This window comes from Nicotiana sylvestris, chromosome 7, assembly GCF_000393655.2.
Source record: "Nicotiana sylvestris chromosome 7, ASM39365v2, whole genome shotgun sequence".
In the NCBI taxonomy this organism is placed as follows: Eukaryota; Viridiplantae; Streptophyta; class Magnoliopsida; order Solanales; family Solanaceae; genus Nicotiana; species Nicotiana sylvestris.
In genome coordinates this window covers 27,594,611-27,666,699 of record NC_091063.1, presented here as the reverse complement: position 1 = coordinate 27,666,699, position 72,089 = coordinate 27,594,611, and the positions used below count along the sequence as shown (strand labels likewise).

The 72,089-nt window shown below is 37.4% G+C and overlaps 2 protein-coding genes across 4 annotated transcripts; one reads left to right on the top strand and one right to left on the bottom strand.

The window, feature by feature from the left end:
- Nucleotides 1-37,342: 37,342 nt before the first annotated feature.
- On the bottom strand, nucleotides 37,343-46,924 carry LOC104221547 (protein RRP6-like 3). 3 transcript variants are annotated; one of them, XM_009772610.2, is made up of 12 exons: nucleotides 46,650-46,924; nucleotides 46,325-46,572; nucleotides 46,147-46,245; nucleotides 45,893-45,976; nucleotides 45,650-45,736; nucleotides 43,698-43,818; nucleotides 42,120-42,310; nucleotides 41,999-42,043; nucleotides 40,464-40,975; nucleotides 39,885-40,383; nucleotides 38,514-39,148; nucleotides 37,343-37,609 (listed from the first exon to the last, which is right to left on the bottom strand). In XM_009772610.2, exons 1-12 carry the CDS (start codon nucleotides 46,882-46,884, stop codon nucleotides 37,534-37,536), a joined length of 2,832 nt encoding a protein of 943 aa, XP_009770912.1. In that variant the 5' UTR covers nucleotides 46,885-46,924; the 3' UTR covers nucleotides 37,343-37,533. The 3 variants fall into 3 exon arrangements, with proteins under 3 accessions (XP_009770912.1, XP_009770914.1, XP_009770913.1); XM_009772611.2 differs by having other exon boundaries at nucleotides 37,517-37,637; XM_009772612.2 differs by lacking the exon at nucleotides 40,464-40,975 and having other exon boundaries at nucleotides 39,885-40,397.
- A 726-nt stretch (nucleotides 46,925-47,650) lies between these two features.
- On the top strand, nucleotides 47,651-49,999 carry LOC104221551 (probable protein S-acyltransferase 6). Its single transcript, XM_009772614.2, has 5 exons — nucleotides 47,651-47,917; nucleotides 48,018-48,185; nucleotides 48,293-48,553; nucleotides 48,643-48,876; nucleotides 49,763-49,999. Exons 1-5 carry the CDS (start codon nucleotides 47,651-47,653, stop codon nucleotides 49,931-49,933), a joined length of 1,101 nt encoding a protein of 366 aa, XP_009770916.1. The 3' UTR covers nucleotides 49,934-49,999.
- Nucleotides 50,000-72,089: the final 22,090 nt, after the last annotated feature.

Below are 72,089 nucleotides of genomic sequence, written 5' to 3'. Positions count from 1 at the left end.
GCAACCTTATGGATGTGAGCCTTGGCTGCCCAATCCCCAATGTCTTAAACACAGAATATGGCATCAAGTTAATGCTTGCCCCCAAGTTGCACAAAACTTTGTTGAAATCGACACTACCAATAGTGCACGGGATTGTAAAAGCACCGGGGGTCCTCTAGCTTTGGAGCCATGGAATGTGCAATGGTGCTCACTTGGTGCGTCATCTTAATCATTTCATAATTCATGGATCTCTTCTTTGTTACCAAGTCTTTCAAAAACTTGGCATATCCTAGCATTTGTTCTAGAGCTTCCACCAAAGGCACATTTATGGATAAACTTTTCATCTTATCAATAAATTTCTTCAACTGGTTCTCATTGTTTTATTTTGCAAGCCTTTGAAGGTATGGTGGATGAGTCCTTGGCAAAGGAGCCTTGGCTTTGGGCACTACCATTTCTGGTATGTCTATCACGTGTTCCCTAGACAGGTTCACATCATTTTGTGTCTCTTCCACGTTGTCATCATTGTCAATTCTTACTTCTTCAGTCACATTCTCTTCACTCACTTGCACATCATTGCTTTGCTCATCATCATCGTGCACCGACACATCATCAGTCACAACCTTTCTTGCATTAGAGATATAGCAACTCCACATCTACCTCTCTGTGTAGTCACTGCCATAGCATGACCCGTATTGTTCCCTCCCTTCGGGGTCTACTACCGTGTCACTAGGTAGTTCCCCTTTAGGGCGGGTATTCAAAGCTTGAGAAATTTGGCCAAGTTGGACCTCCAAGTTGCGGATAGAAGTATTGTGGGACGCCAATTGAGCATCAGAGTCGGCGTTTTTCTTCATCATTTGCTCAAACATAGATTCAATCTATCCCATCTCATTGTTGGACGAGCTAGGACCTTGAGACAAAAATGGAGGCGGGTTGTTTGGTTGTTGATACATTGGAGGACTTTGAAAGCCCGGCCTCTGATTCCCTTGATTATTATTATTCAAATCCCCTTGGTTGTTATTTCATCCCTAATTGCTATTGTTATTGCCACCCCAGTTGTCTTGGTTACCTTGATTGCCTCAATTTTGATTGTTGTTCCCCCAGTTGCTTTGGTTGTTGTTGTTTCCACTGTTCCAATTTCCTTGTTGATTTTGATTTCCCCAATTTCCTTGGGATCTCCACTGTTGTTGTTGATTCGGAGCATTGCCTCGTTGTCCTTAGTAGTTGTCCACATACTGAACCTCTTTACTTTGATCATCATACACATCGTCTTGATTGTAACCACTACCACCTTGCTCAAATTGATCTAGATTTCCTTGACTTTGTTGACCTCTTAGAATCCTCTTATTGACCATTATATTTACCCCTTCCATGTCATTCACTTGTTTTGGCCCTTGAACTTGTTGCAATTGAGCTTTGGCCAACTGGTTCATGGTCGTAGTTAACTCGGCTATTGCTTGGTCATGGTCATGAAGCTCTTTGTGTAGGTGAATGACATTGGGATCACCTTGTGGCACATTAGCTCGACTTTGCCACGCCGAGGAAGTATCCTCCATCTCATCAAGTATATCACATGCCTCAGTATAAGGTGTGTTCATGAAGTTTCCCCCAGCGAGTTGGTTAACTACACACTGGTTGGTAGTGTTGATACCACGGTAGAATGTTTGTTGGATCATGGCTTCGGTCATGTCATTGTTCGGACTTTCTTTAACCATCGTCTGATACCTTTCCCAAATCTCATGAAGCAGTTCATTTGGCTCTTGTTCAAAGGAAAGGATCTCATCTCTCAGCATCGCTATATGTCTTGGTGAGAAGAACTTTGCTATGAATTTCTCGGCCAACTCATCCCAAGTGGTGATGGAATGGTTGGGCAACCTCTCAAGCCAATCCAAAGCCTTCCCCCCTTAGAGAAAATGGGAAAATTCTTAATCTCATCGCGTCCTTAGAAACGTTAGTTAGCTTTCTACCCCAACATGTATCAATAAAACCCTTGAGATGCTTGTAGGCATTTTGGTGTGGAGCTCCGGTGAAGAAACTCCTTTGTTCCAAAAGTGTAATCATGTTGGTTATTTGAAAGTTGCCCGCCCTAATCCGGGGTGGGACTATTGCACTTGCGTATTTTTCGTTGGGCAACATTCGGTGTACTGCCTTTGCTGGAGGTGGGGGAGGGTTTGAAATATTATCATGAGGCGGTCAGCCTCTCCTTTGTGCTTGTGGTTCGGGTTGAATCTCATCCACATTATCATCATCTACCTCTTCTCCCAATGGAAAATTTTCGGGAGCATCATTGTTAAGAACCATTTTGTACCTATAGGTAATTCACAAAAAAGTTAGAAAAACGGAAGGAAAGAAAAACAAAACACATAATACTCGGAGATATAGCTAAAACCATTTAACTCCCCAATAACTACAGAGTAGCAAGGATGGTCGATGCAGTTTTATCCAACAAAGGTTGGGATTGAATCCACATGGAGTTAATTAGTTTGAAGTTAGGTTTATATCTGAATAAAGATGCGGGTTTTGCTCTTAATTGTACTTCCACAAATGGTTGGTTTTGTTTTCTACTTCTACTTCTATTCTATAACATGTAATAGTTAAAACTAAGTACAATGTTTTTGTTGGTTGTTTTCAAAGATTTAAAGGGACTAGGGTAGTGACTTCCACCTAGGTGGATATCTAACGGGTATCGAGAATTCAAGGCAAGCTTGTTATGGCTGGGGTCGTAATATAACCATCACACATAAGTGCTCACTCTATACCTCTCGGTAGTTTGAGTGACTTTGTCTAATTTAGCTTTCTCAAGTTCAAATGAGTGTTCATGCATAACAAATGATATTGGCTCAAGTCGGGTATTACTATCTCTAGGTTTAACCCTTTAATTGGGGCTATCAATCTCTTTAATTCACCCCAATTCTTTGTTAGTCTAATTTTCCTAGAGTTAGTCCCTCTTTCTCAAGAAGAGACTAAGTCATAAAGGCACGAATCAGTGTTTGCAACCATCAATTCTACAATTAAAGCATGAATTAGGCTAAATATCACTAACCCATAAACAATTACGCCCTAAAATTCAAGATCTATTAAATACCCACATTAGGGTTGGGTCACAACCCTAGCTATGGGGTATGGCTACTCATAATAATAGTAGAAATCAAAGATGAAAATGAAATATAAGCCATAAGATTCAAATATAAGATGAAAATCTAAAGATTGAAGAAAAATCTACTCTCAAATTACTCAAAAATGTAAAAACAAGATGTTCACATGTTCTCTATATTAAAACTTAACCTAAAAATGTCATAAAGGTCTATTTATACTAAGCTGAAATCTTCGGACAAAAATACCCCTGCAGAGAATTTGCGGACGCGTAATTCTGACTGCATGCGTGCTTAATCTTTCGTTGCCCTGGAATAATAAGAGCGGTTCGTGTTTCTTCATAATTGGGCTTGGGTAGAGCTTGAATTCGTGGACCGCGCATTTTCAACCGTGTCCGCGTAAGAAACAGACGTGGCCACGTAATTTGGACGTGGACCGCGTTCTTCACTTAAGCCAAAAGTGTAGACTCTTTGAACCTTGATAAAAGCTCTCAGCGAAAATCCATCCGCGACCGCGCCATAGATTTCGCGGTCGCGCTTTTCCATCGTAGTCATCGTTGGTTCTTCAGTTCAAAAACATCCTCTCTGAATCTCACTTTCCCGGACTGCATAATAGTGATCGCCTCAGTGATATTCCTTACACGACTGCTCTTTTCTGCCGCTCTCAGTGCTCTAGTCCCAGCCTTGGATTTGTGCAACTTTGACTCCTTCATGAGTTGATTATGGCTTATTTGCCTCATTTTGACCAAATCCTGCAAGCAAGCACAATAAGTTAGTTTTTGGGAATACCTTTACGCATTTTCAACCCAAAACCTAAGCAAACAAAAGCGAATAATAGGCTAAAATCAGTAGTTATCACCCTTGGCCAGATCCATCCTTCCTTTTAGAGAACAATGATTCTCCTCTGATTCTTCGTAACAAAATCGAGGGATGTCCTTTCACCCTCGATCACCTTACGCGCCTTTACAGTCCCCGACTCTATCGAGGAGGGTTGATCAAGCTTGCTCTCTAGGCCAACAAGGCCCCGTTCTCGAGCATAGACGAGGCTCGTGGCAAAGGTTAGATGGGATGGTTTGTCCGAATAAGGACTTCGAAACTAATCCCTGCTGAAGACATGTCGTTTCCTGAGAAATGGAACACGATCGTGAGTAGTACTTCGCCTTGAATGTTTAATTTTGCTGTTTTACTTCTTATCTTCTTTCCTCATCTATATTTTTGGTGTTGCAGCTGTGGCTCAGGTGCCTGAAGTAGTTCCCCAACTCAAGCAATGGATCAAGGGCCTGGTGTCACGGAGACCATACTCCGAGCATGCTTGGATAGAGTTATTGAAGAGGCGATGGGATGCCCGCAATAATGGTAATTTTATTTCTTAGAACGTTTATCGTTCGGAATTTTTCTCGAGCTTACTCATCATTTCTCCTTTGTAGGGAAGGATGTTGCAATGAATCCCCCATCTGGTGGCAAAGAAGTCCTTCTCCGACCACCTGCTCCGAAGTAGGCCAAAAAAAAGAAAAGGAAAGGGACTTCGAGTTCCCCGAGCTCAGAAAAGAAGAAACCGACGAAGAGGTCGTGCAAGCCCAGGGGAGACATTAGTGTTGTTTCCTCGGACTTAATCCACCGAATAAGGGATGAGTCCGAAGAAGAAGATAAATCCAAACTGGTGGCCTGCGTGCGGGCTGGTGTCAACGTACAAAAAGTTCTCGAACCGGCAGGCGCTGAAGCTGAAACATCCCGACATGAGGAGGTCGGTGAGAGAGCTCTAGCTGAAGCTTCTGAGCCAGAAAGGGTCGAGCCCATTCTGCCCCAAGTTATAGGGTCAAGAGAGAGACCGAGGTGATTGTTCTCGAGTTGTAGATAGTGCCCTGATAGACTAACTTGGAGCGATCAACATCAACAGGTCTCTTCAAATTTCAGACACCATGCTTCGTAAAGCTAATATGTTGAGTCCTCGGGAGGGGGGGGGGGTAGGGGTGGTGACTGATATCCATGGCTTTTTGGATAGGGTTGAAGCCCCTGCTTTGGAGGGCTCGGTGACCTATCAGTGCCAAGGAAAGAGCCATCGTCAAGTGCTACCGGGTCTTCATCGAGCCCAAAACTAGAGGATCAATTCCTGGCCCCAAGTGTTAATCCTGACCAAAGATGGTCAATAAGTTTTTCTATCCCGGAGGATGCCTGAGTTTTCTCTGCCCCCGTGGGGGTTGCTAGTTACCTTCGGTGTTTAGTGACCGAAGAATATCATGCAATGCTGGACGAGGTTGAAACCTTCTGCCTATTCAATGAAGCCCAACAAGCATTAAATCGGGTAAATTCGCGTGTCTTTTCTTATCATATATTATAACTTTTAAAGATGTAAATAACATCTTCTCTTACACTTGCAGGCTTTGCTGCTGCATCATAAGGCTTTCCTATGGTATTGGGAGGAATTAACTCATCATGAGGCCGAGGTCCGGGACCTCACCGAGAAAAGTGACACCTACAAGCTTCTCAGCGAGAAGCTTCAGGCCGATCTAGTAACAGCTCGGGATGAGCATGTCGAGATAGCCGAGCAGGTATTCTGAGTGCTTCACAATAGTGAAAATGAATTGGAGATAATGATTAATGATCCGATTTTGCAAGTTCAATAGAGGCTTGAACAGATCGTAGAGCTTCAGAAACAAGTAGATACTATTCAAGTTGAGGCTGATGAGTTCAAGAAAATATAGACATCTTAGCCTCGAAAAGGGAAGCTTCCCAAGCACAACTGGATTTGGCCTAAATCCAACTTCGAGCTGCAAGAGAGAAGGCCTCGGTGTAGGTCAAGAAAATCGAGGAGCTTCATTCCCAATTAGCAAACTTGGCAATGAGTTCGAGGTAGCTAAATCTGAGGTAACCATGGGCAACACCAAAGCCAATGCTAAAGTGGCCCAATATAAGGTCAACGTCGAGGCCATCTGTCGCGCCCCCCTTTTTTCCCTCCGTGAAGAGAGAAGTTTGGGTTCCGACATTCATGGGGGTAATAACTCGTTTCCTTTTTGAGAATTGGGTATTGAAGAGTCGTCATCTAACGGATTATAGTGCGTTAGGTCACCTGGAGCAATTAACTCTTAGTCTAGTTTGCATTACCAGAGATTTAGGGTAAGGTCTCGAAATAACCTTGAGGTGAATGTGTTAGACACCCCTTTTGGTGCACAACGGTGGGTCCTGACCGAACTATACTATGTGAATTAGTCATTTTAGCAAATAAACAATTTTAACACGTTCTTGCAAGTAAAGGAAAATTTTGACATTCTAAGTACATGTATGGTCCAAGTAATGAAAACCAGGGAAAAGGTTTGAACATATATAAAGAGAAGTAGATTCATTTAAAACATATAAGAGTTGGGAACAGAGGGGTCCTAGGTTGATTAGCCTATAGGATCACCCCACACAATGCCCAGTAAACACTCATCAATAAGGGGCTACATGTGACATTAGCGCGTAGTCATCATATCCTTACTACCCAATTCCCTCCCCTTGGTCATAGCCTAAAGCGCTCTAGAAACCTTGAAAATGTCCTATGTGTGCACTACCCGTCCCTTCCTAGTGGCCCTGGAGGTACTTTAGGACCTCTAATTTTGGACAATTTTAGACCCTCCTAAGTTATTTAAAGGAGAAAAGTCTAAGCGCCAATCAAAACAGTTAGGACTGCACATAAAGAAGGAACAAGTAATGGCTCACATTTTTCACCTCCACAAGCAGAACAAATAAATGCACGCCTCAGACAATTGTTTCAGGTATTTAACAAAACTTAGAACATGATATCTAGATGAGCAGGAAGTATACAACATGAATTAGGACCAAGTGTCAAAGACCTATTAGCTTGCCTACTGATTTTAGACCTGTTAAATATGCACTGTCTCAAATAACAAAGCACAGTTTTATAGTTGCAAAATTTAAATCGCCCTAGAGGCTTGCCTAAACGCATAATGGTGACGTCCTAAAAGCATGGTATCTATATTGATTAGGAATGCAGTAAAATAGTGAATAGTTTTTAAAACGAACAACTTGAGATCTTATAGACATGCTTTCTAGCAGCATTAATTCAAGGCAGTGTTTGAAAACTCATTTAAAGAATCAGACAGTTAACCAACTCAAACATAAATTAAACAGATTTGTTTAACTAAACTGATTTTAAGTTCTATAGGCATGATTTCTATTGGAGTTGATTTTAATACCTATAGGCATGGTATCTAGTTATTAAAGTCGACTCTTGAACTTATAGGCATGATATCTAAGAAGATGAATGTGAATACATGCTGTAACAAAAACTTAACTTCAATTACTTTATACTCTATAGGCATGATATCTAATTATAAGGCTGATTTTAACCCTATAGGCATGACTTCTATTATTTAAGCCATTTAGATCCTATAGGCATGGTTTCTATTGTGGAAGTAAAGCAAACATAGCAAATACATTTGAATTAACACAACCCTATAAGCATGGTATCTACCCTATTTACCCAACATATATATAACTACCCACTTCTTTTCACTAATCACACCAATGTTGTTTACAATAATTATTATAGATCAATGAATTAAAATACATTAATGAACAAAAGTTAATCTATAGGGAGCCTGCAGTAGGCCCAAATGACTTCCAAGCCTTCAATAGCCTCAAATGCCAAAGTTCCATAGACAATTTTGTGTCCAGGTGTGAGAGTTCCCTAAGGATCTCAAAGATACCGGCCAGTGCTCACACCTAGACCTTTTCTCAAATAATAACTGATTTAGGTGCAGTGTGGAAAGGCCAGCTCTGACATGCCTGAGTTTAGAGAGATATCAAAGATCTCAAGGCAGTACACATATCAGAGGGGCAGAACCTAGTATTCTAAGAGTAAGTGGAAGTGCATAACAGTTGAAAGAGTTTAATAGAAAGGTCTTAAGACTGAAAAGAGCTTTTGAAAACCATTAGTACTGAAATAGTTTGAGGAGAGTACCAAAACAGCAGATAATCAGTTGGTCATAAAATATCCAAATTCAGAAAAACACTTAACAAACAGATCTCTAATGGGGATAAAGAGATTAGGGCACATAAGAGTCACATTGGTATACATGGATAGGGATAGGGGAAGCATATAGTCACACAACTGTATAAAACACTTAGAGACTTAACATGCTAAATATGGACAGTAAGTATTTAAGACATAGGTCATAGTTGTGATACAGGAAGCATGACACATCTTGAACAGGATTGAACATGCTAGGTAAAAAAAATTAAGTAGGAAAGAGCGCAGAATATAAAGCATACATTGAATAGGACAGAGTTTAGACATGCTGAGCAAAGAAGTAAGCATGAATACAAGTTGGATTCATAACTGATGAACTAGTGCAGGAATGAGACATATAGGGTTAGGATTTCAAAACTTAACTAGAGACATACCAGTTGAAGAAAATGGTGCAGAATACAAAGCAAATAAAGTTCCAATATCTAGCCTTGGCTTTCAGTCGGTTAGATCAGTGAGTATCACAGGTAGCAGACGAGAAAGAGAACTTTAGAGTGTAAGGAGTAGTGATTTTTGAACTAATTGTTCGTTGTTCAGAACTAAAAAAATAAGAGGGGTTTATATAGTAATCAAAGCTTAATAAATAAAGTAAGAGATCAATTAAGTAGCAAATCAGGAAAGTCACATATAAATCAGCAAGTCCTTCCCTTAATCAAGGGACAATCAAATCAACGGTAAAGCATGCTAGGTATTTAAGGAAAAGAATCAAGTAAGGTTTGGGTATAGAGTAGGTAATTAGGGGTAAATGAATAGAAGTTTCAATTAAGGAAACAAATCAGTAATAATCAGCAAGATACAAACAAGGCAAGAAAAAATTAATTAAGGCAGGCAGTTCAATCAAATCGAGTAAATGGGTAAGAATCGAAAGTTTAAGGGAAAGTATTCAAATTAAACTAGGAAATAAGCGATTCGGAATAATAAAGGGTTCAATCAAAGAGAAAGTCATGAAAGAGTCAACATGTTTAGCATATAAAATAGGGTAAAACATGAATAATCAGGATTCCACATAACTTTAACAAAACAAATAGTTAGAACGACACTGATTCAAGGAGAATGTTACAGGTCTTAATATGAATAGTCAGGACGAACACAAGCATATAGAATCAGTGAAAGGTCGAACTAAGAAATTTAGTACAAGCATATTAGGACAAGAAAATCACGAGAAATCACAAGAACCCAAAGCAAGAACACAATCAGATGTACTAATACTCAGAAACCAAACGAAGAACATAAAAACATTAGGGTTTTCAGTACAAGCGAGTTAAGGTTGTAGCAGACTTACAAAATCAGCCAAAATATATGAGAAGCAGAAGATTAAACACAAAAAGTCATCAAAAAATTTGTAAAAAGAAATTCCGAAAACCCTAGTTTAGGAAAGATGAAAATCTCTTGAAAATCATACGATTCTTGTAAAGAATCTTAAGGTTATTGTAAAACTCGGATAAAACAAGCCCAAATAACCTCAGATCTATACAGATCTAAGGGGTTTAGAAAAAGAAATTAGGGTTTCGAAGAGAACAACATAGAGGTGAAGAAACATGCTCAGAAAATTATAGATCGTAGTCAATATAGGACGATCTTACTCGTAATCACACTAGAATGGCTTGAAACAGGCCAGAGAGGAACCCTAGATGCAAGCCAACTAGCCCTGCTCCCTTGAGGGCCCTGGAGATGGCAAGATTAACGTGAGGGAGGCCATTGGAGGTCTGGGAGGTGGTGAGAAGTCATCGGAGATGGCCATGGACGAGGGTTAGTGAGGTTTAGGTTGAGAGCTTTTGAGAGATGAAAGGAACAAATGATGGCGGTGAGAAGAGGGAAAATGATTAGGGTTTATGGGGGCATATGTTAGTTTATTTTAGGAAGGGTCGTTTATGGCCATTGATCTTAATGATCAATGGCCGAGATTAAAGGGTATTGGGGCCGGATCATGTCTGCAGAGTTGGGTTGGGTAATTTAATTGGGGATTGGGCTGGTAATTGGGTTAGATTGGGGGCTGAAATTGAAATAAAATAGGCTAGAATTTAAATAGCCACTTTTAATAGTTATATAATTTATAAAAATAATAAATGATTTCTAAAAAAATATTTTAGTGTACTAAAATGATTTAAAATTGTTGTTTAACATTTTAAAAATATAGAAGATCATTTTATGCATCAATAATGTAATTATGCATCAGTAGGGCTATTATTGCAAAAATATGCAATTTAGCCTAAAAATATAAATGCAATTATAAAAATACACTAAAATATTTAAACAATATTTTGGCATACATAAAGAATTAAGATTACTAAATCACCGCAAAAATAATTTGAAGGATAATTATTGGAAATTTTGTAAATAAAAGGGAAAGAAATAAATCAATTTGGAGCTTTTAAAATTATATAAAAAATTATAAAAAATTCTTATGCATTCTTATAACTGCATGTGTGCTATTTTGAAAGTATATACATGTACTAAAATATATATGTAAAAAAATTGGGTATCAACACCATCCAGGCGTAGGCCAAAAGCATGGTGGATCTTGCAAAGTGGCAAGCTCGAAAGGAAGCCCTCGAGGGAGTCCATGCTCAGGGCTTCGATATAGAAGCTGAACTCGAGAACGCCAAAGCAGAGGAAGCCAAGGCTCGAAAGCTGGCATTTTTCGGGGAAGATTCAGATAGTTTAAGTGAGTCTGAAGGCGGGGAAGATCCTAAAGGCGAAGATGTTGCCTCTGATGAAGACCAGGTCACTTAGGCCTCTATAATTTTTTGCTTTTCTGTTGCATCTTTTGAGGCCATTTCGGCCATTGTAAATTTTTTCGAATTAAGCCATTTTGGCTTCTGTAAAAGACTATTGTGTAAATATATACAAGTCTTTCTTTTCCCCTTTTGGCTTTCGAATATTCATTTGCTTTATTACTTGTATTCACAAAGGTTGGAATAAAACAGCTTAGGTTGTGTAAGTTTGAACAATCCTACCTCACATTATTTTTATTTTAGAGTCATCTTGGAGGTTCAGGTTTACCGAGAACTTCTCCTAAAGGAAGTAACTCAGACCGTAGTTTGTCGAGGGTGGCCTTTAAAAATGTAATGAAAATTTTGAAGGCCTATTATTTATTACGGTTCTCGGCATCTTCGAGGCGTGTTAATGCAGCCGTAGCCTTTTAATTCGGGCGTATCCCAGTGAGCTTACTTTCCTGAGTTATCCAGGCTTACCTAAGATAACAATCCCTGATTGGGTATGGCCGTGGCATTTAAAATTCGAGGGTTGCCTGAGAGGTCTTATGTCCCCGATAATTAATAGTTTGATTTGTTCGAGTTTGTTTTTCGGACGACAATCCCCTAGTGTAGGGGTGAACATCCGAGGGTAATGCCCCCTAGTATTCGAGGTTGATTTAGAGGAACCTCGGATACTGTTAGTGTTGTCTTTGACACCGATACGTAATCGGCCTTCGATTCTAAGTTAGCACGATCCATTGTTGTCTCGTTAAAAACTTTCCAAAGAATACAATTGGGACAAAAACGGTTCAAGGGAAAAAGAGTGCAACGTGTGCTTTTAGACCTAAATGCTTCGTGCCGCTCCTTGTCGATAACCTGCAAATGTTAGTCCAAAAATAGAAAGAATTGAAATGGAGTCGTACATTAGCAGTAATATCACTTAATATGAGTTACGCTCCAATTGTTCGTTAGTTGTTCTCCGTTTATCATTCCGAGCTTATAGGACCCTTTCCCTGTGATCTCGAGAATCTGGTATGGCCCTTCCCATTTTGGATCCAATTTCTCTTCATTTGGATTTCGGGTGTTTAATATGATCTTCCTTAGTACTAAGTCCCCGATATTAAAATATCAAATGTTGGCCCTTCAATTGTAATACCTTTCGATCCGTTGCTTTTGGGTAGCCAATCGAACAAGGGCAGCTTCATGCCTTTCATCCAATAGCTCCAGACATGTATTCGTGGCCTCGTCATTTGATTCCTTCGTTGCATATCGGAATCTGAAACTTGGCTCCTCGACTTCGACCGGTATTAGAGCTTCGGTGCCATAAACTAATGAGAACGAGGTAACCCCCGTACTGGACTTTGAAGTTGTGCGATACGCCCATAGAACATCGGGTAGGATCTCTTTCCATTTTCCCTTAGCGTCAGTTAACCTTTTCTTAAGGTTCTGGGTTATGGTTTTGTTGGCCGATTCGGCTTGTCCGTTCCCACTAGGGAGATAAGGTGTTGACAAGATCCTTTTGATATTATGGTCTTCGGAAATTTGGTCACTTTACTGCCGATAAACTTTTTTCCATTGTCACATGCAATTTCTGATGGTATCCCGAATCGACATAGGATGTGGTCCCAAATGAAGTCGATGACTTCCTTCTCCTGACCTTCTCGTATGTCTGTGCTTCAACCCACTTAGAGAAATAGTCAGTCACAAATAAAACAAATTGAGCCTTACCTGGTGCCAATGGAAGAGGGCCGACGATGTCCATCCCCCACTGCATGAACGACCACGACGATAAAACTAAATGCAACAGCTCCCCGGGTTGATGAATCATCAGAACATGTCTTTGGCACTTATCATAGTTTTGCACGTACCCCTTCATATTTTTTTCCATATCGACCCAGTAATAGCCGACTCTGATTACCTTTCGAATCAATGATTCAGTGTCAGAGTGGTTCTCGCATGTGCCTTCGTGGACTTCCCTCAAAACATACTCGGTGTCTCCCGGTCCCAAACATATTGCTAGTGGACCATCGAACATTTTCCTGAGTAAGGTTCCATCCTCGGACAAACTAAATTAGGCTGCCTTTATGCGCAGGACCCTCGATTCCTTTGGATCTGAGGGAAGTTTCCCCGTCTTCAAATACTCCATGTATTTATTTCTCCATTCCCAAGTTAAGCTTGTGGAGTTTATTTTGGCGTGACCTTTCTTCACTACTGACCTCAAGAGTTGTACGACTGACCCCGAGTTGAGCTCGTTGTCTTTTCGATCAACGATCCTAAATTCGCAAGGGCATCAACCTCACTATTTTGATCTCGAGGCACGTGCTGTAAAGTCCCCTTTTTGAACCGATGTAATGCTACCTGTAACTTGTCTAGGTATCTTTGCATTCGTTCTTCTCTGACTTCGAACGTTCCGTTAACTTGGTTTACTACAATGAGGGAGTCACACTTAGCTTCGATCACCTCCGCCCCCAAGCCTTTGTCCAGTTCGAGAACTGCAATCATGGCCTCATATTCAGCCTCATTGTTAATCAATTTACAGTTCTAATAGATTATCTAACTATATTGCCTGTGGGTTGCTTCAGAACAATGCCAAGTCCCAACCCCTTTACGTTCGAGGCGCCTTCCGTAAAGAGGGTCTAGATTCTAGAAGACGTTCCCGAGTTTACCAACAATTCTCTTTCGACTTTGGGTATTAGGGCCGGCATAAAGTCGGCTACAAAATCTGCCAAAATTTGGGATTTAATGGTTGTTCGGGGTTGATATTCGATATTGTACCCGCTGATTTTCACGACCCATTCGATTTAATGGGTAGGTTGTCACAACACATATAGGATGACACTGAAAATATGGTTTCAGTTTTCTAGAGGCTCTTAGTAAGGCGAGTGCCAATTTTTCTAGGTGAGGGTATCTAGTTTCGGGCTTCACCTAAGGTCCTACTAACATAATAAATCCAAAATTGTGTACCTTGCTCTTCCCGGACTAGGACTTCTTATCGCTATTTCCGATATTGTTAGATACAAGTATAGTCGTTCCTATGCCCTTGGTGTGTGAAGCAATGGCAGGCTCAATAAGTATCGCTAAAGTTCTTCTAAGGCCCACTGGCATTCTGGGGTCCATGTGAAGTTGTTTTTCTTTTTCAGAAACGAGAAAAATCGATGGCTTTTATTGGATGACCTCGAGATCAATCGCCCCAAGGCTGCAATGCGGCCGGTTAGCCTTTGTTCTGCCTTTACATTATCCACTACCGTGATATCCTCGATAGCTTTGATCTTGTTGAGGTTGATCTCGTTCCCTCGATTGGATACCATGAATTCGAGAAATTCACCGGACCCGACCCCAAACACACACTTTTCTAGATTCAGCTTCATGTTGTATTTCTTCAATATACTGAAGGTTTCCTGCAAATGCTTTAAATTGTCCTCTGCTCGCATGGACTTAACTAATATATCGTCAACATAAACTTCCATGGTGTTCCTTATTTGTTCTTCGAACATTCGGTTTACTATTTGTTTGTAAGTGGAACCAGCATTTTTAATCCAAATGGCATTACGTTATAGTAGTATGTGCCATACTTAGTGATGAAAGAGGTTTTTTCTTGGTCACCCAGGTTCATCTGTATTTGGTTATACCCAGAATAGACATCGAGAAAATAGAGAATCTCGAGGCCATTCGTGGCATCGATCATGCGATCGATGTTAGGAAAAGGGAAAAAAACTTTGGGTAATGCTTTATTTAAATCTTTATAATTGTCACAACCCCAAACCGGACCCGATCATGATGGCGCCTCTAGTGAAGACAAGGCTAGCTGACACAATTCCCCAAGTCAACCATTTTCCATTAAAAGTTATTTTTATACCATTTATAAACCGTTAATCTCATAATGAACATTTAAAAGAAAAATGCAGAATAATTACACAAGCCCGACATCGGGGTGTCACAAGTCACGAGCATCTACCAAGGTTTGAATACAACAAAAATAGTAAAATGTACGGAGTACAGAAATGAAAATGAGAGGAAGGAAGCAGTGCTGCGAACGTCGTGCAACCACCTTGCTAACTCTGATGACTCCGCGTCTGAGCAACCGACACCTGCTACCGGGTTCCGAAATACCTGAATGTGCACATGAGGTGCAGGGAGTAATGTGAGTACTCCAACCGAGTAAGTAATAAGAGTAAATAAAGACTGAGCAGTAGGAAACAATGAATCCACATTTATGTTAAACTCAATAAGCACACAGGCTGCTAAATCAGAATATGAGTCAATCGCCTCTTTTAAAATCCAGCTTTTGGTAAAAATCATTTAAAATGCCTTCCGATAGATTCAGTAGGAGTTCAATACCATTTTAATAAAAGAGCTAAAAACCATAATCGGCCCCTCGGGCAAAACATAGTTCGTAAACAGCCCCTCGGGCAAAACAGGAGTCATAAACACCTCCTAACAAGAAAATCTCAGTGGAAATAACAAAAGCCAAATTAGTGATTAAGTTCTGAACATCTCATAAACCCCAGCTTAAATGAAAGTTGTTTAAAAACATTTATCTAACATTTTCGACAGAGGCTCAGTATAAAGATGAGTGAAAACAGTCATTAAATCAACATATTAGATAGAAAATCACTCTAAAGAGAAGTGAAAATCAATAAGTTCATAATCAGGCTCCTCACGCAAACATCACTCATGTGCATGTATATATCTATCGCCCCTCGGGCTAGCCTCTCAGTAACTCGTGACTCAACTCCTACCATTCAACGATCATGCTCAATAGGTACCATATAGTAACCGCTGCGGAGTGCCGCTCGATCCATATATATAGTCGACTGCGCTCACTGGGGGTGTGCAGACTCCGGAGGGGATCCTACAGCCCAAGCGATATATTGTTGTGGTGTGCAACCCGATCCATATACATATATATATATATATTGCTGCGGCATGCAGTCCGATCCATAGATATATAATCCTCACAACCAGGCCCTTGGCCTCTCTCAGTCATTAACCTCACAATCAGACTCTCAGTCTATCTCAGTCATCAACCTCACAATCAGACCCTCGGTCTATATCTGTCATCAACCTCACAATCAGACCCTTGGTCTATCTCAGTCATCAACTCACGATCACTCGGACCATCAGTAAAACAGGGAACCCAGCCCAAACAATTTTCACATTTTTAAGAAATATAGTGATAAAACCAGATTAAAACAATAACCAGGTAAAAACATGGCTGAGGATATGCTTTCAAAGCAAATAGAGTGAGGAAAAATAGTAAAAATGTCCTTAAGGGTCTCAACAGGTCGGCACAAGGCCCCAAACATGGCATACAACCCAAAATATAATATCAATCTCTAGAACATGGAATATCATAAGGTTTCAAATCAAATACGCGACTTAACAATCGTACAGGATGGACCAAGTCACAATACCCAACGGTGCACAACTCCACGCTCGTCATCTAGCATGTGCGTCACCTCAAAATAATACAACGATGTGTAATCCGGGGTTTCAAACCCTCAAGACAGTATTTACAATCATAATTACCTCGATCCGGTCCAAACTCTAGCCTGCGATGCCTCGCCCACACGAATCGACCTCCGGATGCTCCAAATCTAGCCACAATCAGTACATAATCATTAAAATATGCAAAGGGAGCGAAACCCACTCGAAAATATCCAATTTAACATCAAAATCCCGAAATTGTTCAAACCCGACCCCAGGCCCACGCTTCGAAATGCGACGAAACTCACAAAATCCTACAACCCATTCAACCACGAGTCCAACCATACCAAAATTACTGATTCCGATAACAATTCGGCCTCCAAATCTTCAAATCTTATTTTCAAATCCCTAGATCCAAATCCCCAATTTACACCTCAAAAACATGTAATCTAGTCGGATTATTCGATGATAATTCAATATTATGGAGTAGAAATGATCACAAGTGACTTACCTCAATATTTCCCATTATTTCTTGCTCAAAAATCGCCCTAAGCCGTGATCTTTCACCAAAAAAAACGTCAAAATGAGCTAAAAAAAATGTAACAGCTTTAATAAATCCGATTCTGGTTGCTAAAGGCTTAATTCCCGTCGCTAAAAGGTCCAATCTGGTCGCTAAAAGGTGCACACCAGATCTGATGCACCAACAGTCTTTAATTTCACTAAAAAGGCTCTAACTCCATCATACGAACTCGGAATTCGATGATTCTTGTTCCTATGAGTCAAAAATAATGATACGAACATAGTCCTTAAATCGAAACTCAATTCGGAGCTCGTTTGCTCAGTGTGATATCCATTTCGCTCGTTAAACAATTAACTCATGATTCACGTCAAAAACCCAATCACGACTTGATGAAATTATACCAAACTTTCCAGATCACTCCTATAATTCATTATCAAAATTCCGGAAATCTCAAAATCAAATTTCGATCTTTAGAACTAAAAATGGACCTTTGTATCATTACATGCTTATGCTCAAAACGCCAAAATCTTCCAAAAACTCTTCCAAAATATATCCGAGCCTCATGTGACCCCGACCAAACATGCCAACACACCCCATAACATAATTCAAACTTATTCCAACCTTCGAAACGCTCAAAACATCATCGAAACATCAAATCACCCTCAGATTCAAGCCTAAGAATTCCAAAACTTCCGAATTCCGAATTCGATCAAAAAGTCTATCAAACCTCGTCCGAATGACTTGAAATTTCGCACACACACCGCAAATGACACAACGGACCTACTCCCATTTCCGGAATTCCATTCCGACCCCGATATCAAAATTTCCACTACCGACCGGAAAACGCCAAATTTTCAATTTCGCCAATTCGAGCCTAAATCTACCGCGGACCTCCAAAATACATTCCGGACGCGCTCCCAAGTCGAAAATCACCTAACAGAGCTAACTAAATCATAGAAATCCAAATCCAAGATCGAATACTAAAAGGTCAAAACTTGGTCAAACCTTTTAAATTTCATGCTTCAACTGAGAACTGTTCTTCCAAATTCATTCCGATTACCCTGAAAACCAAAACCAACGATTTACATAAGTCATAATACATCACACGGGGCAATCCATGCCCGAGAACTAGCGAGCAAAGTGCAGAAGCTCAAAACGACCGGTCGGGTCATTACATTCTCCCCCACTTAAACATACGTTTGTCCTTGAACGTGCCCAGAGTTGTTCTAAAAGCCAACCAATCGCTAAATAACCTTACCATGCATATACCCGGGGTGATCCCATATCACCCTATCTCATATAGGTCTGATAACACAATGAAACTATATTTTTCACATTCCAACCTAGCTCATAAGCCTTAAAACCTCATTTCCACTTCGGAAATCATTCACAAGATCAGAATCTCACATCTATATTCTGAATAAGCCCGAACCAACCGTAACAAACCATACCTGCAATCTCGGATGCAATTCCATGATAAACCACGTAACTCAAACGTTGGCAGTATAACTTCTATTCACAGCAGCTGCACACAACACCCGAATACCGATAGAAAAACTCATATCAACTAAAGTCTCATCCCAACACTTTCATATACTGCCAATGATCTGTAAAACACGCGATAAGCCATAACCATTTCCCAGATCAACCATTCATGAAACTTTTTCCTTGACAAACACCATAGCAAATATTTTGAGCCGAACCTTGATATTATCCTTCCAACATGCTGAAATCGAATGCGTTCTTATTTATTAATGACCCCAATGATCTCCTCTAATCCAACACTACTCTGGTGACATGACACATCAATACAGGCCTAAGCCGTAACTTGCACAATACGCGCACCAATAAGCAACAGTCCGAATATACTCAAATCATGAAAACGGCTCAAATGAAAGAGCTATACCTCAAGCTCACCAGTACCACCAGAACACAAGGCTGAGAACTCGTCTCACATCATAGGAACAGAACACACAAATCTAACCCGCAAGGTCATACCTCCACATAACTTCGCTGCAATGCGTGACCCTACCCAAACACTGCTCCACATGAAACACCTCAAGTCACTCTGCTCGAAATTGACGACCACGCGCAATTGATGTCTAGAACCAAAGTAAATAATCATAACTATGGTGAAGCAAATACATAACACCGTACAACCCGAAGGACATAACCGATGCGCCATCCGCCAAGCAATATCCAATACTCCTCCCGCTCGACTCCCACTATGAGACCCCAATAGAACCGCACCATATGTGCCTATAACCAACAAATCATAACACCTCACAGCACAGAAAGGTGACTCATAGACCTCCCCAGATTACTAATAAGATCAATAACAATCGAATCAACACATCCCTCAACAATACAATTCGGGGTCAACAAAGCCGTCCCGATGCAGAACACGCATCCATATAAGTCTACTAATGAACCATACACCAACTCTAGTCACTCACAACAGATAAATAACCCTCCGAAGGTTCATAATGACTGAATTATAGCACATATTATCATTTGACTAACTTACCCACATCTTTACCGTCCTCAACCACGAGCTAACATGCTTATGAGAACTTCCAGTCTCCAGGTCCATAAAGCACATGAATTACCATATATGATCCCAATTTTGCCGCTCGAATATACAACACACCTTTATACTCAATCATCCTACGAGAGGTACACCTATAATTCTTCTATGCCACCTAGCAAACTCGCATATCATCAGTCGATAAGACAAGATAGTGCCGCAATATCAATAAAACATCCATAACTCAAACATATTGCCCTTTTTGAAATGTATACCTTCATCAAGCCACACCAATCAGTAGTACCTTTTCCTTAATCATCTGAAATTACCCGTGCTTCCTAAGAATTTAATGTCCTTCCTTTCAGAACTGAACCGTAACCTTACTCACACAATTCTCTATCCTCTATAACATATCGCATGTGCCATACCATCCTAGGATGTCATGAGAACTTCATATCCCTTCCGATCCACAAGCAACTATGTACTCAACTAACCAAGAACTTTCCATTGATCCCATCTAGAAGAAAAACACTATACATCCTATGCTCCTCATGCTCATAGAAAATATACATCTCTAACCGTGGCAGAAAGCTATCAAGAACTCTCCGAATTTCATTTGCACAAACTAAACCGTCAGGACTGAATCCTTCTAACTCAACCAAGTTATGCAGGCCACTAAAACCCAAGAGCATTGTCGCTAAACACCTGTATAAACTCATTACCTCATAGGCATCCAAAGAACTAACCATATCCTTACCACACCGATCCGGGCCACTACCAAGCTATCCTATCTATCTGAGTTCCCTTTTGACTTACCTTCCACTTGATACTCCTTCTTGCTATAACATCACAATTTATCAACCAAGACTTACCACACGAGACCCAAGCACAAAACCACACCGTCTAAGACTCATAAGCCGCTGAATACTCTCTTAAATATCCCTAAAAGCACTACCTTCAAAATACTTTACTCTGAAGAGACTTCCTACGAATCTAAATCTGTTACCTTTACCTTTCTGATACTGATACATACAATCCCACAATTTATAGAAAATACCACAAGTCTTGACATCTTCCAATGAAAACTCAGTTTCTAACAACATATGCAACTTTAAAATACCCAATTATTATATGCAAAATCTTCAACACATTAGAACCATTCTCGCAAGTCATCCACTCTACTCAAACCGCAATTATCCCGATCAAAAGAACCGAACAACCTGTGCCTCATTAGCACTTCAGACACTGCATAATGCAACCTCATCCCAATACAACCAAGAAACTTCCTACTCTATGTACCAAGTATCTTTTACCAACAACAACTCGAGACATTCTGAGATTCTCTTACACCTATGAAGCATGACATAACCTTTGTCAAAATTTTCCTTTACTCGAGACATCCTCAGTCTCAATCTCCATAAGGCATAACTGATTCACCAGTACGCCTCAAACTGGAACTAACATAGCACATAACCGTGCAATCGCCTAATCAATAGCAGACTCCCCCACTTGGCTCGAAGCCATAGACCAAAACACACACAATAACTCATAATGCATATACCCTATTGCTGCCATAATACCATAGTGAGATTAAACTCAATCCTTCATTAGCTCTTGAAACACAGACCATCTGGTACTTTAAATCTTTTGCAAATCTCGCATTCATCCTTGCAACAGTCAACCCACTCTCTTAAGCAACCCAAATTTAAATTTCAACACATATTTTTCACTTGTAAATGAGATCTTCTAACAGACAACATAAGGATGACACAACCTTAGAACACTCCGTAGGAGATAACCCATCTGCTTTGCCTCCAACTAACAATTCCGTATACCTTCCACCGTCATAAACATTACGCAGTCACTTAGTCTTCTTGAGTCTGAACTCATACTGCATCATGATTTTTTTTTACTTCACTCCCACAAGGAAACATGGAATGATTCTTCACACGCACATAACTCGGGGCTATACCTCGAATCAAGATGGAAATCAAGCACCTAATAGTTCTTCTATCCTCCAACAGACCTTTCTCGTCGCTTCTAAATCATATGAATACATCTCGCAGTCACATCATACTCGTCACGTAAATGTCCAGTCATCACTTCCCTTAATAGGGACACAATAACACATAGATCCAGAAACACGCACTCACGCAATCAACACCTCGGTGCTCAAGCTATAGGCAAAAATATGGCCTCAAGTATTCTAGACTGGCCCAACATCAACACATAGAGATCACATCTCGCCCCTCCATCAGGGAATCACGAGCCATCAATGCAAATCTGATACTGAGCGCTCATGCACGTACATGAATGCGTGGAAGGAATTCAAAGAGTTACATTTTAAGCTGAATCAAATGATGCACGATAAAAATTCAAGAATGTGAAGTTTTCCTAAAGGTTCTGCAGCCTCTCGAGGATAAATACATACGTCTCCATACCAATCCACAAGACTCTACTAAACCTGCTCATGACTCATGAGACCTATGTAACCTAGGCTCTGATACCAACTTGTCACGACCCCAAACCGGACCCGGTCGTGATGACACCTCTCGTGAAGACAAGGCCAACTAACACAATTCCCCAAGTCAACCATTTTCCATTAAAAATTATTTTTATACCATTTATAAATCATTAATCTCATAATGAACATTTAAAAGAAAAATGCAGAATAATTACACAAGCCCGACATCAGGGTGTCACAAGTCACGTGCATCTACCAAGGTCTGAATACAACAAAAACAGTAAAATGTACTAAGTACAGAAATGAAAATGAGAGGAAGGAAGCGGTGCTGCAAACGTCGTGCAGCCACCTTGCTAACTCTGATGACTCCGCGTCTGAGCAACTGACACCCACTACCGAGTTCCGAAATACCTGAATCTGCACACGAGGTGCAGGGAGTAATGTGTGTACTCCAACCCAGTAAGTAATAAGAGTAAATAAAGACTGAGCAGTAGGAAACAATGAATCCACATTTATGTTAAACTCAATAAGCACACAGGCTGCTAAATCAGAATACGATTCAATCGCCTATTTTAAAACCCAGCTTTTGGTAAAAATCATTTAAAATGCCTTCCGACAGATTCAGTAGGGGTTCAATACCATTTTAATAAAAGAGCTGAAAACCATAATCGGCCCCTCGGGCAAAACAGGAGTCATAAACACCTCCTAACAAGAAAATCTCAGTGGAAATAACAAAAGCCAAATCAATGATTAAGTTCTGAACATCTCACAAACCCCAGCTTAAATAAAAGTTGTTTAAAAACATTTATCTAATATTTTCGACAGAGGCTCAGAATAAAGATGAGTGAAAACAGTCATTAAATCAACATATTCGATAGAAACTCACTCTAAAGAGAAGTGAAAATCAATAAGATCATAATCAGGCTCCTCAAGAAAACATCACTTATGTGCATGTATATATCTATTGCCCCTCGGGTTAGCCTCTCAGTCACTCGTGACTCAACTCCTACCATTCAGCGCTCATGCTCAATAGGTACCATATAGTAACCGCTGCGGCGTCTAGCCCGATCCATATATATAGTCGACTGCGCTCACTGGGATGTGCATACTCCGGAAGGGCTCCTACAGTGCAAGCGCTATTTCGCTGCGGCGTGCAGCCCGATCCAACATATCGCTGTGGCGTGAAATCCGATCCATATACATATATATATTGTTGCGGCGTGCAGCCCGATCCATAGATATATAATCCTCACAACCAGGCCATCGGCCTCTCTCAGTCATTAACCTCACAATCAGACTCTCAGTCTATATCAGTCATCAAACCTCACAATCAGACCATCGGTCTATATCAGTCATCAACCTCACAATCAGACCCTCGGTCTATCTCAGTCATCAACTCACGATCAGTTGAACCATCAGTAAAACAGGGAACCCAGCCCAAACAGTTTTCACATTTTTAAGAAATATAGTGATAAAACCAGATTTAAACAATAACCAGGTAAAAACATGGCTGGGGATATGCTTTCAAAATAAATAAAGTGAGGAAAAATAGTAAAAGTGTCCTTAAGGGTCACAACAGGTCGGCACAAGGCCCCAAACATGGCATACAACCCAAAATATAATATCAATCTCTAGAATATGGAATATCATAAGGTTTCAAATCAAATACGCGACTTAACAATCGTACGAGACAGACCAAGTCACAATATCCAACGATGCACAACTCCACGCTCGTCATCTAGCATGTGCGTCACCTCAAAATAACACAACGATATGTAATCCGGGGTTTCAAACCCTTAAGACAGTATTTACAATCATTACTTACCTTGATCCGGTCCAAACTCTAGCCTGTGATGCCTCGCCCGCACGAATCGACCTCTAGATGCTCCAAATCTAGCAACAATTAGTACATAATCATTAAAATATGCTAAGGGAGCAAAGCCCACTCGAAAATATCCAATTTAACATCAAAATCCCGAAATTGCTCAAACCCGGCCCCCAGGCCCACGCTTCGAAATTCGACGAAACTCAGAAAATTTGACAACCCATTCAACCTCAAGTCCAACCATACCAAAATTACTAAATTCCGATAACAATTCGGCCTCCAAATCTTCAAATCTTATTTTCAAATCCCTAGATCCAAATCCCCAATTTACACCTCAAAAATATGTAATCTAGTCGGATTATTCGATGATAATTCAATATTATGGAGTAGAAATGATCACAAGTGACTTACCTCAATATTTCTCATGATTTCTTGCTCAAAAATCGCCCCAAGTCGTGATCTTTCACCAAAATAAACGTCAAAATGAGCTAAAAAAACGTAACAGCTTTAATAAATCCGATTCTGGTCGCTAAAGGCTTAATTCCTGTCGCTAAAAGGTCCAATCTGGTTGCTAAAATGCACACTAGATCTGATGCACCAGCAGTCTTTATTTTCACTAAAAGGCTCTAACTCCATCATACGAACTCGGAATTTGATGATTCTTGTTCCTATGAGTCATAAATAATGATACAAACATAGCACTTCAATCGAAACTCAATTCGGAGCTCGTTTGCTCAGTGCGATATCCATTTCGCTCGTTAAACAATTAACTCATGATTCACGTCAAAAACCCAATCGCGACTTGATGAAATTAGACCAAACTTTCCAGATCACTCCTATAATTCATTATCATAATTTCGGAAGTCTCAAAATCAAATTTTGATCTTTAGAACTAAAAATGGACATTTGGATCATTACATGCTTATGCTCAAAACGCCAAAATTTCATCCAAAACGTATCCACGCCTCATGGGACCCCGACCAAACATGCCAATACACTCCATAACATAATTCAAACTTGTTCCAACCTTCGGAACGCTCAAAACATCATTAAAACATCAAATCACCCTCGGATTCAAGCCTAAGAATTCCAAAACTTCCGAATTCCGAATTTGATCAAAAAGTCTATCAAACCTCATCCGAATGACTTGAAATTTTGAACACACGTCAAAAATGACACAACGGACCTACTTCCATTTCCGGAATTCCGTTCTGATACCGATATCAAAATTTCCACTGCCGACCGGAAAACGCCAAATTTTCAATTTCGCCAATTCGAGCCTAAATCTACCACATACCTCCAAAATATATTCCGGACATGCTCCCAAGTCCAAAATCACCTAACGGAGCTAACCAAATCATAGAAATCCAAATCCGAGATCGAATACTAAAAAGTCAAAACTTGGTCAAACCTTTCAAATTTCATGCTTCAACTGAGAACTGTTCTTCCAAATTCATTCCGATTACCCTGAAAACCAAAACCAACAATTTACATAAGTCATAATACATCACAGGGGGCAAGCCATGACCGAGAACTGGCGAGAAAAGTGCAAAAGCTCAAAACGATCGATCGGGTCGTTACAATAATCTACACACATTCTTAGTTTGTTCCCTTTTTTAGGAACTACTACTATGTTTGCTAACCATTCCGGGTATTTGACCTCCCGGATGGACCCTATTTTATTGGGTTTAATTACCCCATCCTTGATTAAGGCATGCTTGATCTCAAAATAGGGTCTCCTTTTCTGCTTAACCTGACGGAACTTCGGGTTCAAGCTCAGTTTCTCAGTAGTGATCTCCAGTGGGATCCCTGTCATGCCAAGATGGGACCAATCAAAACAATCCATATTAGCTGTAAGAAATTGAACGAGTTTTTTTCCTGAGCTCGGGAGTTAACCCCATGCCCAAGTATACCTTTCGATCGAGCAGATGTTTGATCAACACGACCTGCTTGAGCTCTTCGACTGTCGATTTGGTAGAATCGGGATCATCGGTGGCGATAAAGGATTGAGGAACCCCATAGTCATCATCTTCGTCAATCCCTTGCTTGTTCGATTGGGTCTAGGTTGGCATCGATGATTGCTATTTGGCTTCCTGTTTCGTTTTCAAACCTGAGTCCTTTTGTCACTAAGAGTGTTGATATTGGAATTATTTCATCGATGGCAAACATCTCCTTTGCAATGGGTTGTTCCCCTTAAACTGTCTTTATCCCCTCTGGTGTTGGAAATTTTAATACCTGGTGAAGGGTCGAAGGTACGACCCTTATGTTGCGGATCCATGGTCTTCCGAATAGGGCATTGTATCGCTTGTCCCCATCGATTACATAAAACTTGGCCTCCTAGGTGGTACCAACTACGTTTACCGGCAACGTTCTAGTAGTTTCACAAGCCATGTTGAATCCATTTTGCACTCGGGCCGCAAGTACAATCCAGTCTTGTAGACCGAGTTGTTATATGACCCTTGATCGAATGATGTTGGCCGAGCTACCTGGATCAATTAGCACACGTTTAACTCGACTTTTATTCATAAATACAGAAATTACCAGTGCATCATTATGGGGTTGCATGATTCCTTCTGCATCCTCGTCGTTGAAAGATAAAGTCCTTTCTGGTAGGTAATCTCGAGTCCGTTTTTCCCTTGTGATTGACACTTTGGTGCGTTTCATCATCGGACCTTGAGGAACATCGACCCCTCCGATGATCATATGGATGACGTGCTGGGGTTCGTCTTGTTCATTTTGTTTGTTGGAATCCCTGTTTTTGAAGTGATTCTTGGCTCGGTCACTCAAAAATTCTCAAAGGTGACCGTTGTTGAACAACTGTGCTACTTCTTCCCTCAATTGTCGAAAATCTTCCATCTCATGGCAATGTGTGCCATGATATTTGCGTATTTGGTTGGGATCCTTTTGTGTTGGATCAGTTTGCAAAGGTTGAGGTCACTTGATTTCTTTGATGCACCCGATAGCCGATATGATGGCATCCGCATCAACATTAAAGTTGTACTCTGATAATCGTGGCGCCTTTTTGGGATCGACAAATCTATTGAAGCTGTTCTTGCTCATGAGTCCCTGTGAGTTTGGACCTCGATCATTTCTTCTTTTATTTCGTGCAGAGTTTCGCCCAGACCCTACGGTCTCCATTATATGGTTGATATCAATCTCTATTCGACCCTAGGTCTCCATTGTATGGTTGATATCGGTCTCTATTCGACCTTGGTTCTCGGTCAATATCCCTATTGATTCTATCGACGGGTCTGATAGGATAAACAAACCCAGAAGGAGCCCCAAGTTGATCGTCCTTGACACTGATCTTCGATCGATACCGATTGTGCACATCGGCCCAGGTGGCGTGCTCGTTTGGATCAGTCGTTTTATTATACTCAGGAATCTCAGGCATGCGGAACTTTTGGGGGATTGGCTTCGGAGCCACACTTGAGAGGAAAGGTTTTTGTACGAACTTTTTGGAATCCAGTCCTTTCAATATTGGTGGTGCCCCTGGGACTTGGTTGACCTTGGAGTTATAGTTTCCACCTTCTTGCCTTTTGCCTCGATCTTATTTTCCCCTGACTCAATTCGCTTTGTCAGTTCTTCAAGCATCTTCATGATCAAAGGTTGGTTTCTGATTCTTTCTTGCTCGATTTTCTTGAAACCTATTCAACCCTGTGTACAACTTCCTAGGACGGCTCGGGCACGACTCTGCTTGATTTGTGATTCTGGTGTTGGAGCTGGGCTATTGCTGCCTGTTGAGCCTGCAACATTTCGAAGATCAACCGCATGCTGATCTCGCCATCTTCACCACTGCGTGCGCTTTGAGCGGCTGATCGAGCATCCCCTCCGATCGCTACCTTCGGGATCAACGACCAAATTTCCATTGATGGCTACATGTGAACTGACATCAGTTCTAGAGCTGGAACTCAATCGAGGCCAACCGGGGGTACATCGTTCCCTGGTGCTATGTTATTATTTTCGCCGTGGTGGTCGAGATCTTTGTCAACGTGTAGAGGTGTTGACTGAGAGCACATTTTTAATCATGTAATTAAAGATACTTCAAAGAATAAGTGTAAAATTGTGTGTGTTATGAAAGTTTGTACCAGGTAACGACTATTATCCTTAGCCCCACGGTGAGCATCAAACTATTTACCCTAAATCGGATAACAATTGAATTTATACGTGGTTTTAAGGACACGTGATATAACTTGGTACAAATTAAGAAGAATAAATTAGTACTGAAATTGTCGATAAACGAATAAATGCAAACCACACAAATTAAATAGCCTTGGCCCTCGAGTTCAGTCACCCTTGAACCAAAAGATGTTTCAACTAGCTTATGAACAGAATAACAAGATAATGAAAGCTAAAACATGACAATATATTGCTTTGTATTGCGTGAATATGATGTTGTTTACAAATGATCACTCCCTTTATATAGTAGGCGAGTCCTACTCTTGACACAATTCTATATGAGGTAAGAAATCTCATGATTAGCTAATTAATCAGCTCCCTATTAATACGTGTTGGGATTTCCGCCGTGATCCTCGTCCGATTACGGATATTTCGGCTTTCCGTTATTTGGCTTGGTAAGCTTTCCTCGATCTCTATCTTGCTTGATCTCGATCTTGGTCGATCTCAATCTTGATCGGTCTCTGGGTCACGAGTTCGGCAATCTAAATTTGCACCATGGTTCGATATAACACTTGGTTGAAACTTGGCCTGTCATGTTCTAGTCTCGATTAGTCATACAAAAGGGCAAGCCCGATTTTGACCGTATACACAAAGCAACAATGAATATGCAATTTGATATTAGTAAAAATTTACCACACGAGATGTATATGTCCGATGACACACTGTTTCTTTCCCTGGGTAGAAAAAAATTATTGCACTTCATCATCCATCAAAGAGACAATTAAATAAATAAAAATATGCTCTCTCTAATAACTTAAGCTTTTAGATGAGATGGTCACACACTTTCATATGGTATCGAAGCAGACAAAGATCTTGAGTTCGAGTATCACCGCCACCCATTATAAAAAATGAATTTCTACATGCATGGCCAATGAAAGAAAAAAAAGCATGCATACTGAGGGGGTGTAATGATAAACTATGCATAAACAATAAACATGCACAAAAGGATTTATTTAAGTTATATATACTAACACTATTATTTTCTCATACAATCAGTATATATTAACCTATTATAGCAGGTCAATTATTATATTTATCAGATGAATGTTTATCATAAATATTTACATTTTATTACTGTATGAATTTCTAATTATGAACCCATAAAAACAAACTAAGCATAAAATACCAATAATGTTGGCGGAATGTGGAATGTTCAGAACACGCTTAAAAGGAAGAATCTTCCATGCTGGTCCAAAAAAGCAACTTGACGAAATATCGTAGTGTTTGGCCCACAATCTGTGTTTCCAACTTTCCATGCTTTGCTCTCTCTTTACACTCATGTTACTAGTACACTATCACATCGTTTTTCTAAGCTGTAGACTTAACTAGGACTAAATTTTGAGCAATCTAAACTAAACACAATACCAGTTGAGTGAAATATTAGTTTAGGAACGACGAGAAGATACTTGATGGAGGAACTAGGACGTCGAGGACAGAAAGCAAATTAAGCTATTTTTTCCCCCCCAAGAATATATCAGATACAAGCAACTTGGGCTTTTAAGGGACTACTATGTAACAACTAAATCATGGTGAAATTAAAGGGGAAGTGTACGGTTAGCCACTAATAACACATGTATTTACTTTTAAGCCACTGTTTAAAATATTTTTAGTCTTTAGCCACTGCTTTAATAAACTTTTTCTGTCCGGACGAAAACAATCTTCTGCTTATAAAGTTCAGGACCAAGTATCCTTAACTTTTGAACTTGCAACTCTAAGTTCAGGACTACATGTCCTTAACTTTTGAACTTGGAACTTGAAGTTCACGACCACATGTCCTTAATTTTTGTGCTTGTAACTCTAAGTTAAGGACTACTTGCCCTTAACTTTTGAACTTGTTAGTCTAAGTTCAGGACCTATTGTCCTTAACTTTTGAGCTTGTTAATTTAAGTTCAGGACCTATTGTCCTTAACTTTAGGGCTTCTTCGCCTAAGTTCATGACCTATTGTCCTTAACTTTTGAGCTTGTTAGTCTAAGTTCAGGACTTCAGGACCTATTGTCCTTAACTTTTGAACTTGTAACTATAAGTTCAGGACCTATTGTCCTTAACTTTTGAGCTTGTTAGTCTAAGTTCAGGACCAAGTGTCCTTAACTTTTGAACTTGGAACTCGAAGTTCAGGACCAAGTGTCCTTAACTTTTGAACTTGTAACTGTAAGTTCAGGATCCATAACGTAGCAGAAAACCAAACGTTATTTGTATCTTTTCACAATAATAATAATAATAATAATAATAATAATAATAATAATAATAATAATAATAATAATAATAATAATAATTGCAATTTACATGCAAGAATGATGTCAAATTCGGTTTGGATGCAACATTGATAAAGACAAATCTACATAACCTTTTCATTATTAGTCTGATGAAAATACAAGTGACGACGATTTAGTGTCCCAAGATAACATGTCTAATGATGATTCTGAGAATGCAAAGGATGAGGATGATAAAGAGTGCGATAGTGATGAACAGAATAAGTTACTGATATGTGTTGGTCTACAATCAAGATCATAGACGTCGGCGGAGTCCACGGCAGTCGCCGTCTCACAGACGGCGGCACAGTTCTTCTCCCTAACATGAAAGAGATAGAAGAAAGGGTAACACGGTCTTTTCATATTAATTTTAATAGACTAGTGACTACTATTGCTAAGCATTGAAAATACTGGATAAAAAGTAAATACCATTTTAAAAAGTGGCTACTCCACACAATTTTTACGAAAATAAATGGGTGACATGGGAATAGGAAAGCTAAAAAACATAATTACTAAAACACCCAATGATTGGAACTTTTTATTAATACTAGTCTCTACGTTCGTGCGATGCACGAATCGCACGAATATCTTATGTCAAATATTATGAATCGCATCCAAAAAATAATAAGCTTTCAATTGCATAATATTCTAAAATTAATTACAACTGAATATGTACGAAATTCAATATGTACAAAGTTTAATAATTTGTTTCCTTGGAACAAAAAAGATATAATATACAATCCAAATGAACAAATTAATAATGTTTTGGCACAATGAAAGAACAAAATAGAATTGAATATTATGGAATTATACAATTATGCAATTAAAGTTGTAAAATCACTTAAAGAATACAACAATACTTAATATTATTTTTCTGATTCAATAATTTTCTTTGATTTAATTAAGCCTTAACGATTCAGATACATGAAAATGATATTTACTCAAGATACATTAGTAACAAAGAAACAAAAATAAAAAGGGCATTTCATCATTCATACCTTCTCTTGGCTTTTTTTTTTTTGTGTTGCACGGTATCCTATATCAATTATTACAAAAATCATATTTAATAAAACATGATTTCTTAACTATACAAATATTCAAAAGAAAATTATATTGTTACCGCTAGAAAATAATTTAACTCAAATCCTGATTTATCAAATTTCTAAATTCAACTCAAATTCTGATTAATCCAATGTCTAGTTAAAAAGCACGTGAATTTTACATTCCGTAAGTTCCTAACAAAATAAATAAAAGATAACGAAGAACTTTACAAATATCCTATCGTGAAAGGGAAAAATACCTATTCAAGAAGGAATCATGATATCTTATTCGAAGGAAAAATATTAGTAGTATTTATAAAAAAATTCCTCACACGTAAATATGAACAAATCACTTTCCAAGAATGAATGAAATTTATGTGGAGTTCCTTACACAATGAAAGGTAAAACAGAGTTCTTAAAATACCTAATGTAAATAAGAAAGAAAGAAAGCACTCCATGTAGGAATCTCCAATTCTCCCACAAAATTATGTATTTGTTGTAATTAGGAACGATAATTTTTTTTAAAGAAAATTATGGACGTGCTTTTCTAATCCAAGTAGGATCGACTTTGTAGGATCGGTGTATGTGTAGTTTAAATTGGAAAAGAATTCCATCATTTGATAATTTACAATTAGATCCTTAAATTATAAAAATACTTAAGGGCATAAAAGTCAATTAATATTTTAGGGATATTTTAGTCGTTCAACATTTAGCATAAATTATTCGTGCTTTTATAATACACTAATCTTAGGGTACGCGCTTCGCGCATGTACCTATATCAATAAATACATAATTTTTAAAAATTATGTAAAAAATATTAAATAATTTATTTGAGTTATTGAACAAATATTTTAAAAAAATATAAGTTTCTAAAAATAATTAATGTTTAATTTTTGTTGATATTTTGATGAAGCCCAACCACATTCCCCATGTAAAAGTTTCCTTCATTGTCTTTTATGCTATATCATGATATAATTTATTAACTAATATATGAAAGTAGAACGCGTAAATTCATAGTAATTAAAAAATCTGAATAAGGTTGAGATTTCTTTTAAAAGGGTGCTAACATAAAGCTTTAAAGGACTGTCATTTTGTTTACCAATTTAGTTATTTGTATGAATACGAACTATCTTTAAAATAAAAGTAAGTTACATCTTAAATTAATTTTAATAATAAATAATTATACTAAAATAAAAGCCTTCACAAAAAATGAAAAGAAAAAATTCACAAACAACAGAGAGACGACATAAAAGAATACAGAAGCAAAATTTCATAAAAGCTTAGGGAAAAATAAGCAAAATCTAATTTGATTTTAAATTATAGAATATTAGGAGTTTATCATAATTCACATAAGATAAAGTTTAAAAGCTAAATCTTACTCCCTCTGTTCCAATTTATGTGAATTTATTTCTTTTTTGGTCCGTTCCAAAAAGAATGAACCCTTTCTAAATTTGGTAACAATTTAGCTTAAACTTACAATTTTACCCTTAATGAAAAGCTTTTATAACCACACAAATACTTCGGGGCCCTTTTTGACTTGTTTAGGACCATAAATTCCAAAATCTTCATTTTTTTCTTAAACTCCGTGCCCAATCAAACAGGTTCACATAAATTGGAACGGAGGGAGTGATTTCAAAATTCTAAATATTAGAAGTATAATTAGATAATAATTTTTTCAATATGAAATCTATATTTAAAAGCAAAAAGACTGATTACGTGCAACCTCTATGGAGAGATAATAAAATTTTGGCATACTGCATCATAAAAATATTTATTTAACTTATGCAAAAACATCATAGCTTACATGAAATGCAAGAGCGTGTTCGTATTTTTTTATGGTTGCAATATATATTACAGTGTAATATACATGTATTGCATGTCAATTGTTATAAAATAAAAAATTTAGAAAATATATATTAAAAGTATATATAAAGTCTCGATTTATATTCAAGCTTTCGTCATCCCTGATAGCTTACTTTTGTTACTTTCTTTGCGGATCTTTGGAAGAAAATATAGAGAGGATATTTTACCTCAACTCTACTCACTTATACGTCCATTAGAATGTAAAATTCCTAAATATAAGAAAATTATTAAACGATGCCATCCCAAAAGTACAAAATTATATATTTTTTTTAACAATATAAGCTTAAATTGCTGCAAAAAGTCTTAAAACTTCCCACATTTCAAGATAATATAAGAAGTCATCATAATTTCGTGCTTCTATTTTAGTGTTTTTTTTTTCCTTTGGTAGCATAATTTCAAGATAATACTAAGTTAAGCAAAATTATGATGATTTCGTGCTTTTAGTGTAAATGCGTTGCACGTGTGTTGCGCGTCAATCAGTATAAAATATATACAAAAAAAATAAATTATTATATACATTGAAACAATATCTTCTTAACATACAAAGATGATGAATTTAGTTGAATTAGTTATATAATATTTGTAATTATAATATCTTGCGAAATACGATATAAATATGTCATGTTGTTGTATCTCGTCTAACATCTCTTTGGAATACCAGTAATACAAACTTCAACTATCAATTAGACCAATGACAATATTATATTACCTTGGAATTAGTCAAAATGGTTATTTCATCAAAATATTGTAAACCTTAACAATTGGATATATAATTCTTGAAATTCTAATTTACTAAACAATGCAATTTTTCATAAAACTCCAATCACCTAATTAGGTCAGTATTAAGGAAGTTGTTCTTTAAACAAATTTTCTTGCATCTTCGTCTAATGATATTAATTAAGTAGTTATTATTTTTCTTAAAATATTAAAAGCTTGAGAAATTAAATAATAACTTAAATTTTTGAAAAGAAGATCTAGTGCATTCCTAAGATCACCCTGGAAATAATAATATTATTTATTAATTATCAAATAATGAATACAAAAAATAATGAAGCTTTTAAGTTAATGGTAACTTTTTCACAATTAATGTATCATCAAGATTGTAACACAAATATTTTATGTAGAAAAAATGAAGGTAAGCTAGTTTTTGTAACAAAAGAGATTAAAAATTTAAAAACGTGTTCAACATAAAAAATATGTGGTATATGGTAGAGAATTGTATATTTAAAGATTGATTTTTCTAATTTAGAGGAAGGTTTAGTAAACAATATTTATTATGAATATAGATTATAAGTAAGTATAATCAGTTTTTCATTTTTATGAAGAATAATAAATAGAATCTAATTTAATTTGTCAAGATTTTAAAATAAATATTATAGGTAGGAAATAAATTTAAGTTATTTTTTTATATAACAAAGAGACTAAAAGTTTTAAAACATGTTATGATTTTCTTTTCTCGGGTTTGAATCTTTTTTCCCCTTGGTATCTATATGTCTATTTTTTACATGGTGATAAAATTTATTTTTTATAACCAAAGTAAATAATATTAGCTCATACAGACTTGGAACCTTTCCAACTTTGTATCAAAATTAAAAGACAACAGAAGCAATTATCTTGTCTTAAAAGATATGTCATTGGTAAATAAAATATGGTTATATGGCATTGATAAATAAAATATGGTAGTTGGATGTATTCTCATTGGACAATTAAATCAACGTATAATGGTTGATTCTAAATTCTTAAAAGTTTTAGTTAATTTAAAGGTCCTAAACCTTAGGGAGATATTAAATGACTTTTTTTATCTAGTGTGATCTCTAATTTTAAAAGGGTAAAAAAGACGAACACATTTCGCTAAGGGCCTTCGTGCTTTTAATATAGTATAGATTTTTACGTGTAATATTTACATACAGTAAACTCTTAATATTTTTAAAGGTTTTGGACTTTTTACATAATTTAAATAAGAAAAGATTTAATAAGTAAATTTTTAATTAATTTTAAACTCATAAACGTAAATTTGTACAAAGTAAACTCTTAACAGTTTTAAAGTTCTAAATGACAGGACTTTCTGCATAAGTCAATAAGAAAGATGTTAATGCGTGAAATTTTAATTCATTTAAACAGTTAAATATAAAAACAATTAATTGATTATTCAATAAATTATTACTTGTGGTACTTGACCCACAAAAAGACGTTAGTTTAAGTTTCAATCTTGTATTCTAGGTAAATATTAATTCATTGTAGAAATGTATCTGTTGTTAATGAAGGGATAGGGAGAAAACGTGGTAAACGTAGGTTAAGTTGGTGTTTTTCTTTTTGGAAGTGATTGATATAAGGTAAAAGTTTACTTGATTTTAAAGTTCTAATTATTAGGATTTTTTACCAAAAATAAATAAGGAAGGATTTAATACATAAAATATAACAATTAATTTTAAAATCCTAAATATTAAGAAAATGATTTAAATGACTATTTTGTCTAGTGTAAAATTAATTTTTAAAGGATAAAACAGGCGAACGACATTTCGCTAAGGGCCTTCGTGCTTTTAATATAGCACTAGTATTAGGGTACGCGCTTTGCGCGTGTACCTATATCAATGAATATACAAATTTTAAAAATTACATACATATTATTAGATATTTATTAATAAAATTTAAGAATTTTTTTAAATAATAAATATTATTCCCATGAGTTAGCTTAACAAATGAAGGAATTTTATTTAGAGCCTTATTGTGATTTATCCGGATTTATGTCGAAATAAAAATTGTTGTTTTATGTGACTTAATACTGAAAATAAAATATAAAAATATTTTTTATCACAATTCTTTAAAGATTTGACAAATAATACAAATTAAAAAAAGTTGGTGTTATATCTTCTAAAAATTTGATAGTGACAATTTTAACATTTAAAGAATGACTAATATTGAACTATTATTTTACAAGAAAAAATTTAGTATAAATATTTAGCGAGACGTTTTCATTTGTTGGGCTGAATGCAAGAAAGAAACAAATAACAACTTATTTATAACTGGTTGTCTTCTACAATTTTATCTTATTGCTAATTTGTACTTTTACCTATTTGAATCTTAATTTTATACTATAATTGACTTTGCTATATTTATGATTTCTTTCACCATCGATACTCTTCTTATAAAAATAAATTAAGTGTTTTATCAATTTAACAAATAAATTTTCTTATATGATAAATTTGTAAAATAAATTAAATTGGATTTGCTAATTAGTTAATTCAATAATTAATTATTTGTTCTAAACATTAAAAGAAATAACTTAGTTTTTATTAATTTAAATTCTAAAAATTAGCTTGTTCTAATTTTTAAATATTTGACAATAATTATATTTTTTTCCAATAAGAATTCGATTTTCAAATAGTAAGAAAAATCATATGTTTTGAATCTTTATTTGAGAATTCGTAATTGCTAACTCACGTTTTGCATAGTAAAGAATCTCATAGGAATAATTCAATACAACTCTAATATTAATGGTCTTTAAATAAGAAATCTATATAAGGTAAAAAAGTGTTATTCGATTTTAAAGTCCCTTCCTACCTAGTTTAATTACGAAAAATATAATAATAAAATTTTAGGTGATCTTAAAATTCTTAAATTAGAAAATAATTAAATAACTATTTCGTCTAATATAAAAAAAATTTAAAGGGTAAAATAAGGGAATAACATTTCGCTAAGTGCTTTTATGCTTTTAATATATTATAGATAAATAGATATAGATTTTATTGCTCTAATGATGAGATGCACAGTTACCCCAATATTTTGGGACGGTTCTAGTTAAATCTATCAAAAAGTTAACATACCATTTCAATAAATGGAGAAAGAAACAAAAATTCAAAATAACAATTTGTTAAAAAATTTATTTTGCCTGTTTTTCGCTTTTAGTTACCAAATTAGCCAATAACTCTAATGGAAATAGACTAAAAAGGTGTAAGAATTATGTATAATTTGGATTTGACCAAAGATTTAATTTTATAATATTTAACTATTCAAGTTCAAGCAAAATTTAAATTATTTATAACAAAACAAAAAGGTTAAAAACTTGAAAAATAAATATACGTGATGGGGATTTGGAAATATATAGAATTTTATTATAATTAACTATCTAAGTTTGAGACCAAGAATAATTAAATTATTTCTATCAAAATAGAAAGGGCAAAGCCTGGGAAAAAAAAATTGCCTACGATTCCTAGCATGGTTAAAAAACAAACTTGGAAACCTAGAAGGATTTAAGAAGAGTCCTCGTATTTAGAATTTTGTATATATTTAAAATAAGAAAGTATTTGATAAACAAATTTTTAGTTGATTTCAAAGTCCAAAATATTAGGGAAATAATTAAATGACTATTTTGTCTAGTATAAACTTTATCTTTAGAGGGTAAAAAAGGCGAACGACATTTCGCTAAAGGCCTTCGTGCTTTTACTATAATATAGATATAGATAGAGAGATATAGATAGTTAATCACGAAAAGAAGGCGTATATGGTACAATCTATTATGAGCTTCAAGCTCTAAATTCCAATGAGACAGCATGATATGATAACCCCTCTCCTTCACAACCAAAGGACAAACGGAGAGACTCGTCAGAGGAAGTTGCAGTATCTGTTTGCTTACCTTATATCGTAATCACTACTGCTCAGGAGTAGATGTCGGAGTTCTTTTCCCAGGATTGTAGACGCTGAACTCCCCAAAGTCTCTTCTACCACTGGCAAAAATATGTGCCACATCAGTGCCTTTTAACATAGAAAAAGTAGCTGTCACTAAAGAGATTATTCACTTCTTCTTTATCCGAAATCTAAAACTAAACACAAATTACTTCAACAAACTAAAGTTGCATATCTGTATAATCTGTGGATCTAAACCACCAAGAATCCTGATTTAAGATGCAGCAGACAAGATATATCACACAGCATTGGTACCTTCCATTATAAGGAACGGAAAGAAAAATAGATAAGAGAATGGAGCTAGTCCTCGAAAAGGAGAAGAGAGGTAATATTTCAGTCAGGCCAAATATTTACTATTCACCAAGATGACAATACTCAACCAGTTTTATCTGCTGATGCATATTTAAGCTAGCACATATTGCTGGGACTGATTTTTGTTCTGCAATGTGTTCTTTTAGTATACGTCCTAATAATGCTTTATTAGCAGACATTCATACTCAGGTACATTTGTTTCAAATGTTGAAAATTTTGTTTTAAAAAAATCGTTTTCAATTTTTTTTGGCGAAAACTAGTTTTTAGCCAAACACCAAGACAACTAAAAATTACTCTTACTTCAAAGTTTCTTATTTTTGCACCAATAAAAAAACTGAAAATACTTTTATTTCTTAGTGTTTGGTTGACAAACGGTACAAATTTAACCTCTCATCTTGTGGGGGTGTCTCAAAGCTAAAATGCTTAGATATTAAAATGAAAGGTCAAACTAGATCCTACACAATAGGAATTATGACAATAGCCTTCGGCCCAACATTGACATAACTTCTAACGCTGCCTATTAGATCATCAATATCACTTTACATCGAAGTATAGAATCTTATTTCACTTGAAAATATCAAACATTTTACAGAGATCACAGAATATCGAAATGCTTTTAAATGGATTCCTCACCTGTGCATTATATCCCAGCCAGCAGGTAAGAAGCGTGGATGAACAGCTTCAACAAAAACTTGTCTCCATCGCTGACAAAATTGACTAATTCCCTCATCCCCATGCTCGTTGAGTATATGATTAACAACTTGCTTCCCATGTGGTCCATGCCCTAATAGCGAGAGCTTCGAGTTTTTGGATGATGCATTAGTATTCATATTATCAACAGAATTGGCCATTCCATTAGATACATTACAGCTTTCATCATCACAGGAATCCGGAAGAACATCATCATGTTTCACTAGGGATTCTCTTCCGTGCGGGAAATCATTTTTATGAATAACAGAGTACTCACTATTGACCCCAAAATTGGGGTATGAAGAGTGATTGCTAACATTATTGTCCTCTACTATTAAAACATTGGTATTTTCTTCACTATTGCTCGAGTTATCTGAGACTTCCTCTGGCAGAGATGTCCCTTTTGCTTGCTTATTATCTAGCTCACCATCTGGTGTTATACTTCTATTAGAACCTTTGCAAGCTAATTTTCTCTGTTTCTCAAATCGCCTTCTCTCATTAGGACTCATCCCAATTAACATAGCTCTTTCCAGATCTTCATCAGAAATTTCCCGTCCACCATAATAATTCCTGATAATCTACAAAAAGACGGCGAAACGTTGTTCAAGTATTAACAATTTTTAATTATGTTACTCAGGTGAAAAACTGAAAGGACTACTTAAATTAATGGAGAGAAAGTGGATGTTAGAAAGCAGATGATTAAGACAACTTGAAACATCAAAAGATAAAATGATAAATATGGAGAAATATGAAAGTGATAGCATGATGAAAAATTCAGTAAGTGCATCTAAAGCAATTAATTCAAATCAACCCAGTTATTATCAGAATCAAGGATGCAAATTCCAACGAAAGAGTTAAAGCTCCAAGGTGGAAGGTACCAACAGAAACAGTAACTGAAGTGAAATATGAACACTAAGTAGAAACTAAGTCAAACTGGCAATTTTACCTCTGGGTGTTAAGTCAAATTTCTCTGCTTAAAATTTGAAAATCTCTATAGCCTGCCTTTTATTATCAAAATACATCTAGTTTCTTATCAGAAAATATATTCCATTTGAGGTGCTAAATTCAGATATCTACCGGATGCTTAGCCATAACTAATGGGCCCCGCTGCCAGGAAAAAAATATTAACGGTTCAAAGCAGTTTAAAGCAAAGCATCATTTAGAAAATTAAGCAATTGAAATAAATTTATTTATTAGCTAAAGGTACATGTATGTGCTAAACATGCAAAGCATCATTTAGAAAATTAAGCAATTGAAATAAATTTATTTATTAGCTAAAGGTACATGTATGTGCTAAACATGCTAACTTCCTACCATTATTAACTCTTCTCGACGCTTAGCTGGCATTCTAGATCCATGACGTAGCAATGCCATAGCTGCTGTACGCAACTGCAAAGGAGATACTCCTTCGTCCTTTACACTTAACTTTGGCACAGATGACTCTGATGTATTCTGATTTTGATTAGAATCAACTACTCGACGAACAAAAAGTGGTATTCCAAATTCTGTAGCTATCTTTCTCTTATACTTCTCAGCAGCAGCATGAGCAATTTCATGGCAGTCCACACAAAGAAGGACGATGTCATGAGAGCGATGGCTCTTTAAATGCTCAGGGAAGTGCATTCTATAGCATGAAGGTATGATTCGATAACGTAAATAGTGATTTCCTTCACCACAGCCAACACAAATATTTCTCTTACTTTGAATGTAAAAGTCATTACCCTCATCTTCAGGGCGACCTTTAGGCTCAAAAAGAAGCATTATAGCAGGAGGGTCCTCTTCAATAAGTTTCGCCAAATTTCGGTTGACATACCTGCAATCAAATTTCTGAGCCCATATTACCTTAAATTGTAATCACTGAAGAAGACTGGAAAAAGACGATATTTCACTAACCATTCAAGTTTTCGACGATCACAATAACATAATAATCGTCCATCATTTGCGTAAATCCTACAATTATGGTAAACGGGGGCTTTGCACGAAAATTTTTGGACAAACAACTGCCGAGAAGCCTTCTTAGCAAATTGCTTGGAATTTTTCTGTCCATTTTGTTTGAAAGCTGATTTAACTGGCATCTTCAAACTAGTTTTGGATAGTAGAGCATAGTTGTATACAGAAAGAGGACAACTCCCATCAGAGCCCAGGCATTTTTGAATAATTAACTTATAATCATCGTCATCCTTTCGCGTTTCATCTAAAAACAAGTACTTGAGGTCATCCAAGTGATTGCAAACTACAGGTGAAGGAGATTGAAATGAACTACTAATACTCGGAGAGTCTGGATTCTGATCGGCTTCAGATATGGTGTTGTATAAACCCATTTCTGTTATAGGAACTTTAGTAGCAAGCGCAGTAATGGCATGCTCAGATAAAACATATCTCAAGCTTTCATCATGTACACGAGCCTAGATGGATGTAAATTAAATTAATTGAGCTCAAATAATGTAATAAAAAAATCAAAAATCTGAAACTGGAATTCAAGAAAAAAGTGCACCCTATAAATGTTAAAGCGTAGCAAATAAAGATGGAAATCTTGAACAACTCAAGATGTTAATCTCCATATAATAAGAAAGACAAGGACTGGTTGAATTGGGATATCATTCAAGTTAGCTTATATGCTTTATGTTAAATTGTTTCCAGCGGCGCTTTTAACTTCATGCATCGAGGGGTTTCCACCAAAATCCAAAGGGGTGTCAATCCAGGTAACTCATTTGTAGCAGTGTTGAAATTCATAAGATCAAATAGACAACACGGATTGGTAATTCTGATCGGGATATTTCAAAAAAGAGTCAAGTATAATGTGCAATTCTGAAATTAGCTTCTAATCATTTGAACCGAGAAAGCATTCGAAATGCATATATGATAATCCTTCAATGTTAGGAGCTATTTAGATTGGACTTCGTTGTTATCTCTAAATGTTGAGCAAATGAAGCCATTGTATGGGTGTTGGGGTGGCTACCATGTTGTGAGCTCCTCATTCTTTACCATGCGGCGCAGGATCGAATCTTACTTTTAGAAAGCCACTGTATGAGAACAAAAGAGCACAATAAACAGCTGGAAAATCATTACTTATATTTCTACTCCAACGCAAGACCTTAGTATCATCAAAAACGAAAATGTTTCACCCAATATACTCGCATTTTTCTCACATTACTAGCCAACTGGAGTAATCTTTAAAGTCCAAAACCCTCTCAACTATCACCAAGCAGTCACAGACTTTTCCTTCTGGTGCCAAACTACCCAATATCCCGCTTCTTGGGGAAAAGTGCACAAAAACTATCAGATTTGAACTCCTTCTATCCATCAGTAGTGGACCAGAAAATGTTCACAGATAAACAAAATTTTGAACTTTTTCTTCATTTGAAAATAATCGGTCACATGACTTTATGATGATAAAGAGATGACATTCTGATCCAAATTCCACTTACCATTATATCTCTCCAAGTGCACAATCGCCTCACGAGGTCATGAAGCTAAAGCCAAAAAAGAAGAAATCAGCACTCAGAAGTCAAAGCTGTATAAAGAAAAAGAGTATACAGAGCATAGTACCTTCATCTCATCAGAACTTGACATGGAACTTCCTTGATCACTCTGATAACGAGAGATTATAGATGATGCAACAGACTCTCCTGGGTAAGCATCAGTCTCTTTTGAGAAAAGTTGTAAGCAAATTGCATTGGAACGCCGGTTGGCCTCAAGCACAGAGCTAAATTTGTCCTCTCTGAGACTTGATGAATTTTCTGTTACACAAATATCTTCAGGATTTTGTTTCTTCAGATGAGTCAATTAGTTTAAAGATCACCAAATGCAGTAACAACAAGAACAACTACACCTCAGTCCAATCTAGTTTGGCCAGCTATCTGAAACATCACTACCCATTTTGCTTTTGTTTGGCCCATTTCATTTCAATATATTCAAAAATTTGCGAATAGAAAATACTAGAAGTTCTCTCCATTTTCTACAAATACACAAATCACTTAACAGACTGAAAAGACTAGTAGCCTTTGGAAATTAACACTAAAAGCTGATTCTTCATCTGCTAGACAACAAAAACCACGGAACCTCATCTGCCCTAATTTTACTACTACATAACAATCACCACTACAATAATAGAAAAACAGCCATTCAACACAGTTATATCAAAGCTTTGTCATGTTTGCTAACAACTTTTGCAAATAAAACTTATAATTCTATGATCTTATTGTGAAGAACAAACTTCCCATTGGCATGATGTCCTGAGGGCAACCTCTTATGAACATTGGTAATAGAAATCTATTTCCAACAGAATTCTCCAGCACCACAACCCCTTAACAGACAAACGGAGAACATTATTACCCACTATCCTTCATCTCAGAGTATCAGGCATTGCAGATATTGCTAAGCCTCATACCAAACTTCAAAAACGCATGCCAGCTCAAACCATTAGGTCCTGCAGAAAGGTTCAAATTGATGTGCTCTATTCCATTTTATGAGACTGAACATGGACTTTTAGGGTATTATCTTAACTTGCCCATTAAACAAGTTCGTAATGGAAGAAAGAATTAAACAGTTACAAGATAAGTTTGATCAGGAAATATCAATACAACTTTAAATTGGTTAACTAAATAGATTTGAATTTTTGAACCTTGTGAAGTTTATATATAAAGAAAAAAATAGTGAAATGAGATTAAATATTTTGAGATGCCCCAAAAAAGAAAGAATGCTATATAATTGGAATGGTGGAACTACTTAAGCTCCTTCATATTTCATCACACATTACGTTCACAAATTTAATTTAATGAATGTAAATATAACTCTTCATAAGTGAAAAAGGGCATGGATTCGATCACAATTACCAAATATTTTCTACGATAACTCCCTACAAGGGCTTGACGGTATAGAAAAGTAGTTAAATAGTACCATACACTTCTCTCAGCTCAGCGACTCTCAATAAACTGTAATTTGTAGCAAGATAACAAGTTTGCATATGCGTATACTATGCCATAATTTACTCAACAATAGAGGATCTCAGTAAATCTCTCTAATCATAGAGATAATAAGTGTATACACTCACATATAAGTCAAGTGGGATGGAAGTAGAAGACTAATAATCATTCTGTTTGTTGAAATATAAGTGGAGAGTCATACCAGTATCCTGTTCTTTGAGTTCGGAAGAAAGACGATGCGCGATGTACAACAAATAGTGTGCATCAGTTCGAGCATATTGCACCATTTCAGCTGGTAGTGGACGTTGCCTCCAGTCTTCTCTCTAAAATTTTGATAAAGAATAGAACTGTAATTTAGATCAAGATCTTGCCAGCTGAACTATAAGAGAGGTGCACCAGCACTACGGTGTAGCATGTTGTTGTTTACATGCTGAAATCACCACATGTACCCGCTGAAAATCATGTTCATTGACTATAGGTAAGAACAGTGCCACGTATTCAAAGAGAAATAGCCAGAGTCTTGTATGCCTATTTAAAATGTCCGGTCTGATCATATACATTATAAATACAAATCTTGATTCACTAACAATCTTAAATATGAGATGGTAGCAAGCAAGGACAACATCATACTACAACAGCTTCACTTAATTTGCAGCTTCGTCTAATAGCTCCATTATTTAAGGAATTCCTTACTTCAAGTGACCCTGTTAAATCAATTCAATATAAGAAAATGAAAATCAAATAACATTTCGAGAGAGATAAAAACAATGTAGAACCCACACATAGTTTTTTTTATTTTTTTATTATAAGGAACCCCACATAGTTTTTATCATATTCCTTTAGGAAATTCTATGAGAATCTATCCCTTTTTTTAAGTAAGGAATCTATCACCTTTCTTTTTTTTTAGGAGGAGAATCTATCATCTTTTATGATATTCTTTTTCTGTTTTTTCCACTTGATTTGCAGCAAGGGGAGCTATATTAAAAACTGAATTTGAGCAAAATGTGAGCTTTCTATGTAAATTGGTGTTTCATGAGCAAATGTTCAAGCGAAAATGTGGATCACCTCCTCCTACGTTGTCCAATGGAAACTAGCTTCTTCTTGGAATATTGAGATGGTTCTGGATGCTTGGCTGATGTAGGGCTTGGTGAATGAGGCACTCCCCAGCAGGAAATCCAAAAGAAAGAACAGAAGTCAGAGAGCTTGGGATGTTGCCCCACTAGCACTCATGTAGGTCTAGTGGAAGGAAAGAAATAGGAGAGCTTTTGATGGGACTGAGAACGATGATGTACATCTGAGAAATAGCCTGTTATTCCTAGTTTCTTTTAAGTGCACCCATAAGTTCCAACTTTATAGAAGATTGGGTGCTGTCACCTTCACTAAGTTCCGTTTTTTTTAAAAAAATAAATAAATAAATTAGAAACTGAGCATTTTATTCATCTCCAAAAAAGGGTACATTGAGCTGAGGAAGTTAAAATACGATATCTCCTCCCTAGTTCATCTTGTAAGATAGAATCAACTATCTTATAACATTCTGATATGAGGTAAATGCATTTGGAAGGGGGAAGCAAGAACATTGTAAAAAAAGAAAATGAGGACTCCAACCTATACAATAAGGTCCTCTAATAGTTAGTACCCCTACACATGTAGGGAAAATGATGACCATGGTGGTTCAAAGGCTATGTTTGATTTCTTCAATTTGGACCTTCGAAGAACAGGCATATTCCACCTATCCATATTCATCAAACCTCTAACTTCTTTTGTAGAGGTTAGAGGTTCCGTTCAGAATCCAAATCCACCAAAACAATTAAATCAATAATAATATAGATTTTTTGTCGGTTGCACTTCCGTATCTCTTTGTCGTCTGTTGTGAACATGCTTTCTTTGAGCCAAGGGTCTATCGGAAACAATCTCTCCGTAAGGTCTGTTTACACACTATCCTCCCCAGATCCCATTTGTAGGATTACACAGGGTATATTGTTGTTGTTGTTGTAAATATAGATTTTTTTTATAACCAAATATAGGTTGTCTTAAAAGAAGAAATCCATCCATCACAACTCACCAACGGAAAAGTTAGCAAACAGATACCTAGGGAGGAAAAGAAAGATTACGGTAAACCAAAAGAATGTATCCCAAGCAAGCTTCTTTCTATACCTGTAATAGTTTATTTGCAACAATGCCACAGTACAAATCCAGCAAATACGCCAAAGACCTTTGTGGTTTAGACAACACATCACAAGCCTGGAATGTAACAAGAACAACAGTGGCTTAAATAAAAGTAAATAAGAAACATCATAGTCAACCATACACAAGAAAAATACGCCAGGCATATTCTTGCCCTTCTTAAGTAAAAATCTTCACTTAGATAAAAGAATATACATTAACATGATACCTTACCTTTGCAGTGTCAAATAAATTAACAACATAAATGTGGAAATCCCTTTGAAGCCAAAGAACATCATTATCAGCACCATGGAATACCTACACCAGCGGAAACAACTTATAGGAGTCATTTGGGGATGCAAATTATGAAATTAGCATACTACAAAATTTCTAACAACAGCGTGGAGTTAGCTGCTTGCACTTTATATATCCAAATTAAAGTACGAAAGAAAATCGCTAATAATTGGCACGCAAATTAACAAGGTCACCTTGCAAATTCCTGGGTTAGCAAATACGGGCCGAAGAATTCCCATTACATCATGCAAAGCTATTGTATCCACAAGATAATCTTCGCTTCCAGTTGATATCTGCTCAATACATGAAAAAGTTACGTTTACATAACAATAATATAAAATGATTTTCTGTAAAAAAAACATTTTGAAAAACCTGAATTAGAGCTGTGAAGCCGAGAAATGATCTCAAGCTATGCTGCTCTGTATCAACTGCAAACACTCTCTCCTTACTCAAAACCTCCGCAAGCTCCCGTAATTGAGACTCACTCTCAACCCATACATACAATTCGCGCATCGTCAAATCTTCAAAATTTCTACCAAAAAGCTCCAAAAATTCAACATTTGAACTCTTCAACAACTCCGTAATCTCCGCCTTGTACGGATGAAAATTTGTACAATCCTCTGTCACATACATTCCCAATCATTCAGCTAGGGTTTCAAAAAACAAATATAGATAATTAAATAAATTGTATTTGTACCATTGCTGTTGACAAGCTTGAGGTGTTTGAATTGAGAATATGAGTTATCGGCAAAAACTCGTTTGAATGAAGCTTGAGGTTTGATTTCTGCATTTAGATAACAGGAGTGTTTCTTTTTCCTGTTGTGTTTTCGAACTTTCTGGAAGCTCTTTGCTATGAATATGGAAATGGCTACTGTGAGGCAAGTAGCTATAGTGAGCTTAACAGCAAGCTTCAAACTTTCCTTGTTCTCCATTTAATGATTCAGTTTGATTCTTCCTACTTGCTTTGCTTTTGCTGTGCAATTTGAAATCCAATTCTTATAGTGGCTTGTCTTCGTATTAGAAAATGTTTTGATCGTGGGCTCCGGTTCAACCTCAAAACTAACTTTGGCCCAATATTAGGTCCTAGCCCAAAGTTACGGAGACTTTTGCACTAGATAGTCACTTTTGTGACATATTCAAATTTAGCCACAATTTTAAGAATGTTGCAAACTTAGTGAAACAAGTTGTTATAGTCTTCTTCTCTTCCTCCTTATTCTTCTTCTTGTTGGTCTAAAGTTCGGTATGAATATTGGTTTGAAGTTGAGTTGCAGCAATTCAAACTTCTGACTGCTGGTTTGAAGTTTGGCAATGACAATATGACCACTAGTCTAAAGTTTGGCTGTGGCTAAAGTTGCATTCTTTTAATTTATGACCATATTTTAAAGATAAACATTAGTGTCTATTTGTACAAATGGGCCAGTCTAAAACTGTACTCAATTGTATACTTAGTGGCCTCTCTCTCTATCTATCTATATAATATTTTATATTATGTGTATATAATCAATATATAATCTATGTATATGACTAAAAAAAAGTAAACAATGAATATACCGGCTATTTATGTAAAGATCACATTAATAAATTGGCCCAATGAATAGGCCCAAGCCCAAAGTTATTAGAGCAGTATGAAAATACAGTTTTCTAGAAGTTGGTTATTGATGATGCGTTCAAATTCTCAGTTTCACTGCACAATGAAGAATGGCTTCTTTGGAGCAACCTATTGAAGAAAATGACACGACTTCAGTAGTTGCACAAGTCGATACGGTTATTGAAACAATGGAATCACAGAATTTGTCAATAGAGGAAGTTGAGATTGATTTCCTGGGAAAATTTAAGAAAATTTTATTCACCTTATGGAAAAATGTTGTGGGGATTAAAACACATAATGAAGAGAATGTAACACAAAATTATCGTGGAGATCGAGTTGAACGAGTCAGGTTATATCACGTTTGGCCAGGAAACAATGTATGCTACGGTTTGTGTTCGATTATATTCATTTGACAAATATGGAGGAGTTGTTTTAATTGTATTTGTTCTAATGTGGCTTTCATTATTTTAAGTGCAGGTATTTTTCCTCAAAGGGTTACTGATATGTGGGCCAGATCCAAGAGGTTTGCTCTTGACTATTGTCTCTATTAGCCTCTCAAGTTGGGTTTTTGCTGTTTATGTTGCAAGGGATATATCAAAACACTCGAGCATCAAAGTCAGTTTCTGTGTGCTATTGACCTTAATTGTGAGTCACTAAACTAAACTTTGTACTGAATCTGTTAGGTTAATTTTCTTCTTTTTCTTTAACTATTATATTATATGATATGATATTTTTCATTATATATGTAACAGGTTCTTGCCAACTTAATAATGGTTAGCGTCATTGATCCTGGCATTATTCCGAGAAATAATGAATCACCAGCCACTGAGTCGACGGGAAATGGTAGAATTAGAAGCAAAAGAGTTGCCATAAATGAGGTGGAAATGAAATTGAAATACTGCCGTATTTGTAACATACATCGTCCGCCTAGGAGTTGCCATTGCGTTATTTGTGACAATTGCGTTGAGAAATTTGACCACCATTGCCCTTGGATTGGTCAATGCATTGGACTGGTTTGTACAATTACAAAGAAATCAGCAATATTCCTTGAGCCTATGACAGAAGATAAATTAATAGCATGTATTTATTTCGATTTGTGCAGAGGAATTATCGACTTTATGTATTGCTATTGGTTATGGCAACTGTTTACTTCGTCTACATATTTGCTTTCTCATGCAAAAAGATTCAACATAAGAATTCTGGCAATGGCATGGGATTCATTGGTTTGGTAAAAGATTGCCCGGAGACATTGGCATTGACATGTTTCAGTTTTGCTGCTGCGTTTTTTGTTGGTGGATTGACTGCTTACCATGTGTATTTGATTGCTACAAATCAGGTTAGTCTCAGTTTCACTTACCAATATCAAATGAATTGTTTCTAGGAGAATACTTCAGTGACTAATAGCCTATTTGGCCAAGCTTCCCAAAAAAAAAAGTATTTTTATTTTCAAAGTTGAAGTGTTTGGCCAAGATTGGAGTAGAACAAAAGTAGTTTTGGAGAAGGAGAAAAAAAAATTATTTTTGAGAAAAATACACTTAGTAGCTCTTTTTAAAAGCGTGGTCAAACATTAATTGTTGCTTAGAAATATTTTTCAAATTAATTAGTCAAACACAAACTGCTTCTTACCAAAAGTACTTTTGAGAAAAGCACTTTTGAAAGAAAGCACTTCTCAAAATAAACTAATTTTTATAGCCTGTTTGGCCTAATTTTTCCAAGTTGAAATGCACTTTGGTCAAGCTTTTGGAAGGAAAAAAAAAGTACTTTTGAGTAGAAGCAAAAGTAGAAAAAGTAGCTTCTTCCCGGAAGCACTTTTTTGATAAGCATTTTTTAGAAAAATACACTTAGAAGCACTTTTTGAAACCTTGGTCAAACACTAATTGCTGCTTAAAAGTTCTTTTAAAATTGTTAGCCAAACACAAATTGTTTTTCATCAAAAGTACTTTTAAATAAAAAAAACACTTTTGAAAAAAAAAACATTTCTCAAAATAAGCTAGTTTTTTCCAGTTTGGCCAAATAGGCTAGGAGAAGCCAAAATTAGAACCAAGGCTCGATCTAAGTCATTTTTGTTGGTAGATTGTGGTTACCATGTTTATAGATGCAAGGATCGACCCAAGTAATTTTTTAAAAAAGTTGTTTTTATTTATATATCCAAGTCGTCTTTTGAAAAAATTTATATAATCCCATTTAATCTTTTTTCTTTTCTTTTTTGTTTATTGTCACAGACTGCTAATGAGAATTTTAGGCAGCTGTACGGAAGCAATAGAAATGCATTTGACAAAGGAGTTGTGAATAATATTAAGGAGATTTTACTTTCACCTTGGACGCCTTCAAAGATCAATTTTCGTTCAGAAATATATAGATTTGATCATTTGGAACATGTCACAGAACCTTGATAGGATTTCTGACTTCGTTAATTACTGGTTTAGGCTTAATGTAGTTTATCACTTTGCCAAAATGAAGGTTTTGAGAATGTAAACAATTTTATTTGGTTATTGTAGGTTAAGTTTGGCGCAATTTTATTTGGTGATCACTATCACTATCACTATCACTATCACTATTATTGTTTTGAGTTCCCCAGTAACGACCTTACATTTTCTTTATGTGATGATACTACTCTAATTACAAGAAATAATTGCAAAAGCAAACGTACTTTATCTTCTCCTAAAATTTGATATGTTATGTGAGAGTGAGCATTTTCTCATCTATTGGCTGCAATTTTGATTTCCCCCCTCTTTATTTGGTCCTACTAATACTAAGGACCCGTATGTCCATAGATATTTTTTCCCTTTTATCAATTTTTTTTTAAAAAAATCGTGAAATTTTGCAAGTTTTTGAAAATTTTCGAAAATGAGTTTTCGTAGTTTTGACCACTTTTTCAAAATTTTCAGAAATTTTTTCTCCCCGCTCATAAATTTGCAATATTTTTTCAAGTGAAATACATGTCCAAACATAATTTAAAATTTCGAATATCATTTTCCAACTCAAATCCAAATACTACTTTTTTCCAAAAATTAAAATTTTTATGTCCAAACGCCTACTAAATCTATTTCTCACACCTAAAACCGTCGTGTGTTTTTGCTCTAAACCTTTTTTCTAATTTAATCTGATTGTTTATTTTTGCTCGCTTTTTCTTCCTTTGATGAGAAAATACACATGTTGCATCACATGAATCTTGGCTGTACAGTCTAACAACATATAGCCATCAAAATAACATAGTCGTAGCTAGACCACCTTCTATCACATGATTCTTGGGTAATATAATTGGACCAGCTGATTTTTCTTTTTTCTTTTTCGGTGATTGATCATTTTCTATCAACAATTCACCAAACATATGATTAATTAGTCGACCTGTTACCCTACCAACTCCATTATTATTAAATAATCCAAAGTAGCAAATTGCTTACAGCTGAACATTAAATGATCAAATTCTTATTCTATGATAAATTGCTTGAGATTTAAATCTTTCTATATGTATCTTTAATCTCAAGAATAATGGAATGAAACAATATTTATTGGGAGATATCTCATAAAATTGGATACATATAGAGAATATTAGCCATAACTAGATCTACGCAAGAATTACACGAACAAAATAAGAAGATGAGCAAAACGATCGATTTCTCATCCACATTTCTTCCCTTTCCAAAATATAAGTACCCCAAAATATGAGTTATCGGATCGATCTAGAGGTAGATCCAGAATTTAAGTTCTATAGATTCAATATTTAAGGTTTTTAGCATTGAATATATATATATATATATATATATTTAAAATTATGTGTTCGTATCTATTATTTATTGCAGTTTTAATGAGTTTTACACATAAATGTATGAATCGCGCCAAAAATATTGAGTTCAGATGAACCAACATTAAAAGGCTGCATCTGCCTCTGGTCATCGATCAAGTTGACTCTTGATAACTTTATCAACGATTAGATTGGTAACATTTGTTTATTAATATAAACACTAATTTACATAAATATATATTCTTTCATTTTACTCATCCTCCTTACCTTGATGAGAGATATGGGAAACTCCAAGTCAAATATGATACGTGTATATTGGAATAGCGCAACTCTTTCACCATACCTTGAGGAAAAAATATTATATAGAGAATTACTCCAATTTATGTATATTGAAATAGCGCTTTCAATAGCAGATGGGAGCATGCACATGCAGAAAGCAGCCACCATGCCAAGAATTTAGGTGGTATAAATGGCAACTTGACAGCATGGCCCAAAACCAAAATTGTAAGTAGTAATTGAAAGATTATGGAGAGAGCTTCTACTGCATAAAGTGACGTGCACATATTCCACCAGCAGAAGCAACGTATCTTACAATTAACTCCTGACTTTTTTTTTTCCTTTTGTTTTTCTTTTTTGTCTGCAACCATACTCCATATACGTACTGTTTAATTAATGTTCTCTATGGCCTTACAAAGTGAAAAAAAGTTGAAGGAAAAGAAAAAAAATAAGGTATACTTGTCAAAACACTGACTCAAATTTACTAGGCTCACGGAAGCTACACTTAAACATATGAGTTTAATTTCTATATACAAATAAGGTACAACTTTTTCGCACAATTACTTATAGCAAGTGGAGTAAATAATCAATTATAACATGTTAAAGACACGCACTACTAAAAATTCGCTTAAAACCGACCGAAAAAATCGATCAATTTCGATCGGTAATGGTCAATAAAAACGGGACCAATTTGATGTGGTCGGTAATTAAATGGTCGGTAGAGTATAAACGACCATCTAACAATTTAATTGACTAACCGACCAATATTGATCGGAATATTATTTTGGTTACCGACCAACTTTGATCGGTAAAGAAAAATAAATTAATGAAATAATATTTTAGTTACCGACAAACGTGGTCGGTACTAGAATTTTTTTTAAAATAATAAAATTTAATAGTACCAACCAATGTTGGTCAGTAATGTGGACATGGTAACCAACTTACTGACCAAAGTTGGTCGGCAAAGTTGAATTTCTGGGATTTAATGTGCATTACCCGACCAACATTGGTCGGTATTTTGCAATATATTTTTTTTAGTTACCAACCGAGGTCGGTCGGTTTTCTAAGAATAATTTTGGCAAAAAGTGCCTGTTTTAATAGCTACACTACCTGCCAAATAAAAATATATATTTCCGCATACCAATAACCCCCAATTCACCACAAATCCAACCAAACATCCAATTAATACTTTAAACTTAACAAGTTCAATTAAACATCAAAATTCAAAAACTAAGTAATTACAACAAATTCAAAATTGTTCATTCTAACTCAAAACTAGTTCTATTATTCTAGTTCAAAGTATATCAAAGTATTGATCAAGGGGTGTTTTATTACAACTATTATTCTTGTGGAGGACGGGAAGAACGATCACGTGGAGGACGTGGAGGACGGGAGGAGCGATTACGTGGAGGTCGAGCCTCTGGCGATGACTCACGAGACCAGGCAACGGAAAAGCTCTAGTAGAAACGAGAGTTCTAATTTGAGCTTGTATACCAAGGAATTCAGCATCTTTAAGCCTTTCTCTTTCTTTGGCCGCTTCTAGCTCGGATATTAGCCTTGTCACTGTCTCCTGCATAGCCGAGAGACTCTCCCTATTGAGTGCCTCGCCCTGTGAGGAACTCCCTATTCCTTGCATTCCACACCTGTAGCGATGGAATTTTTTCTCAAGAAGCCTATATACCTTCCTCTTTTTTGGACTTCCAACTACCTCCAACAATATTCTTTTAGCATCCTCGTCCGAAGGTTGAGTTGACTCGCCCGATTCACCAGCTGGCTGATTGCGAATGAAGTCTTTCACGGTACTTTAGTAGCGACCCTACGTTATTTTAAATTAAATTAGTATATAAAAAATCTTATAAAAGTAAATTATAACACTTAAAGAAAATTAAAAGCTTATATATATAGTCTCTACCCGATCCTCGATCCACCTATCTGTATCCCCCTCTTTTTTCTTCTTTAAAATATGTGTATCCTTAAATAGCTCATCTTGGTGCATTGGGCGCCACACTTCTTTTCCTGAAAATAAATTAATTTGGTTAATAAATAGAATTGATATACTTAGAAAAGTAAAGACGTAATAATTTAAGCAATTACCAACCTTCTTCTTATTGTCCCGATGTTGATAACACCCCCAGTGTCCTACATAATGTCATTTTAGCCAAGGATATTCAAATAAAATATAATATTACATCAAACTTATATTATTACCTCTCAAAGGAATACATCCATCTACATTGAACATGCCCTCCAAGTCGTGCCTCGTGTACAAGGTGGATTGGAAGGTATTCCATCACATCAAAGAAACCACGTGAAAATATTTTTTCCATCTTACTAGAAGTTACAGGAATGTTCTGATCTATCCGAAGTAGGTTTTCTTCCCTCAAAGTGGTAGAAGACAAGTCTTTGAAAAACAAACTAATCTCTGTGATGGGTTTCCAGATTCTGTCAGGCAAATCGCAAAATGCAATAGGCACTAAGGTCTCCATAAAAACATGGTAGTTATGACTTTCCAAATGGCTCAACTTCCCTACCTACATATCTACTTTTTCCTCAGATTCGACGCATAACCCTCAGACATCTTTAATTAGTAACCCAATCACAAATTTATCATCCCTCCTCTAAAGTGAATGTGTATCTTGCTTTTGGTTTGAACACCTTACCATTGTTCGTTGCCTACAAGTATAATTCAGGTCGTCTACAATATTTTTGTAAGTCCATTCTAGCCTTCCGGTAATCTTTTGTCTTACCTTTAACATCCATCACTGTGTTGAACAAATTGTCAAAATATTTCTTCTCAATATGCATGACATCATGGTTGTGTTGGAGAAGATTATCCTTCCAATAAGGCAACTCCCAAAACATACTCTATTTCATCCAATTATGAGTAACATCATATTCGGGGGATCTAGAAGGTGGAGCCTCAATAACTAAACTAAAGTTTTGGACCCTTCCCAAATTTCCTCACCAAAAATAATGGAGGTGGCGAATCATATTCCACTTTATTCTTTTCGAATGCATTTTTCATCCTTCTAAACTCATGATCATTAGGCAAAAACTTACGGTGACAATCAAATCATGATTGCTTCGAGGATGAACTTATGTTTAAGTGGGAGAGAATGTAACAACCTGACCAGTCATTTTGATCTCTAGCGTATCGTTCAGTAGTTTGAGGCCATGAACAGCTTCACTTCAGGTATTATGACTTGAGCTCACGGTCAGAATTGAATTCCGGGAAGTTCGGAGTTGATTTGGAAAGAGAATTCTCATTTCGAAAGCTTTTAGCTGAAAGAATTAGCTAAGGTTGGGTTTTTAAGTAAACAACCTCAGAATTGGAATTTGAAGGTTCCCGCAGGTTCGTATGATGATTTCGGACTTAGCCGTATGCACGAATCAGGTTTTGGATGACCCGGGAGCGTCTTGGCGCCTATTGTGGAGGTTAGCATTTTGGAAGAAATTTCATAAGTTTGGGTTGAAGTGCATTTTAGTTTTATCAATGTCCGTTGGGATTCCGAGTCTGGGAGTAGCTCCATATGTTGATTCTAGTATTGGGAGCGTGATCGGAAGTGAATTCGGAGGTCCGTAGGTCATTTTGGAGTCATTTGGCTAAAGATAGAAATTTAAAGGTTTTTGAGAAGTTTGACCGGAAGTTGACTTTTTGATATTGGGGTCGGATTTCGATTCCGGAAGTTGGAGTAGGTCTGTAATGTCAAATATGACTTGTGTGCAAAATTTGAAGTCAATTGGACGTGATTTGATGGGTTTAAACACCGAAAGTAGAAGTTGGAAATGTCAAGTTCATAAAGCTTGGATTGGGGGTCGATTCATGATTTTAGCATTGTTTGATATGATTTGAGGCCTCGAGCAAGTCCGTAGTGTGTTTTGGGACTGGTTGGTATGATTGGTTGGGGTCCCGGGGGGTTCGGGTGGATTCTGTTGTTAACAAATTGAAAATAGAATTTTTGGAAGGCTGAAGTTGTTGGTTGTTGGTATAACCGCACCTGCGAGAATTGGGTCGCAGGTGCGGAGCCGCAGATGCGGTTTGGGCCAAAAGTAAAGGGGACCATAGATACGGTCGAGCAGCCACAGAAGCGGGACCGCACCTGCGGCGGTTGAGTCGCAGAAGCGGAAGGGAGGGCCTGGTGAGATATCTGTAGACGCGGTAGAAGTGACGCACCTGCGGAACCGCAGAAGCGGTCGAGGGACCGCAGGTGCGGAAGTGCTGGAGGTAGAATGGTTCTTTAAAAAATTGGGATTTGGCCATTTTCTCTCATATTTTCTTGACTTGGGCGATTCTTGGAGAGTTTCAAGAGGGGATTTTCATCATCAACGATAAGGTAAGCTAATCCCACATATCTTGAGTTAAATATATCGATTATGTATGGATTTTAGCATGTAAATTGGTAAAACACTTGGGGTTTGAGGGGAAACCTAGAAAATTCGTATTCTTGGATTTTGACCACAATTTTGGGTAAGGAATGAAGAGAAAATCAGGTATTTGAGTCCGTGAGTTCATGGGTAAACTTTATCTTCGAAAAATTTAGGAATCTGGGCACGTGGGCTGAGGGAAATTTTGTCAACTTTTCGATCGAGGATTTGGAATTGTTATAAATTGGATTGTAATGAGTAATTGAACATATATTAATGGATTTGAATAATTATTGGCTAGTTTTGGAGCATTTGCATCGATGCGAGTCTTCGATAGAGCGTGGAATGCCGGTAATGGATCTTCGAAGCGAGGTGAGTCTCCTTTCTAACCTTGTAAGAGGGAATTGTCCTCATAGGTGAGTTAATTGGTTATGTGCTCTTATTTGTGGGGGCTACGTACGCACGAGGTGACGAGAGTCCGTGCGTAGCTACTGTTATGGTTAAGTCTGGGTAGTTTAGGATCCAAAAGCATGCTATATTTGGAATATCTGTAATCTTATTGATGGTTTGATTTGCTTAAATCACATCGAATTAGTAAATGAATTTCTAAAAAGATTAAACTTCATTTTCTTGAATTGTTAAAAGAGAATTGGCTTTTCCTTGGATAATTGTTCCTTGATGAATTCTTGATTGACTGATTGTTGTGTTTATTTATATTTGAATGCGTTGCATGTATTATTCGCGAGCGGGGTAATAGATGCATCTATGGTTCGTGTCGTTCGATCCTCGACAGTGCACAGTTTAAATATTGTTGGATCGGGCCGTATGACCTCGGCATGAATTGCGCATGCTTGTATTGCTTGCCTTGAGATTTATTGATATTGATATTTGCCCTCCCCGACTTGAGATAATTGAAAACAAATGGATTATGAATCCGGAGACCTTTAATATAAATAGGAACTTTTACATGTTCGTGACTTATTTGAAATTACTGTCATTCTTAATAAATCCATGATTATTCGCATTAATAATATATCATTATTGGACCAGTAGTAAGTGTCGAAGTCGACCTCTCGTCTCTACTTCTTCAAGGTTAGACGGGATACTCATTGGGTACACATTGTTTTCGTACTCATACTACACTTCTGTGCATTTTTGTTGCATATGCACATGCATCTCTAGTGGCCTTGTGAACGTAGCAGCATAGTTGAACGTAGCAGCAAGTCTCTTTCAGATTACTGTATTTATTTTCCGTCCAATATTGTATTACGGACGGTTGTTGTATTACATTATTTCTTAAAAATTGATCATGCACTTGTGAAACCGGGTTCTGGGATGTCTATGTGCTTATTCAAAAATTTTAAAAGTTGTTAAATGTTTCATTATTTATTCAGAGGAATTTGCGATGTACTGTTTAAACATATAAAAGAAGTGATTTCGGAATATTTTAAATGAGAATTTAATTAAGTATTTTGGTTAGCTTGTCTGACAGCGGTGTTCGGCGCCATTACGACCCTTAATGGATTTTGGATCGTGACAAAATTGATATATTTTTTCCTTTTTTATCCATAAAATCTCAATAATTTTTTCCAAAATCCGTATTTTGATGATTCATTTATGAGATTTCTATATTTATGCCAAAATATGGCTAAAATAATTTTTACGTATTTCTACAATTTTATTTAGTATTTTTAAGGCTGAATTGCACATAATTGCAATATTAGCCATTTTAAGGTTTAATTGTGTCTTATATTCATAAAATTGAGGCTTGTATTTTTTAAATTGTTAATTATGTGTTATAAATCATTTTAGCCCTTTTAATTTAGTTTTTAGAAATCAATTACTATTTTTATAATTTAAAAAAAAGGGAAAATTGGCTATTTAAATAACAGCCCATTTGTGTTTAAATTTTGGCCTAAATTGAACCCCAATTCCCCAGCCCAATTCCAGAATTAAACCCAACCCTAGCCCAATTTTAACCCTACCCAAACCCGGATTCCCCAACTACCTTTTTAATCTAGGCCATTGATCATTCAGATCAACGACCACCATTCACCCTTCCGTAATTAAACCCAAATGACCCCTTAACCTAATTCATTTCTCACCTCCCGCCGCCCTTGAATCCCTGTACTCTTAATTCTCTATGTAGCCTCACATAAACCCTAGCCGCCGCCGCCCAATTCCACCCTAATCCCTTGCAATCTCTACCTAATTCATGGGCTCCCATGGTGATTTGAGGTGTGTACTCGTCTTGTATGTCTGCTTGTTACCTATTTTCGTGATTCCATGGACAGATCTCAAAGGGATCTAGTCCAGTCTTGTTTCAACTTCTATCTATGGCCTTCTTCCGGCCATCCATGGTTGTTCAAGTCAGATCCTTGACTTTTCTGGCTAGATCGGTAACTTTTCAAAGTCTTTCTCACTTTCTCTGGGTTCTCTGAAACCCTAGCTCTAAGAGTTTTTTGATTTTTTTTTCAGATCTGTTTTAGATCTGTGCGTGTTTTGAACTTCTTGATGTTTTCCAAAAAGGGTTTTCGATTTTCTTTCAAAGTGCCTCTTCGTTTTCAAACTAGGGTTTTCTTAGACTCTTTTCAAAGATCTCTTCTCCGATTTTTCAGTAATGTTTTACTTTGTTTAAACGATTTGCTTATATTTTTTCTTCCATCTGGTTCCTTGTGTTAAAAACCCTAAGTGTTTTGATTTTATCCGAGTTTTGAAGATGCCTTTGTTTGTATGTGTGTATACTTGTTTCGATTAAGCTCTTTGTGTTTTAATCCTCTTCCATGTTTGAATTATCTGATTCTGAGTTCTTACTATTGTGGAAACCCTAATTTCTTAAAAGGTTTTCCTTATTTGTTACTGTGAGATCTTTACTTGTTTTTGACTCTCTTTACCTGTTGAACTGGTTTCTTCACTTTGGCTCTACGTGTGAGCCCTGACTATTTGACTTGGTTGACTACTGAGCCTTAGCTTACTCTTGTTACTGCTGCATGTTTGTATGCATCCAGTTGTTTCTTTCGCCAATGCGTTTGGCCTTGCATATCTAATATTTCTGTTCGTTCCATTTATATGCTGAAGTGCAGAGTCATGATTCTTTCTTGATTATTCTTGATTTCCTCAATGTTACGACTGATTGCAAAAAATTCCCTTATAAACCCTAATTTTTACTCATTTGTTAAAATTGATTGATTCACATCCTTAATTACTATGATGTTTTACCTTGCTGAATCTTTTCCCAAAATTAAGCATATTTTGTACTTAGACTCAATTATTTACTTCATACCTTTACTTCCCCTTATATGACAAGAATCAATCTGTCCAAACTGATTTCTTTCCTTTATTTGACCCTGTTAGTATCCGTTTGAGCAGTAATCCCCTGATTAAAGGGAAGTACTTGTATTGATTGATTCTGATTGTGATTGTTTCCATGTCTGTATTAAAACCTTGCTTTTTACCTTATTCTTTACTCGTTTTCAAAACTATAAATGCACTATCCTCTCTTCTTTAAACACACGAACAATTTGAGTTCAAAAACACACACTTACACTCAAAACTCTCTATTTCTCTACTACCACTTCTGCTATTGCTTTGTCTAGTCGACTGAAAGCCAAGGCTAGACTATGGAATCCTTCTTTCTCTTCCTTTCTGCACTTTGCTTCTTTACTGGTATGTCCTAGTTAATATTTTTAAGCCTCAACAACAACATGCTTCTTTAGTTGTTTCAGTTTCCGTTATTCTTGTCTACTCCTATTTATGGTTCTGCAATCAAGTTACATTCCTAGCATGCTGTAATATGTTCCCTTCCCCCTTAGATTAATGCTTCCCCTATGTGTGTTTTGAAACATACTTTGTCAGTCATTTGATTGTGTACTTGCTATCTTATGAGTCCCAAACCCATATCCCATATATGTGTTTGTGTTCTTTTGGCTGGTTTGTGACTATGCCAACATCAACTATTGCTGTGTATGACCAAACCCGACCCCCGCTATGGTCATGTGCTTACAGACAATTGACTCCTCAAAATCCCTTGGCCCCCTTTTGTATGACTACTAATTCTGTGTATTTGTGAGTTTAACTACTGCAATTGATTTCAATCACCTTTGTTACTAATTACTTTCAAAATGGACTATCAGTCTAGCTTTTTAAATAAATCTTTTTCAACATGTGTTCTCGCTTCCACTATATTCTTAGAATCTAAGTTCTGCCCCTCTTGTGTGAGTTTTGCCTTGGGACCCTTGAGCTCCCTCTGAACTTGGACACATAAGGGCTGGCCCTTCCACACTGCACTCATTTTGTCTGGTTATACAAATCTGGGTGTGAGCACTGCCCGTAATCCCTTGAGGTCCTTAGGGAACTTTTACACACCCAGGTATGAGAAAGGCTTTGAAATATTGGCATTGAAGTGGTTCACTATATGACTCGGAGAGGAAGTCAAGATCAGGCTTCCTTTGGTTGTCATTTCTTATTTCTGCACTTCTTTTGTAATTCAATCATTTGGTCTGTAATAATTTGTAAACAATGTCGGGGTGATTAGTGAAGGGTGGGTAGCCGTATATTGTGGGTAAATTGGGTAGATAACATGCCTATAGGGTCTATTTTGATTCAAATATGGTCTGTTAGATAACATGCCTATAGGTTCTGCTCTGGTTTAAAATAAATTATGCATGTTTTACTTTCACACAATTAGAAACCATGTCTATAGGATCTAAATGACTTTAATAATAGAGATCATGCCTATAGGTCTAAAATCAGCTTTATAATTAGATATCATGCCTATAGGGTGCAAAGTCATTGAAGTTCAATTTTCATTACAACGTGTATTCAGATTCGTCTCCTCAGAAATCATGCCTATATGTCCAAAGTTAGTTTTTAATACTTAGATACCATGCCTATAGGATCTAAATAGCTATAATAGAAATCATGCCTACAGAACTTTAAACCAGTTTAGTTGGAGAAGTCGTTCAGTTCACATTGTTTATTCTGAATTGGATTTGTTAATTAATCTGCCGCTTCTTTAATAAGTCTTCAAACACTGCCTTAAATTAATACCGTTAGAAAGCATGTCTATAGGATCTCAAGTTGTCCATCTAAGATTAATTACTGCTCTACTATATTCCTAATCAATATAGATGTCATGCCCATAGGACATCACTACTATGCCTAGGCAAGCCTTAGGTAATTACTCGAATAAAATTGGAATCTGCCTTTGTTTAATTACCAACTACTACAACCAGCTGGCAGGCCTGATTCAGACTTCTTTTCTGAGTTATATAATGAATCTGGTTCTGACTCAAACTCTGCTTTAAGATTTTTAAAATTCAGACCTTAACTGTGTTTAAGTCATGCTATTTATATGCATTGTTTGCGGAGGTATACATGAGCCTTCTAATTGTTTATATATTCCCCCCTCAAGATGCAGTCCTACGTGTTTTTGTATGTCGCCTTAGCCTTTTTACCTTTAAACTTAAGGGTCAGCCTAAACCCTTACTCTTATAGGAATAGTAGTCATAAATTTCTCCGGGTATGATTGGAATGGGACGGGTAGTAGCATGCAATAAAGGTCGAGACTAATCCGCGCTTTAATACCTTCACGGGGAGGGAAGGGTGAATATGGACATGATGACCGGTGCGCTAATACCACGTGTATCCCCTCTTCTGAGGAGTGTCATACCGAATATTGCATTGAGGTGATCCATATTACAAACAAACCTAGGACCCCTTTTACATTTGCAAGCATGTTTAGATTATAACTCTTTTCAAAACCCTGCCTTTCAATAATTGTTTGCACTTATGTATTTAAACTTAAATCCCCTATTACTTGAGACTTTATTTGTTTACTTGCTAATTGCACAAATTCACAAAAAACTATCTGGCCGAGAACCACACTAGTGGATCCTGAGGGGTGCCTAACACCTTCCCCTTAGGATAATTTCAAGCCCTTACCTTATCTCTAGTTATCAAACATAGTTGTAGTTGAACCTTATAGGTGCACTAATGCACCTTAAAATCGTTAGGTGGTGACTCTTCAAAATACCCAATTCCCAAAAGGGAAATGAGTTATTACACCCCATGAATGTTGAAACCTGGACTCCTCTCCGACTGAAGGGGAAAAAACGGGGCACGACAGCATGGCGACTCTGCTGGGAATATTTAGGCTTTTACCATTTCAGATTGTTCTTGTGAATTTGTATCTCCCTTATGTGCAATTACTTGTTTAAATTTCTTTAAGCATTTAATTTCTTTTTCAACTGCAAAACTGACATATCTTCTTTGTTTCCTTCCTTTATTGTTATTTTAAATTATAAAACTGTTGTATTTATCGCTTTCTTAACGTGCAAATACATGTCAACATGTTTTTTTTTAATTATTGCATAAGCATGCTCAACATCATACTCCACTCGTGCCAAACAAATACTATAGCAACACTTTTAATGAGTGGTTGCGCTCTTTCTATATCATTACCCTTAAATTCAAAAAGGCGTATTTGTGGGTGCAGTCGACAGTTCCGTGCCTTCCCCCTTGAGTTGTCCGCTCAAGGGTACCAGTCTAAAACCCCATAAAAACCTTACTCTGTTTGAATTGTGCATGCATCATGGTCAAACCTAGCTGGGTCAGTTATGTTGTCCACACAACGATCCTTAAAGATAGCTTTGTCCAAAAGTCCACTGGGTTTCCCTAAACCCAAACGGACATCATCACATTCTGCGCATTTATTTGGAGAACTAAATGTTTCATGCTAATTGTTGATATTAATAGTCGAGTCCGGTGGGGGTAAGGGCCTAACCTTGTATGACTTGCAGAAATATGAGGCACGAGGTCCCCGATTTCGGTATGGTTAGCACAGCCTCACTCTTACTAGACTGGTGGAGGAGTCTTCCATCAAATGACCAAATCAATGAGTGAAAAGAGAGGGCCGTCAAAGCTAGCAAAAAGTTGGAATATCTAGAATACAGTTTGCTGGAATTGGAAGGAAAAGTGAGGAAGAGAGTCGCCGACTGCCAGAATGCTAAGGGAAACGAAGGAGAACACCTGACAAAGGCATTTTTACTGGTGAACCTACGCGAGCTGGAGGATTTGATCAACGAGAGCATTCAATCCGGGGAAGGTCCTTATAGGACCAAGTAGATAGGAGTTTATCTTTTTCACTTTATAAATGTAATAAGGCCAATGGCCATTAGTGACTTTTATTTCTTGTTTATTTAGTGTTGTTTTGGGATTCGTCTATTTCTATCAATAAAACAAGGTATTTAGCATTCTAAGTTCTCCAAATCAATTTGTCTCTAGGCCTACCTCGGGCACAAAGAGGTTCCCAAATCAGGACACACTTTACATTCCCGCACTATGTGTTTAAATATTGCAATACTTTTTATAATCCTCACTAACTTGGTTACCTTTCTATTTTTACTTTTTGTTTTATTATTCCCCTCTCCAAAGGTTAGTTCGTGCACTCTGGCATCATCATCTTATTCCACGAGATCTAGGGGCCCTCCACCCACTCCTCATCTTAGCCCTGTCAAAAACAAGAACAAAAGTAAGATGGAAGATTTGAACAATGTCAGGAAAGAGAACCCAACTGAACGGGTAGAGACCACTAATGGCCATGGTACTCAGGTTCCTAATGTGAATGTATCACAACTCGAACAGAAGCTGCTGAAATTCCAAGAAGAGCTCGATCAGGTTCGGAATCTGGCAAGCCTGTCATTTTCCTTCAGCCAGATATCAATTTTCCCAACACTCAAAACCCAACACCTCCTCAAAATATCCCAAAGCAACAGAATCATCCCGCTTCTCACCATCACACCGTTCCACCAAAGACCCAATGCAACACTTGTCATATCCCAAACAATACTCCACTACTCATCCCAGAACCTCAAAACTCCACAAATGACCATTTCCACACCTATACACCAGGCCACCATAACACTCTTATCTATGTGGAGACCATGTCACACTCCACCCAACTTATCTCCAGCGCACCTGAGTTTAATGAAAAAGATCTGTTTATCAGGAACCTGGCCGAGGAACTTAAGAAATTGACTAGCCGGATTCAGGACGTTGAGGGAAGCAAAGGAATCGAGGGGCTGAACTATGAGGATCTTTGCATACAACCTGATGTATAACTACCCGAGGGGTACAGACCTCCTAAGTTCGAAATGTTTGATGGTACGGGTGATCCAAGGGTCCATATAAGGACATACTATGACAAGCTGGTTGGAGTAGGGAAAGACGAGAGAATCTGCATGAAGCTGTTCATAAGGAGCTTGAAAGGAGATGCATTGTCTTAGTACATCAGCCAAGATCTAAAGAAGTGGTCAAGCTGGGTAGGCATGGCATCCGACTTTATGGACAGGTTGTGACGACCCGACCTGTCGTCTCATGAGTTACTACCCCGTTCTTCCCATTTTCTGCTTGCTTATATTTCATTATCGGTATTGGGTGCGTTAGAATTTATTTGGAGTAATTTTGATAAGACACGAGACACTTAGTCTCTTTTAAGAAGGCTTAAGTTGGAAAAGTCAACCGGATGTTGACTTATGAGTTAGAGGGCTCGGAATTGAATTCTGATGATTTGGTTAGCTCCAGGTGATGATTTAAGGCTTAGGAGCGCAATCGGAAGTAATTTTGGAGGTCCGGTGAAGAAGTTAGCCTATTTTGGCAAAGTTAGAATTTCGGCGATTTTCGGCTGATAGGTGAAATTTTGATCCGGGAGTCGGAATGGAGTTTTGAGAATTTCTGTAGTTTTGTTATGTCATTTTGGACTTGTGTGCAAAATTTGAAGTCAATCGGACGTGATTTGATAGGTTTCGGCATCGGAAATAGAAGTTGGAAATTCTAAAGTTCATAAAACTTGGATTGGAGGTTGATTCATGATTTTAGCGTTGTTTGATGTGATTTGAGGCCTCGAGCAAGTCCGTAATGTATTTTGGGACTGGTTGGTATTATTGGTCGGGGTCCCGGGGGCCTCGGGTGTGTTTCGGATGCCCAACGGGTCATTTTTGGAAGATTTTTGCCGTTTTGAGCATAAATGTAATGATCTAAAGGTTCATTTTTAGTTCTAGAGATCCAAATTTGATTTCGAGACTTCCAGAATTTAAATCATGAATTATAGGACTGATCTGGAAATTTTGGTTTAATTTCATCAAGTCGCGATTGGGTTTTTGACGTGAAATGTGAGTTAATTGTTTAACGAGCGAAATGGGTATTGAACTGGGCAAACGAGCTCTGAATTGAGTTTCAATTGAAGGGTTGTGTTTGTATTATTATTTGTAATTCATAGGAATAAGAATCGTCTAATTCTGAGTTCGTATGATGGAGTTAGAGCCATTTTAGTGAAAAATGGCTGTGCTGCAAATTTCTTAAAAGCTGGTGTATTTTTTGCAGCAGTGAACAGTACCCGCGCGTGAACAGTGAACAGTGACCTCACGCGGGTGAACAGTGACCCGTGAACAGTAACCCGTGAACAGTACCGGACAGGATGTTAAGTTCGGGAGATTTTTCCATTTTTGACGATTTGGAGCTCGGATTTTGGGCAATTTTTAGCAAGAAATCTTGGGAAATCTTAAGGTAAGTCACTTGTGATTATTTCTATTCCATAATATTGAATTATCATCGAATAATCCGACTAGATTACATGTTTTTTAGGAGTAAATTGAAGATTTAGGCCTAGGGATTTGAAAATAAGATTTGAAGATTTGAGGGGTCATTTGAACTCCGATTTTGGTAAATTTTTTATGTACGGACTCGTGGAGAGACGAGGAATATGGTAATATGACTTTCATAATTTTTCGAGAAGTGGGCCCGGGGCTCGGGTTTTTGCGAATTTTGTGAATTTCGATATTTTTCGAGTCTTTTCGATTGGGTTATATTCCCTTAGCCTATTGTAATGTATTCGTTGTGGTTTTGACCAGATTCGACGCGCGAAGAGGTAAATTCGAGAGGCAAGGGCATAGCGGAGTAGACGTTGGACCGTCTTGAGGTGAGTAATGATTTTAAATGATGCACTGAGGGTTTGAAACCCCGGATTGCACAACATACTGCTATGTTGAGATGAGACACGCGTTGTATGACGAGCGCGGGGTCATTTACTATTGGGGATTGTGACTTGGTCCATCCCAGTTGATATTTTTACCGCGTAATTGATAAAGATTTATTGTTTTTCACTATGATTGGGCTTATTGCCATATTTGGGCTTCGTGCCAATTATCTGAAATCTTTTGTGAATTTACATCACTATTTTCCTCACGAATTGAAATATTATTTGAACTCAGTCCAATTGAATTATATTATTTTGTGAACTCAGCTACATTTATACTCAACTCGAGATTTAATGATATTTATAATGTTGTTGAGCTGAGCACTATTGTTTTACTGATGCCCAAGAGGCTTATGATTATTTTCTGGACTGATTGAGGCCGAGGGCCATACGTGAGGATATGTTGAGTGATGTGAGGAGGCTTTCAGGCCTCGAGTGTTATATGAGGAGGCTTTCAGGCCTCGTGTGTGATGTGTGAAGGCTTTCAGGCCTATTGATATTGCGCTTGGGCTGTAGGAGCCCCTCCGGAGTCTGTACACACCCCCAGTGAGCGCAGGGTACCCAGGTGAGTTGGGAGTGGGCCCGAGAGGCCGTTGCTTGTGTGTGGTGAGTTGGGAGTGAGCCCGAGGGGCTGATGTTGTGTGCTGGTGAGTTGGGAGTGAGCCCGAGGGGCTGATACTATACTGAGATTTACATATTGAGCCCGAGGGGCAAGCTTTTGATTTATCCTTACTGTGGAAATTATTTGTCTTTACTGTTTTAAAAGAAGAATTATCTGATACTCACTATTTTACTGTATAACTGATTTTACTGCTTGGGATAGCGCTATATTGTGCCGTTATGAGATTTCATGTTTTCAGTCGTTATTTATTTTTATTACTCACTGGGTCGGAGTACTCACATTACTCCCTGCACCATGTGTGCAGATACAGGCAGAGCTGAGTTCGCTCCTGAGCGCTGATTCTTTCCAGACCAGGCGGTGACTAGGAGTAACGAGGTAGTTGTTGACGTCCGCAGCCCCGTTTTCTCCCTATATTTGTTATTTATGATAATTCCAAACTTTGTAAAATATTAGTAAACTCTGTAGTAGCTCATGACTTGTGACATCCCGATTTCGGGTTGAGTTGGGTGGGTTTTCCTTGTTCTATCACGTTTATTTCCTATTTAAGATTATATTGCCCATGATTTAGACTTATTCATGCTAAGTAATTATAAAGAGATGTACTGTTTTGTTGATTGGTTGGCCTTGTCCTCACGAGAGGCGCCATCACGACCGGGTTGGAATTTTAGGTCGTGACACAAGTTCAGGTTTACTACAGAGAATGCGCCAGACGTGTTCTATATACAGAATCTAAAGAAGAAGCCCACAGAGATGTTTTGCGAGTATGCTACTCGTTGGAGGTCCGAAGCTGCTAAGGTCAGACCTGCCTTAGAAGAGGAGCAGATGAACAAGTTATATGTCCGGGCTCAAGACCCATAGTACTATGAACGGCTAATGATGATTGAGAACCACAAGTTTTCCAACATTATCAAACTGGGTGAAAGAATTGAAGAAGGTATCAAAAGTGGTATGGTAACAAACTTCGAGGCCTTGCAAGCTACAAATAAGGCCTTACAATCCGGTGGTGTGTCCAAGAAAAGGGATGTAGGGGCCATGATAGTTGCACAAAGGACCAAATCTCCCCTCAAATACCAAACTTACCCAACACCTCCACTTATATATCAGCCAACCCTAAATTACCAAGCACCCTCACCCTCATACCAAGCTCTACCACCAGCTTATCAATCACCTCCACCTCCTACATATCAGTCTACTTCACCCAAATACTCCCAACCTGCGCATGTCTACCAAACCCATAATGCTCAACCATCCCACTATCAATCACCTCCTACACGCCAAAACTTCCCTATACCTCGACCTAATTTTGATCGCAGACCTCCAAAACAATATACAGCCATCGCTGAACCCATTGACCAACTGTATAAGAGACTCAAAGCTGCTGGTTATGTCACCCCTATCGCTGCTACAACCCCTGAGAATCCTTCCCAGTAGGTTAACCCAAACAAATCCTGTGCATACCATTCCGGCATGAAAGGGCACACAATCGATGAATGTCGTTCCTTGAAAGACAAGATCCAGTTTTTGATTGACAACAAGATCATTGTGGCAAGAGTACCTGCTCCAAATGTCCACAACAAGCCTCTACCAGACCATAAGGATAGAGGTATCCACATGATTGAAATAGAAGATGACTGGGATCCCGAGGGATCAATCAATTTGATCGTAGAAGGTGATAACCCAAATAAGCCAATAATTACTCTCAACCCAATCATAGTCCAGATTCAACCATCTGAGGACGCTGAGGTGAATATGTCTGTACCACTTGAGTTTGAAGCAACGTCATCCACAAAAGCACCAGCACCAATTGAGGTTGAATTCGTGTCTTCGGCAAATGCACCCGCACCATTTGAGGTTGTAGTTTTGCCACCCAAGGCACATGCTCCATTTGGAGTAAGGACATCCACGCCGATACCAATGGCAATGTCGACCATGACACCATTCCATACAAAGGCTGTACCCTGGGACTATACAGTCGAGGCAAGAAGGAAAGGCAAGGTCAGGTTCGACGAGACTGTTGCAGCACAGGGTATGACAAGAACTGGTAGAGTCTATACCCCTGAATATCTAGCTGATTCAAGCAAGCAGGCCTCCAATCAGCCACCCATCATTGAGATAGGTCCAGACAACCTCTGGAGGAAAATACAGGCCAAGGAGTATTCGGTCATCGACCAGTTAAACAAGACACTGGCACAAATGTCCATTCTCTCTTTGCTGCAGAATTCTGAGGCACGCAAGAATGCTCTGTTAAAGGTGCTGAGTGAAGCATATATACCAAGCAACATCACGGGCGGAGAAATGGCTAACATGGTAGGACAAGTGTTGGAAAGCCATAAGATCACCTTTCATGAGGACGAGCTGCCACCTGAAGAGTTAGGGCACAACAAAGCACTACACATCACCGTGCAATGCGAAGACTATTTCATCACCAGAATCCTAATTGATGAAGGTTCTAGTCTCAACATTTGTTTGTTGGTAACACTCAAAAATCTGGGTAAAGGTTTGCACGAGATAAAAGAGGGATCAATCAGTGTGAAAGCCTTTGATGGTTCTCAGAGGTCCACCATCGGTGAGATTGTTCTATGCTTACAAATGGGACCAACATGGTTCGATGTCGATTTCCAGGTGATAGACGTGCCAACATCTTACAACCTGCTATTGGGACGTCCATGGATTCATGCTGCTGGGGCCATAACATCAACACTGCATCAGGCAGTAAAGGTCGAATGGAATCACCAGGAGGTGATCATCCACGGCGACGGTAGCAACCCTATATATAGTCGCCAGACCATTCTGGCAATCGAGGGAAGAAGGAAGTTGGGTGGAGAGACTTACCACCACATCGAACGGATCAATGCTATTGACAAAGACAAATGGTGGGATAGCAAAATTGAGAGTATACTGAATTGGAGTGGGTACGAACCTGGCAAAGGGCTCGGCAAGAACCTTCAAGGAATCGCTAAGCCCATAAAACTCAAGAAACATGGCACTACCTTCGGTTTGGGATATGAATATACATGGGAAGAATTCAACAACTGGTCGCCACCATGGAGTGGTCCTTACTGCCTACTAGAGCAGCCAATACCGCATCTGGAGCAAACTTTCCAACAGGCCGACATTGTTTATGGGTCAGATGAAGAAGAAGCACTTGCAGCGGTGAAGAACTTGTTCCTAGAAGACAATGACATGGACTATTATGTTGTTCTCGAGGAGGAGGGGGAGGAAGGCCCTTCCATACAGGTTGTAAGCAGAAGGGCACACCTCAATAATTGGACCATCAAGACAACCAGAGCTCGATGAGCCTCGGGTTAGCAAGGCTAAAACACGCATTATCCATTGTTTTTACTAAATGATTTTCTTTTCGCATTTTCAATTCCCGCATTAAGATCTTCAGTGTTCAAAACAGTTGTGCAATTTATCAAAACATTTTGACTTTTCTTATAAATCAACACTCATTATCATTTTCTCTCATTACTTCTACAACATTACTATTACTTATCTTGATGAACCAATGACTGTGACATGCAACGAGACAACGCAACAAACGGACATTGATTCAGAGAAAGATGACATACCTGACGAGATTGTCAAAGAAGTTGAGAACTTTGAGAACAGACCTAAGTCCAACCTGGACGAGACCGAAATTGGCAACCTAGGAGATGTAGAGAACTTCAAGGAAACACGAATCAACGTTCACCTATTGCCATAAGAAAAAAAAGAATACACAGTATTTCTAAGGGAATATGAGGACATATTTGCCTGGTCATATGACGACATGACTAGTCTGAGTACGTCTATTATGGCTCACAAACTGCCAACCGATCCAATGTGTCCACCGGTAAAGCAAAAGCTCAAAAAGTTCAAGCCTGATATGAGTTTGAAAATCAAGGAAGAAGTCACCAAGCAGATCAACGCTAAGGTTCTCAGGTAGTAGAATACCCGACATGGTTAGCCAACATTGTGCCAGTGACAAAGAAGGATGGGAAGGTCAGAGTCTGTGTCGACTATCGGGATCTCAATCGGTCCAGTCCGAAAGACGACTTCCCTTTTTCCAAATATACACATCCTGATTGACAATTGCAACAAGCATGAGCTACAGTCATTCGTAGATTGCTTTGTTGGTTATTATCAGATCTGGATAGATGAGGAAAATGATAGAGAATCACAGACAGTGGAAGGAGAAGTTATCATTTGCTCTTCTAGGGTATCGTACCACAGTTCGCATATCAATCAGGGCAGCCCCATATATGCTAGTTTATGGTACAGAGGTTGTCATTCCCGCTGAGGTAGAAATCCCTTCCCTATGGATCATATAAGAAGTTGAGCTCGACGACACAGAGTGGGTAAAAGTCGTTATGAGCAACTAGCCTTTATAGATGAAAAGAGAATGAATGTAGTCTTTCATGGTCAACTCTATCAGAACAGAATGTCCATAGCCTTCAACAAAAGAGTCAAGCCAAGACAGTTCACACCGGGGCAGCTAGTGTTGAAGAAAATTTTTCCACATCAAGATAAAGCCAAAGGGAAGTTCTCTACCAACTGGCAGGGTCCATACATGTTTCACCGGGTTTTGACAGGAGGAGCCCTCATACTCACAAAAATGGACAGAGAAGTCTGGCCAAAGTCGATCAATTCAGATGCAGTCAAGCATTACTATGTGTAATCTTTATGCTTTCCTTATATGATGTAAATTGAACTACGCCTGACTTGATTCTCGTTTAAGAGGGGATACGTAGGCAGCCCTATGGGTTCGGTCACAATTCAATAAAAATTTCATTTCCCCCGCAATTGGAAATTGTGGCAGAATTTTGAGGAGGACCCTCAAAATTTTGAAGTAATTTCAGCCGATCGCCGCACGAGCAACAGTCAGAAACGTCAACCCATCAAACTGGGGCAGAATTTTAAGGAGGACCCTCAAAATTCCATAGCAGGAGAGGTTGCAATGTCCTGAATTGCATCACAGTCGCCGGTTCATCTGAAAGCTATTTTTAATTATACATTTGTGTCATACTTTTACAAAATCATGCATGTTTATTATTGAAACTGTTTTATTTAGCAACGCTGCCCTAATGATATAGACAGTATCGCCGGATCAAAGTCGAACGAGTCAAGCAAAGCCAGCGGGGATACGAACTAATCTCCCTCTTACAAAACTCACGATTTTTCTTTGGATGCAGGCACTAGGATTGCAAAATCATCAAACATACTGTACGCCCATGGAACAAACATTGTTCAAGAAAACGATTCTCAGAATTGTTGCACTTGCAAACATTTGATATCAACATGCACTAGTGATGTCCTGTATGTCACAATGCGCCTAGTAATCACAACGCCGCAATCCACCATCAGCTAAGGAAACTCTACTGTCATTTGTTATTTTATTTCTTGCATAAGGCTACCATTCTGCCTTCCAAGACTAAACGTTATCTCCATCTGCATCTTCATTGCATAAGGCTACTATTCTGCCTTCCAATATGCATAAAGCTACCATTCTACCTTTCGAGGTTAAGC

Coding starts and splice junctions, on each gene's coding strand:
- LOC104221551 (XM_009772614.2), top strand. CDS start 47,651: ATGGCTTCTTTGGAGCAACCTATTGAAGAAAATGACACGACTTCAGTA. Junction 48,554..48,642: donor TTGGTCAATGCATTGGACTG/GTTTGTACAATT, acceptor CGATTTGTGCAG/AGGAATTATCGACTTTATGT. Junction 48,877..49,762: donor ATTTGATTGCTACAAATCAG/GTTAGTCTCAGT, acceptor TTATTGTCACAG/ACTGCTAATGAGAATTTTAG.
- LOC104221547 (XM_009772610.2), bottom strand. CDS start 46,884: ATGGAGAACAAGGAAAGTTTGAAGCTTGCTGTTAAGCTCACTATAGCT. Junction 43,819..45,649: donor TTGCAAATAAACTATTACAG/GTATAGAAAGAA, acceptor TCAAAATTTTAG/AGAGAAGACTGGAGGCAACG. Junction 42,311..43,697: donor ACTCAAAGAACAGGATACTG/GTATGACTCTCC, acceptor TTTGTGTAACAG/AAAATTCATCAAGTCTCAGA.